This window comes from Euphorbia lathyris, chromosome 9, assembly GCF_963576675.1.
Source record: "Euphorbia lathyris chromosome 9, ddEupLath1.1, whole genome shotgun sequence".
In the NCBI taxonomy this organism is placed as follows: Eukaryota; Viridiplantae; Streptophyta; class Magnoliopsida; order Malpighiales; family Euphorbiaceae; genus Euphorbia; species Euphorbia lathyris.
The window spans coordinates 38,505,115-38,572,120 of NC_088918.1; the positions used below are offsets into that span (position 1 = coordinate 38,505,115).

Consider the following 67,006-nt stretch of genomic DNA (forward strand, 5'->3'; position numbering starts at 1 on the left):
ATCCAATTTAGAACAACAAAGGAGAAGATACCAAAAGCCACATCTGAGAAGCTAAAGGGGTTCTGTAAACCCAAAGATCATAAAGGGGAAATACCCAGTACCTGTATGGGTAAAGAACAAAAGATGGTCCACTTCATGCTGACTAACTTCATCTTTCCCAAACTCAGCTCTGCCTCCTCCGCATCAAACTTCGAACAGTGCTTTATCTGGCACATGTTGACCTCCACTCCATTCAATCTTCCCGTGTTTCTTATTGGAGCATTTCAACGAAGCGGTAAGAAACTACGTTTGGGTTCACTTATTACTAAAATTATACAGGACAAGCAAATAGAGATCGTGGATGAGACGAGTTCGTTGGGAAGTGAAATCACTGCTGTCCTACTAAATGGACTATTGTATAATCAACCCTTGAAGGGGTATGAAGGAGCTGGAGATGCTGAGGAAGATGAGGAAGCTGAGCAACCAGAAATGGAACCTGAAGCTGAGCCTGCACAAGAAGTTGAGGCTCATACTGAGTCACCTGAGACAGTTCAGCCTGAAAAAGGGAAGAAGAGGAAGGTTGTAGAAGCTTGCTCCAAGGACATTCATTCTGTTCCAAAGAAAATAAGGCTTTCATCAAGACAGAAAGCTAAAGCTGACAAGCATGTTGAGAAAAGAAAGAGGCCATAAGAGCCTGAGGATGAGAACGAAGAAACTCCTGAAACCCCGTTAAAGAAAAAGAAAAGAGGTAACTCTTTGAAGATAGTGGAAGCTGTCCCACTAGTCTCTACTCAACCTGAAGGTCATGGGATTGACCAAGAAAAGGAAGATGAGGAACATGTTGAGCACCAACAAGTTAATACTGAAGAAGAAGAACACCCCAATGATGATGCTGAGCAGAAAAGGAAAGAAGGTAATGTTGAGCAACCTGTAGAAGAGGGGACAGTTGCTACTAAGTCCAGTGAAGGTCTTCGAACTGACCATTCACCGCCAAAAACTGAGACCCGGCGAAGATTAAAGAAGAAAGCGCAGAAGCAACTTGATCTCATGAACGACTTTCCCATTGACGAGCCTGAAACTGACCTCTCTACAATTCAGTTCCAGTATTTTTCAAATGCAACTGAATCTCCACCAGAAGATCTAGCGGAAAAGCAAGCCTCTGTTACTCAGGATGAGGAACATGCCAAAAACCCTGTAGATCCAAGTCAAACTGCTCAAATTAAGCCAACTCATACCTCAATTCCATCTCCAACACAAAATGTTGATAACTCAGCTCAACAAATCCATCAAAGTCCAGGTACTCAATCTGGCAAGGAACCACCACCTCCATCAGAAAATCCTACACCAGCCTCCGAGTCCAATGCTGCTAAGTTTGCATACTTGAATGCAACTGAGTCTGGCCGTCGGGTCATTGCTTCTGCTCAGTTCTTGCTTCAAGATTTTCATCCTCCTCAAGCTGAAGGTTTCCAATCCACTCAAGCTGAGTCCTCTCACCTGACAGGTATCACTCAGCTTCTGCATGAACTACGTAGCCTAAAAGATCTGGTCAGTATTATCACTGCAGTCCAAACTAAGCAACCAACCCAAGAGCAAATGGCCAAACTGACTGAATTAGTGCTTACAATGGCCACTCATATGAACTCTCTTGAAGGGAAAATTCAACAACTATCTGAAGCAAATCAAGGGTACGTCACTTCCACTGAGCTTCAAAACTATTTTGTTAAGCTAGCAGCGGAACTGACCCCCTCTAGAGCAACTGCCCATACTGAGTCTACAACATTTGCTGAGTTGCAAGATTGCTTCACCAAGCTATATGCTGAGCTAACTAAATCCAATCCACCAAGCAATACTGAATTTGTCACCTCCACCGAACTCCAACAATGCTTCACTAAGCTTCAAGCTGAGCTGACAAGTACACGTGACCTAGTATCCTCTTCCTCTCAGTGTACTATTGATCAATTGAGTGAGGCAGTGAGACTCCTGAACATTGATCGAGCCCAGATGGATGTTGATCCAGTATCCAACACAGAACTCATGAGCTTCTCACAAGCCATTATGAAGGCAATGAGGATCAACAATGCACAGCGCATGTTCTATGACTCTGCTCTGCTAAAACTATTCCATCAATCCTATAGTCAGGTCACCAGCTCAATTTCCTGCCTGAGCAAAGCCCATGAATGTCTCATTAGTATGATCAGCAGTTCTCTTCGGGTCCCCAGGCACGTCCAGGACGATAGCATTCCTGTCATTGACTATTTGGGTGAAAGCACAAAAAGGCTTCAGCGCTACTCTAACTACCTCTCCTTTGCTGCCAGGAATAAGACCTTCCTTTATCAACCCGATGATGGCAAAACGGGGGAGACAAGTAAAAGAGGAACTCAGAGAGGAACTCAGCCTCTGCCTTTAGGAACTGCGTCTGCGTCTGGAAGCAAAGGAAAAGGCATTGCTTTTGTTGATCCCTCAGCTCAAAGCAAGAAGAAGTAAATCTAGCCAGTTTGTGTCTAGAGATTTGTCACCATATCCTGTTAACTGTTTTTTTGTGGTCTCTATGTTTAAGTTAATATGCTTTGTTTTGTTTAAATCTAACATCACAATATCAGTTTCTTTTCCTGATCTGACTAATCAAGTTTGAACAAACAAATCAAAAAGGTTAACCACATGAACACTAAAACTAAACTAAGAGACAACATCCTTCCAAAACTAAGTCAGTATACACAAATGTAACAAGTCTAATGAAATTAGATCTTGGAAGGCTTAGAATAAAATGTATGCAACCCTTACGGGGGAGTCATATCAAAAATATCAATCATGGGGCAACTTAAAACTGAGTTCCGTAATTATGTATTTTGCCAACATCAAAATGGGGGAGTTTGTTGAAACACCTTTCCACAAGATTTTGATTTGACAAAATCATCCATGATTAAGAGGCAATTAAATTTAGATGCTTTGATTTAATTGTACTAATATGTTTGTTAAATCTTGAGTGCAAAAATATATAAAGTAAAGACAGGATAAAAGTAAGCACAAACGAAGCTGAGTAGAGAGGAACTCAGCATGAGAGAATAGAAGCCGAGTGGAGTTAAAATTCAGAAACAAAACGAAGCTGACTAAAACTGAAGACTTCTTCAGGAGCGGTTAAACAAAACGAAGCTGGCCTTGTAGGAACTCAGCATGAGCCGTGAAACATTCGAAAAGAACAAACGAAGTTGAGTAACAGTCAGGACAGCATGTATGTTCCGTTCACTAAAGGACAAAGGCTGCAAATCTTCTGCACCAATAATTGGAACCTCGAAGACACCTAAAAGACTAATTCCAAGAGTCATTGGACGTTGGATTATTAGTAAAAGACAACCGACACAAACAAACAAAAGAGACGCTAGAAGACAAACCTGATGCCTGCAGAAAACAGAGAAAGGGAATGGAGGTGCAGTCTGAAGCTTTCCAGAAATTGTTCCCCAAAAGAGCCTTTTTGGTGGCAACGGTCAAGACATTTCAAAACGATCAAATCCATAGGTTTTCGTCTATAAAAGGACAATCGAAGAACCAAAACAATTAGAGACAGCCGAAGCATCAAAAGAAAAATACAAGAGAGAAAGTTTCAAAAGCACTCAAATACAAAAAGGAATCTTACACCGACGTTTCTATTCTATGTGTTAAAGCTAGATTGAGTTGTAATCATCTAAAGTGTTCTTTAGTTCAAAAAGGAACAAGTATGTGATCAATAGGAATATTGAGAGTGTAAAGCTGAGTGCTTGGTTGTAAGCATTTCAGTAGTAGAGAAATCTAGGTGCTGGGTTGTAGCACTTAGTAGGAGTTGAGTAGACGAATAGAGGAAGGTACTCTTGCATATTCAACTACCTTGTAATTGGTTTCTGCTCTACCATTAAAGAGCTCAGTATTGGATTCAAAAAGCCCGGAGGACTCTGGGGACTGGACGTAGGCAGAGAGGCCGAACCAGGATAAGTGATACTGAGTAATCTCTAAACTCTCTCTTATAACTGCATTTGTTGTTTGCTTTATTTACTCAGCATATAAATTGTCTAAGCTGATCCTGAGTAAGTAAGTGGTGCTGAGTTAGAAGCTGACCTCCAAGAGTGTCAATTCCTAACTCTCAAGGAAACAACTTTGGTCAACATCTGACTAAAGCTGTCCTGTGATATATCTCACCAAGCTGACCAAAGGCTGAGTTAATAAACTCTCAAAATAACTTCTGTTCAGGTCAATTAAAACATGAAAAATTTATATTAGTTCCTAACCCCCCCTTGGAACTAATTACCAGGGACCAACACAAATACCATAGGAAAAATGGCCATGAAACAGACGCATGCTGGGAGTTAGCCAGAGAGATAGAAAGGTTTGTCGAGAGAGGAAAGTTGGACCAGTTCGTCCAAAATGATGGCAAGAAGGGAGATGGTGATAGATCCAGAGATGATCAGAAGAAGAAGGCAAAAGGGACCATCAATGTCATAGCAGGCGGGCCTGGATACCAACCTGTGTTGAAAAAGGCAAAAACCACTACTTTAGATAGGGCATCACTTAATCGCCCTTTTGCAGATGCCGGTCCGGAGATCTCTCCTCATGTGTGACCCATTAGGTTCTTATTGCTTCTAGCCGTATGCAACGTTATTAAATTAATTTTCAAAGAAATATATTTAATCTTTGCATAACGGAATGATGTACAGAGTATGTGATTAGCAAGTCCGTAATCATTCCCCCAGAGCTATAAGAAGACAGGTTGATTCTGTCATTAACCTTTCCGTATTAGTTACAGTATAATGCGATCCTTTATCAACTACATCCTTGAACTGAATCTTATGACTATGGGTGATGTCAAGTCACATATAGCGAGACGTTCGTTTTACTTGTACAGGCCGAGTCAACTCAAAAAGATAGGTTAAGTGAAATCTGTATTTCTTACTCTTAAGCTATCACCTTGCAAGGATTTAGAGTCGAGTCTTCCACAAGCGATCCATGGATGTATCTCCCATTTATCGGGAGTGATAAATGCTCAATCCAATATATAACGACTCCGCAATTACTTCCTGTGATACCCAACGTCTACTGTTCACACCCCAGAGTCATCTCTGTTAAGGATCGTGTTACACCAGAGTCAAAGCATCACATTCCGTAATCCATAATACCAATTAATATTCCTTTGAGTTTGAGGATTAGTTATACCTATTAATACCAATGAGATGAACAGGTGACAAGGATGAATCTACCCATCCTGTTATCTCAAATCGGATCCCCAATCCTAATGAACAATGTTTCATCGGATCTATGTAACTGTCCAGATATCTGTATATATGAAGCTTGTGAGATCAGCTTTCTGTCGGACAGAAGACATTGTTACATACAAGTCTCAACAGTGATATGTCAATCCCAAACATATCACTTGACTTGGGGTGGTTTTAAGTTTATCAGTTTACTATAAAGTTTTGTCTCACTTCATGCTTGTATGAACACTCTATAATCACTTTAAATAAACTTATGGATTTCCTTTTATTAGACTTTATTTAGTGCTTAAAAGGGATTGCCTTTATATAGTTATAAAACATATATCTCATTAAACAAATGATATAAAGAACAATTCATTTACATTAAGTTTGTATCCTAGAACAATTGTCTGTAGGACACTAAACCCCAACATACTCCCACTTGGACTAAAGCCAATTGTTTCTAAAACTTATCCCAGTAGAAGTTAAATGACGATCATGTATTCTCTAGGTTAAAGGCTTTGTCAACGGATCTGCAACGTTGTCCTCTGTAGGTACTCTTTTTATTCTCACATCTCCTCTAGCCACAATCTCGCTAATGATGTGGTATCGCTTAAGGTAATGCTTGGATGCATTATGAGACCGTGGTTCCTTTGCTTGCGCAATGGCTCCATTGTTATCACAGTACAGTGTAATGGGATTGACAATGTCAGGCACCACACCTAGTTCTGTAATGAACTTTCTAATCCAAACCGCTTCCTTTGCTGCTTCTGCAGCTGCGATATACTCTGACTCGGTCGTAGAGAAAGCTACGCTTCCCTGCTTAGAACTCTTCCAACTGACCGTGCCCCCATTCAAGATAAACAGGTATCCTGATTGGGATTTATAATCATTCTCATCTGTGAGATGACTTGCGTCTGAAAATCCTTCTATTTTCAGATCACCTTCTCCGTACACTAGGAACATATCTTTAGTTCTTCTCAAGTACTTAAGAATGTTCTTGACGACAATCCAATGCTCGTCTCCCGGATTCCCTTGGTAACGACTTGTTACAGATAACGCGAACGCTACGTCAGGTCTAGTGCATAGCATAGCATACATAATCGAACCGATTGCGCTGGCGTACGGGACTACAGCCATGCGTCGTTTATCATCATCGGTTTTAGGACATTGATGATTGTTTAACTTTACTCCATGTAACATGGGTAAGTTACCTCGTTTTGATTCAAACATGCTAAACCGATTTAGCACATTTTCAATGTATGTAGCCTGTGAAAGACCAAGCAGTCTTCTCGATCTATCTCTATAGATCTTTATACCAAGTATATAAGCTGCTTCACCAAGGTCTTTCATTGAGAAGTTACCAGATAACCATACTTTCACTGACTGTAAGAGAGCAACGTCATTTCCCATTAATAATATATCATCCACATATAGTATGAGAAATGCTATAGAGCTCCCACTTGCTTTCTTGTAAATGCAAGCTTCTTCGCAATTTTGTTCAAAACCAAATTGTTTTATGGTTTCGTCAAAACGCTTATTCCAGCTTCTAGATTCTTGCTTGAGTCCATAAATGGATCTCTGAAGTTTGCAAACTTTATTTTCATCCTTCGATATGAAACCTTCAGGCTGCATCATATATACATCCTCAAGCAGGTTTCCGTTTAGGAAAGCTGTTTTCACATCCATTTGCCAAATCTCATAATCATAGTGAGCGGCAATTGCAAGCATGATTCTGATTGATTTGGACATAGCCACAGGAGATAAAGTTTCGTCATAATCAATTCCTTGCTTCTGACGATATCCTTTCGTTACTAACCTAGCTTTGTAGGTGCTAACCTTTCCATCCATGTCTGTCTTCTTTTTGAAGATCCACCTGCACCCAATGGGTATTATCCCTTCGGGTGGATCAACCAAAGTCCACACTTGGTTAGTATACATGGAATCCATTTCAGAATCCATGGCCTCAAGCCATGCTTTAGAATCTGGACTAGTAAGAGCCTCTTCGTAGTTTTCGGGTTCGTCGTCTAACACGAGAACCTCATTATCATCTCCCACTAGAAAACCATATCTAACTGGGAGTTCACGAACTCTTTGTGATCTACGAATAGGTGGCACTGGAGTCTCATCTAATAGGACTCCTTCGGGTACCTCAACCGCCTCTGTTGTTTCAGTCGGTGTTTCTTCTTCTTGAACTTCGTCAAGTTCAATCATGCTTCCCTTTTGTGTTTCTTCGAGAAACTCTTTCTCTAAGAAGGTTGCGTGCTTGGATACGATTACTTTCTGATCATCTGGATGATAGAAGTAATATCCCATAGTTTCCTTAGGGTATCCAATGAAGAAATATTTATCAGATTTCAAATCTAGTTTGTCGGACGCAATGCGTTTGACAAAGGCTGAACAACCCCATACTCTTATAAATGAAAACACGGGTTTCCTACCAACGAACAATTCATATGGTGTGGAACTAGCGGATTTAGTTGGTACTCGATTTAGGGTGAAGAGGGCAGTTTCTAAGGCATAGCCCCAGAACGTCTTTAGAAGTAAGGCCATGCTCATCATGGATCGTACCATATCTAATAGGGTACGGTTTCTCCTCTCGGACACACCATTGTGTTGTGGTGTATGTTGAAACACCTTTCCACATAATTTTGATTTGACAAAATTGTTTAAGTATAATTAAAATACATATTCTAAACACACTAAGTTTAAATGTTTTGATTTATTTCTACTAATGTGTTTGTTCAATGTTGAGTTAAAATGTTATAAGACATAAGAATCAAAAGGCCCAGGCCCAATATGGAATCCAAGGCCCATGTCAAACAACTCAGTACACTCGGCCCGCGTATGTCAAGACGTTGCCGTTTTGAATGAAATCGCAACTCAGCAAACGGAAGGATCTAGAAGACCTTCGGGAACAACTTCAAGATGAAGCTGCTGAGTAGTCTCGACAAAGCGTACAAAACAGCATCTGGCAAAGGAAAACTTCCAGACAAAGTGTTTCCTCTTTTGGCAAAGTTCAGACGACACAGTATGCTATCCAGTTGACCTTACCATAAAAGGAGAGACCATCTGCTGAGCTGACCAAGGACAGAAGATACATGATTGTGATTGGCCGAGAGCTCTGTGCAAGTCAGGATGACAACGACACATAGCCGTTTCCCTCCAACGGTTATTTCGAAATTCGAAATGACCGACGACCCAGACATCTCTATAAATAGTGCCATCACAAACTTCACAACATACAGAACTTGATCAAGCCATTACGCTGACCAAATCTCTACAAGTTCTGCAAGCAAGAAGCAAAGCAAAATTCGTACACTACATTTCTCATATCTGTGTAAAAGTCTAGAGTGATTGTAAATCATCTAAAGTGTCTTAGCACATCTTTGTATTATGACAAAACACTTATCATTTCTAGAGATAGAAAGGAGAGGCTGAGTACTCGGTTTTAAGTACTCAGCGAGAGATTAGGATTGAGTAGAAGTATAGAGGAAGGTACTCTTGTCATACTCAATTGCTGATACTGTAAAAGGTTTGAGGCTCTACCTTTAAAGAGCTCAGTAGAGGATTTGAAATCTCGAAACGTGTTCCGGGGATAGGACGTAGGCTTAGAAGAAGCCGACCCTGGATAAATCTGCTGAGTGAAGTATTTCTAAACCTTTAACTCCTTATTTATATTGCTTGCTTAAATAATCAAAAACTGACCAAGTAAAGAGGTCAAGTTGAGTTGTGCGCATTAAACGTAAGAGCTCAGGAATAGACTCTAAGTGCTATTTCCTTACTCAAGCTGAGAAACTGACCTAGTCACCAGTTGACTAAGCCAGTATCTTACTGTTTACTCAGCGCTGCTGTTCAAACCTTTTTCCTTAGAAAAAGAAGTCTGCCCTAATTGCCAAAAAAGTTTAAATAGTTCCTAACCCCCCCCCCTTGGAACTATACTTGCAACTAAACAAGGGACCAATAAGTGGTCTCAGAGCTTAAAAGCTCACTCTAAAAGGTCTAACAACCTTGAGCTGATCCCTACTATGGGCGAAAACAGCACTCGGTTTCTCCCTGGAAACCAAACAACTCAAATACTACCTGAGGGGCTGTCCATTACTAGGCCTCCCCTATTCTTCGGGTCAAATTATACCTTCTGGAAGAATAGGATGAAGAACTTCATTCAGGCTACAAACATGAGTGCCTGGCTATCTATAGTCCAAGGCCAATTTGTACCTGTCGAGGTTGTGGCTGGCCAAACAGTTGTAAAAGCTGAGGCCAAATGGACAGAGGATGATCTTAAGAAGCTCCAAAACCATGCTTCAGCTATCAATATGCTTCACTGTGCACTCGATGCTGCAGAATATAATAAAATCTCAAGTTGTGAGTCGGCACAAGAGATCTGGAGAAAGCTGGAAGTCACCTACGAGGGAACAAATAAAGTAAAAGAATCCAAGGTGAATCAGCAGATGAGACTGTACGAGCTGTTCGAGATGAACAATGATGAGGGCATTTCAAACATGAATGCAAGGTTTACCAACATCATTAATGAGCTCAAGAGACTTGGGAAAATCTTCACTGAGGAAGAACAAGTCAAAAAGATTCTCAGGAGTCTTCCTAAAGACTGGCAAGCAAAGAAGACAGCAGTTAAGGAAGCTCAGGATTTAACCACCTACAAATATGATGAACTCATCGGTTCATTGCTGACCCATGAGATATCCATGAAAAACTTTGAGGTGAAGGAAAAATCTGAAGACAAGAAGCAGAAGTCACTTGTCATGAAAGCTGACTCCACTGACGGGAGTTCAACGGATGATGAGGAGATGGCTATGTTCACAAGGAAGATGAAAAGGCTATTCAAGAAGAGTGACAAATACTCTAAAAAGCCTTATAGAAAGTTTGATAAGTATAAGGCTGACTCAAGTGACAGCAAATACAGAAAGGACAGCTCAAAGCCCATTACATGCTTTGAGTGCCATCAAACTGGCCATATTAAGTCAAACTGCCCCACGCTGAGGAAAGACAAGAAAAGTGGGAAGAAAGCAATGGTGGCTACTTAGAGCGACATCGATGAGTCTTCATCCACAAAAACTGAGGCCACCGAGTCAGTGAAGATATGCTTCATGGCTGACGAACTTGCTGAGCCATGCGTCTCTGAGCATGCTGACCCATCTATCGCATCAGATGATGAGGAACAATCAAATGAGGTAATTTCTCTTCCCCAGCTCAGAAATGATATGGTCAATGCCCTGAGTGATCTCTATACACTTGTCAAGAAGTGTAATAAGAAAATTAGAGCACTCAGCAGGCGCTGTGATGAAGTGGAAGAGGTCAAACTGAGTGACCTCAGATACCTTCTTTAGGACAATTCGACTCTGCATGATAACATGAAGATCATGCATGAGTATGTCTCTGAAGTCCAGACAGTTTCAAAGAAACTGAGGAAGGATGTCACAACCATCCAGAACCAACTAAAGGTTCCAAATAAAAATAACATTCCTCTGAGAACTCAGTACCAAGGTACTCGGCAGAGATGGAATCCCCAGCGAAAAGTCCAGTGTGACTTTTGTGGGAAGTTAGGACACACCACTAAGGTGTGCTGGCACGCTCAGCACTGGGGTGCTGACAAGTCAGTAAAAAATCCTAAACAGAAGGTCAGTTGTGACTTCTGTGGAAAGAATGGCCATAATGTCCATGTATGCCGCCATAAAATAAAATATGATGCTATACCTGTTGCACCTAACAAGTCAGGACCCAAAAAGAATTGGGTACCTAAAAGTAACTAGTTACAATGCAGGTAAGCCTGAGATGTGCCGAGAAGTCAAAGATGTGGTATATTGACAGCGCATGCTCAAGGCATATGACGGGTGATGAAACTCAGTTCATCACGTTTGAGCGTAAACGAGGAGGGAGCGTAAGTTTTGGAGACAACAAGAAGGGTAAGATAGTAGGGTCAGGAACCATCGGAGGTAATCCTACTATTGAATCTGTCTCCCTAGTCAGCGGACTCAAATATAACTTACTTAGCGTAGCTCAGCTATGTGACAATGGGAGAAAAGTTATATTTGATGCTACTGGATGTAAAATATACGAGGGTAAAACAAATGAGTTAATTTTAACTGCCCCTCAGATAGATAATGTCTTTATGCTAGACTTGGAGAAAAAGTTTTTAAAAACTGTGTGCTTAGTAACAAAGGAAGAAAATTCCTGGCTATGGCACAGGAGACTTGGTCATGTAAGCATGGACCTCCTAGCCAAACTAGCAAGAAAGCAATTGGTTGAGGGACTGCCCGAACTTAAATTTCAAAAAGATCAATTATGCCACGCTTGCCAAGCTGGAAAACAAACCAAGCAATCTTTTCATAGCAAAAATATTGTCTCAACTAAACGTCCGTTAGAGTTGCTACACTTGGATCTCTTTGGTCCAGTCCAGCCGCTGAGTCTAGGTGGAAGAAGATTTTCCTTGGTCATTGTAGATGACTTCTCTCGGTATACGTGGGTTATCTTGCTGACCAGCAAGGATGAGACCTTTGAGACATTTTCAAATTTAGTTAGAAAAATTGAAAATGAAAAAGACCTAAAATTAGCTCATATCCGTAGTGATAATGGTGGAGAATTCAAAAACCAAAAGTTTGTTGAATTCTGTGAAGCCAGCGGCATTGACCACAATTTTTCTGCTCCTAGAACACCTCAGCAAAATGGGGTTGTGGAAAGGAAGAACAGAACTCTGGTTGAAATAGCCAGGACAATGCTGGATGAGCATATGCTTCCAAAGTATTTTTGGGGAGAGGCTGTTAATACAGCATGCTATATTCTTAATAGGGCTCTAGTTAGACCTATATTAAAGAAAACCCCTTATGAACTTTGGAAAGGACGAAAGCCCAATATTGGATACTTTCGTGCCTTTGGCTGTAGATGTTTTATTTTAAATACCAAAGATAGCTTAGCAAAGTTTGATTCAAAAGCTGACGAGGCTATCTTTTTGGGCTACTCAACAAACAGCAAAGCATACAGAGTTTTTAATAAGCGAACTCAAGTTTTAGAAGAGTCAATACATGTAGAGTTCGATGAAACTGACCCTGCAGGTAGATACCAGCCGCTGACCGAAGATGATCCAAACTCAGTAACCATCGCTGACCCAGAACCTGCTACTGAGTCATTCACGAAAAGGCTGACCAAGAGTAAGAGTGAACCTAAGATTACTTTTACTGACCCATGTACTTCTGCAGAGATTGTTGAAACAAGAACAGCACAAGAGGGCACTCCGAAAGTGCAATCCTTGATTCTGCTGGGAATACCCTGATGACGAGGAATCAACTCAAGAAGTACCTCAGCAATGTTGCTTTCGTCTCAGTACAAGAACCGAAGAATTTCGCTGAAGCTGAGTACGATGAATTCTGGATGAACGCAATGCAAGAGGAGCTCTATCAATTTCGAAGAAATGATGTATGGGAGTTAGTGCCTCATCCAAAGAGTCAAAAGACCATCGGAACAAGATGGGTCTTCAGGAACAAGATGGACGAACAAGGAAACGTAGTCAGGAACAAAGCAAGGCTTGTAGCTCAGGGCTATAGTCAGCAAGAAGGTATTGACTACGGTGAGACCTTTGCCCCTGTGGCAAGGCTAGAGGCAATTAGAATACTATGTGCATATGCATCTTACATGAATTTTAAATTATTCCAAATGGATGTCAAAAGTGCATTTCTTAATGGAGTTATAAACGAGGAGGTTTATGTAAATCAACCTCCAGGTTTTGAGGACCCTAAGTTCCCAAACCATGTTTACAAACTCAAAAAGGCTCTGTACGGTCTCAAGCAAGCACCACGTGCTTGGTATGAGAGGCTGACCAGTTTCCTGCTGACTAGAAATTACGTCAGGGGCAAAGCTGATACAACCTTATTCATTAAGAAAAAGGGTAAAGATACCCTGCTGGCCCAAATTTATGTTGATGATATAATATTAGGTGCAACTAACGAATCAATGTGCAAGGAGTTTAGCAAACAAATGCAGACTGAGTTTGAAATGTCCATGATGGGAGAACTCAACTTCTTCCTCGGTCTTAAAATTAAACAAGGAAAGAATGGCATCTTCATCAGTCAAGCCAAATATGCCAAGGAGATCTTAAAGAAATATGACTTGGAAAATTGCAAGCCAATATCCACTCCTATGGGCACTGACACTGTCCTCTGCGCTGATGAGAATGGTAAGTCAGTAGACAGCAAGTTATATCGAGGTATGATAGGCTCTCTACTTTACTTAACAGCCAGTAGGCCGGGCATTCAGTTTTCAGTATGCTACTGTGCTAGATATCAATCTAACCCTAAGGAATCTCATTACATTGCTGTAAAAAGAATCCTTAGATATTTGCAAAGCTCAGTGAACGCAGGTTTGTGGTATCCAAATACTCATGATTTTACACTCATCGGATACACTGACGCTGACTATGGACGAGATAAGCTGGAACGAAAAAGCACCTCTGGAGGATGCCACTTCTTAGGAAGCTGTCTTGTATCCTGGTTCAGCAAAAAGCAGGCATCAGTAGCCTTGTCCACCACTGAAGCTGAGTACATTGCTGCTGGTCATTGTGTTGCTCAAGTCCTATGGATCAAGCAACAACTTGAAGATTATGGTGTTCAAACGAAGACAATTGAAGTCAAATGTGACAACAAAAGTGCAATTGATCTTTCCAAGAACCCAATTCAACACAGCAGAATGAAGCATGTCAACATCAGACATCACTTCATTAGAGACCATGTACTCAAGGGTGAGATCAAACTGACTTTTGTCCCAATGGATGAACAGCTTGCGGATATCTTCACGAAGCCACTGGCCCGTGAGCAGTTCAGCATACTGAGAGAAGCAATTGGTATGTTTAATCCTCTTCAGTAAACTCCTGTGCTAAATGAATATGAATGCTGAGTGAATTACATGCTGAATGATTTATTGTTTACTGAGTAACTCATCGAAACTGACTGAATATACAATACTGAGTAAACTTGCACACTGAGTAAATTAGTTTAGAACTTGAACTTAAAATCATCCTTAAATACTACACTGACCACTCAGAATATCAAACGCTTGATATTCTAAATACTGAGTGATTAATCCGTTAGCATAAATGCAAAGCACGCGTATAGCCTAGAATGACGCATTCGTCGTAATGTGTCATAAATGCCAGGATCGTTGTCGGTACATGATCCCAAGGCAAAACTGACACATGGATTCGATTAAGATCCACACCGTTCATTTCGTCTATAAATTATGGGTATTTCCCCATCTTTTATTCTTTACGCTTAATCAATTCTAGAGGCAAAGAAATCACTTAGAACTTCTCCTCTCTCAAATTTCTCTAAGTTTCCCAACTTCTAAAAATGACTAAATTATCTTTCAACGTCTCCGGTGCCGGCCACCAAAAGTCCAGCTCCGATGAACCTTCACAAAACCCTTCTACACCGAGCAAGGGAATAACTGGCCAAACTTCTGGCAAAGGGAAAGCTGTTAAGATCAGGACCTACTCCAAGGTCTTCAAAAATGTCCGCGAATGGAAGGTTGAGCCCTCCAGATGGTTCTCTGAGCATTTCGTGCAATATGAATAGCCATTTGCCGAATGGATTTCTAAGAACGAATGGACTGGGCTGTTCTCGGTCAGAGATGAGACATATCCTGACCTGGTAAGGGAGTTTTACCACAACCTCAAGGTTGCCAGTGACTCCGTCGACTACCTAAGCACTGAAGTAAGAGGGAAAACCATCTTCATCAACCCTCTGTACATAGGAAATCTCCTCCAGCTCAAAACTGAGGGAGTAAGGCTGAGGAAGTCTGGCGATCAGGACAAAACCGACTACGTCCATACCTTCTGCAAACCTGAGGGTCACTCAGGAGAGATCTCAGCATCTTCAATGGGACAGCACCAGAAGATGGCCCACTACCTACTGAGCTATTTCATTTACCCCAAGATAAACTGCACTACATCAGCAACCAACTTTGAATAGTGCTTCATCTGGCACATGCTGACGTACACCCCCATCAACCTACCAGTTTTTCTCGTTGCTGGGTTTCTACGCAGCACTGGTACACTGAGGTTAGGGTCAATCATCACTAGGATCCTCATCGACCACAAAATTAACCTCGAAGGTGAGGAATCTTTCAAAGGAACCGAGATCACAGCTGCCTCGCTGAGGGCACTGAAATTTGGGCAGCCCTTGAAGAAAGGAAAAGCTGCTGCTGCTGGCCAAGCTGGCCAAACTGAGGAAACTGTTACTGAGCCTAAGAAAGGGCGAAGAACTAAGGCCCCAGCTTCTCGCAAGAGAAAATCTACTGAGTCACCGAATGTTGAGTCTCCTGCAAAGAGGCAGAGGTCAGCTGGAAAGTCAGCTGAGAAGAGAAGCAGGCAAGATGAGCCTGGCACTGAGGAAGCTGTTGAGCTACCTCAGAAGAAGCCAAAGACTTCAACACTGGCACCTCTGGACGTCATGCCGACCGACTTTATTGTACCAAGTGATTCTCATTTCACTCAATGCCAAGGTACTGATGCTGAGGAAACTGAGGTCCAGTTAGATGACCACTTCATCTCCCAAGTTGAGGAAGAACTTGACGGAGATAGTACTGAGGAGGAAGAGGAAGAAGAAGAAACCAGCGGTCAGGATGACGCTGAGGATTCAGAAGAAACTGCCAGCGAAATTGAAGCTGAGGATGCTAACACTTGGTTAGCTGGTGGAAATGTGCAAACTGACACTGAGTTAGCTGTTGGAGTTGAGCAAGTTGAGCAAGTTGATCAAGCTGACCAGACCCATACTGAGGAAAAGGAACCTACTCCTACTCACTCAAAAGAAGCTGCTCCTACTTTCACTCCACCACGAAGAAGGCGAAAGTTGGTTAAGGCCAGTGAGAAGATGGTCAGTGAACCTCCTGTGCAATCACCATCTATTCCTGAACTTGTCCTCTCCAAGACAACAAAGGACCCTTCTACTGTCAAACTGACATTCTTCAAGCGGCAATCCACTTCAACTTCCTCCACGCTGTTAGAAAAACAAGCCTCTGTTTCTTCTCAATAGGAACATGTCGATCATCATACTTCAACCACTTCAACTAGTCAGGTTGAACCGACCACTGCTCATGCTGTCTCCTCAAGCATGGTGCTGACTCCCCATCCTCCCGCCGTCAGCACAGATAGTGTTCGGGTTATTACTTCCACAACAAGCCTCTCTGCTGATCAATCAACCTTACCTCTAACTCAAGTGCAGATTGAGCCAAGTCATCCAGTCACTGACCAGGGCACTCCCTTCACTCCACCTTCTTCTGGTCATACTAATGTACATCGGGATGCCACTGAGTCCGGCAAAAAGCTCATTGACTCAGTGCAAGCACTTATCCACGATCTTCAACATTCCGCTTCGCCTGCTGCTGGATCTTCAATTCCTGAGACAACTCAGCTCTCCCAGGTCACTCAGCTTCTCAACGAAGTTAAGGGACTCAAGGATCTGCTGAATGTAGTCTTGTCCTTCCAAGCTCAGCAAGCTAAGCAGGATTCACTTGCCAAGTTAGCAGAGATACAGCTGTCAACAATTCAACATCTGAACTCTCTCCATCAGCAAGTTCAGAAGTTGTCTGCTGTGAACACTGACTACGCCACTTCCTCAGAACTCAAAATGCTTTTTGCTCAGCTTCATACTGAGCAACTTAAGACAAATGAGCAAATGGTGTCCTATAGTCAGTGCTCAGTCGAGCAAATCGGTGAGGCCATCAGGCTACTTAACCTCAACAAGCAAGAGATGGATACTGACGCGTTGAAGCAGAATGAGTTGCTATCTCTCGCACATCAATCTTTCAACCACATCCGTCATAATAATATCCAGCGTCATCATTATGACTCAGCTCTCTTGAAGACTTTCCACCAAGTCTTTGCTGGCCTCTCTGAAGCTCTCATCTGGCAAGCCAAAGCTCAAGCGTTCAGCATCAATATGCTCAGTGCTGCTGATCTTCGAGTACCAGTCGAAGTATCAGCTGATGTAGTTGCCATTTTTGATGGCGTCAACGATAGTGCTGACAAGCTAAAAGAGCTTTCACAAGAACTGACTCGCGCTGTCTTAACCGATGCGTTCAAGCTCCCTGAAGTTGACAAAACGGGGGAGAAAGCGCAAACTGCTAGGGCTCAGCATGAGCGACGTTAGTACGAGCGAAGTCAGTCACAGGGCAAGAAAAAGAAATAGATAGGCTAGCATAACTTAGGCCATACCAGTGTAATCTATTTGTCTAGTTTATTTCTTTTACTATGTACTTGCTGACTTCTTTCAATATATATCATACTTACTTTTCTTATTCAAATACCGAGTTATGATATATGCTATTAAGTACTGAGTTGTTATGTATCTTCATCTATATCAGCTATGTTTAATATGTATAATATTTATTGACTAAATGATATGCTGATAACATGTTTGACATTAACCTATGTACTTATGAAACATTCTGATAAGAACTCATTGAACAACAAATTACTCAGCGCGCTCTATATGTCTAAAACTTCCGCTTAACATTGAGTAAATAGAATATGTGATATAGCTGACCTATATCTGAAAACTGACCTTAGACTTACTCATTTAAACCCTTAAATGTTTTAAGTAAAACTAAGTCAGTAGCTCAACCCTTACGGGGGAGTCTGCTAAATTATACTAGGTCAACTATCATGGGGGAGCTCATACTGAGTTCCTTGCTGAATAGTTTTGCCAACATCAAAATGGGGGAGTTTGTTGAAACACCTTTCCACATAATTTTGATTTGACAAAATTGTTTAAGTATAATTAAAATACATATTCTAAACACACTAAGTTTAAATGCTTTGATTTATTTCTACTAATGTGTTTGTTCAATGTTGAGTTAAAATGTTATAAGGCATAAGAATCAAAAGGCCTAGGCCCAATACGGAATCCAAGGCCCATGTCAAACAACTCAGTACACTCGGCCCGCGTATGTCAAGACGTTGCCGTTTTGAATGAAATCGCAACTCAGCAAACGGAAGGATCTAGAAGACCTTCGGGAACAACTTCAAGATGAAGCTGCTGAGTAGTCTCGACAAAGCGTACAAAACAGCAGCTGGCAAAGGAAAACTTCCGGACAAAGTGTTTCCTCTTTTGGAGAGACCATCTGCTGAGCTGACCAAGGACAGAAGATAAATGATTGTGATTGGCCGAGAGCTCTGTGCAGTCAGGATGACAATGACACATAGCCGTTTCCCTCCAACGGTTATTTCGAAATTCGAAATGACCGACGACCCAAACATCTCTATAAATAGTGCCATCACAAGCTTCACAACATACAGAACTTGATCAAGCCATTACGCTGACCAAATCTCTACAAGTTCTGCAAGCAAGAAGCAAAGCAAAATTCTTACACTACATTTCTCATATCTGTGTAAAAGTCTAGAGTGATTGTAAATCATCTAAAGTGTCTTAGCACATCTTTGTATTAGGACAAAACACTTATTGTCACACCCGACCCTAAATGACCTCAATCGGCATCGGGCGTGAATAGAAAGATCATAATCAATACTTAGGAGTCTCCAATTTATCCAAATATCATTATATTACAATTGCAATACCAAAGTTCTAACCATAATTCTAACAATAAGCAGCCAACTTCCAAACCTCATCTAATCGGTCGGTAACCTTCTCTATATCCTGTACTTTATCACCTAAAAACATTAAAACATTTAAAAACGTGAGACAAAAATCTCAGTAAGAAGCTATTAGCTATAAAAACCAAGTTTACTTAACATAGCTACATATATACATTTAGAAAGTGATTTAAACAAAACCTTATCAAACATACTCAAAACCAAAGTTCATATAATTTTATTAAACCAATTCATAATCAAATAAATGTTTTATCAAACCAACTTGTAATCAAATAAGTGTTTTATCAAACCAAATCGTATTCAAGCAAACGTAAAACCTTATATCAAAATCAATCATAACCGAAAACATAATCAAAATGAACTTAAAACATTGTATCCATCCTCGAGTTTCTCCCCTTAAGTATCAATTCATAACCACATATATAGTCGAGACGTCTCTTAACATTGCCTATCCCATATGGTCTTACCCAACACTTCGCTGCCATACCCAATAGGTCTTCAGACTGTGTACACAGGCCATGTCCCTCACTGAACATGGTCTTCAAATATAAAACCACCGATCCGGATAACTCTCGATGGATATAAAATCATAAAATCATAACGTGCTCAAATATCATTTCACAATCAAAGTCCAAACTATTTCATAATCATAAATCATTTGGCTTCAATTAGCCCTTTTGTATCATAAAAATCATATTTGGACTTCAATCCAAAATAATAACAATAATAACCGCAACCGATTTCTCAATCCAAAAACAATTCGTAGTAAATCATCAAATTCATTTTGTTCAATATAGATATATATTGAAACCAAAAACATATATGTATATATGTAAATCAACCAAATTAAGCCTTAAATCAACATAATCAAGTAAAGTCTGAAATTCACATAGAAGCATAATCAATAGCTTCATTTGAACCATAATTTCACAATAAAAAGCAAAATCGTGAAAAATCCCAATTTTATAAAATTCCTGCATAACCTTAAAATATCAATTTCTGGAAATTCTTTGATTATATATATATCTATATACATAAAACTCAAAATATAGTTGATAGTTACTTACCTTGGCTACTAATTAAAGACCACAAACCCGTTCAATTCGCCTCTAAACTCTGTCTAAGACATTTCCCTCCAAACATTGCCGAAACTCAAAAACTCTTTGGTTAGGACTTAGATCTATACATAAGGATGCTATAATTCCAATTTCGAGTGATTCGGACGGTCGAATCTCCGTAAATCAAAGAAACGGTGGAGAAACGGTTCAGAGAAAATTGACGAATTTAAAAAGAAATAGAAAAGAAAAAGGAAAGAAAAAGGGAGATGGCGATGACGATTCGTCTAGAACAATTTGGAATATATATCCAAATTTGGTGAATATCACGTTTGATCCTCCATCTTTTTATAATCTTTTAAAAATTATCCTGAACTTTGAATTTACACCTAAAACCATCGAATTAGCTCCAAACTTTTCCCATAGCTCCAAATTCACTTCACACACCCAATAATTATAATATATATTAATATCAAAATATAAATTTTAGAAATTTAGACACGGACGTGACACTTATCATTTCTAGAGATAGAAAGGAGAGGCTGAGTACTCGGTTTTAAGTACTCAGCGAGAGATTAGGATTGAGTAGAAGTATAGAGGAAGGTACTCTTGTCATACTCAATTGCTGATACTGTAAAAGGTTTGAGGCTCTACCTTTAAAGAGCTCAGTAGAGGATTTGAAATCTCGGAACGTGTTCCGGGGACAAGACGTAGGCTTAGAAGAAGCCGAACCTGGATAAATCTGCTGAGTGAAGTATTTCTAAACCTTTAACTCCTTATTTATATTGCTTGCTTAAATAATCAAAAACTGACCAAGTAAAGAGGTCAAGTTGAGTTGTGCGCATTAAACGTAAGAGCTCAGGAATAGACTCTAAGTGCTATTTCCTGACTCAAGCTGAGAAACTAACCTAGTCACCAGTTGACTAAGCCAGTATCTTGCTGTTTACTCAGCGCTGCTGTTCAAACCTTTTTCCTTAGAAAAAGAAGTCCGCCCTAATTGCCAAAAAAGTTTAAATAGTTCCTAACCCCCCCCCCTTGGAACTATACTTGCAACTAAACAAGGGACCAACAGTGTATAGGGAGGTGTCCATTGTGAGCATATCCCACATTCAGTTAGATAATTCAGAAAATCATCTGAAAGATATTCGCCACCTCGATCAGATCGAAGCGTCTTTATTTTCTTTCCTAATTGATTTTCTACTTCATTCTTGAAGCATTTGAATTTCTCAAAAGCTTCTGACTTGTGCTTCATCAAGTAGATGTTACCATATCGGGTATGGTCATCTATGAAGCTTATGAAGAATCTGAATCCTCCTCTTGCTTGGACTGACATAGGACCGCATACATCTGAATGAATGAGTCCTAGAGTGTCTGATACACGCTCACCTTTATTGCTAAAGGGTGTCTTTGTCATTTTACCTTTTAAACATGATTCGCATGTTTCCAATGATTCGGGATCGATTGGATCTATAAGCCCATCTGAATGTAGCTTTAGCATGCGTCTCTTGTTTATATGGCCTAAACGACAATGCCACAAGTAAGTTGAATTATCTAGCTTATATCTTTTGGTATCAATTGCGAAAACAGAAATTTTGTCACATAAATCCCATTTTGTGATATTCCTGTAAAATAGAAGATCGAATCTCTATAAAAATCGCAACGTTTGTCTTTTATTGAAATATGAAAAGCCATTGTCAACAAGGCGGCTAATAGAAATAATATTTCTAGATATTCCTGGAATATCCTCAGGCTGCATCCGGTATCAAGTACCAAAAGATTCAGACTGTGAAATTTCAATATAAAACATACCAGATGTTGAAGTCCCAGCTTCTTCCCCTTTTGAGGAAGGCTAGGTACACCAACAGTTTCTTTTCCAATGCCAGTCTTTACCACAGAAGTGGCACTCTCCTTTGGGATTCTTCACTTCCTTTCCCTTAGTTTTGTTGGGCACGGATTTCTTACCTTTCTTGGGATATTTAGGATTGGGAGAATTCCCTTTCCTCTTCTTTGATCCCTCTATGACAAGAGCCGGTATGGCTTTGTCTTTCTTCATATTGGGCTCAACTGACTTGAGCATATTTGCAAGCTCTTCAAAAGAGGTTTGCAAGTCATTCATCTGATAGTTCATGATGAACTGTGAATAACTCTCTGGGAGGGATTGAAGAATTAAGTCTACGCTTAATTCGTTATCCATCACAAATCCAATACTAGAAAGTTTGGTAATGTAGCCAATCATCTTGACACAATGTGTCATGACAGATGTGCCCTCTTGCATCCTGCAACGATATAGCAACTTGGATATCTCGTAGCGTTCGCACCTGGTCTGTTTCCCAAACAATTCCTTTAGGTGCATGATGATGGAATAGACATCCATTTCCTCATGTTGCCTTTGTAATTCCGGTGTCATCGATGCAAGTATGATGCATTCGGCATGATCATCATCAGCCTTGTGCTTCTGGTAAGCATCAATTTCCTCAATGGGAGCATCATCAGCAGGGATAAGGGGTATCGATGTATCAAGTACATACCCTATTTTATCGAACTTCAAAACGATTTTGAGGTTACGAAACCAGTCGGTGAAGTTTGAACCATTCAATTTGTTATCGGTAAGAATGTTTTGCAGATTGGTGTTAGTCATGATTTTAAGAGTGTTTTACTTTAAAACTTGAGATGTGAGAAAGAGTAAACGTATGTTATTCATTTGCTTAAAGTATATCAATCTAAAATTATAGGCCTTTTAGTTTATTTTAGATTGCTCCCACTATTTTGCCAAATTAATAGCCCTCCATATTAATTCGAAGAATTTCACAAATCCTTTAGTGAGCTAGGATCCTAACTCCTGAGATTTCGCCTTGAGTTTACTCAACAAGCTAGTCTCATTCATTAGGTAGATTCATGTAATCAATCACATCTTTAATGTGATTCCTAGGTTATTGGGTTACTAACCACATTAGTAACTAATATGCTATTCATATTAATCCCAACCGTCTTGCCCATTAGTTTATGACAACATGAGTTTACTCATCCAATTATCATAATCTAATTAAAGTATTACCCCATATTCATGAAAAATGATTTTCAATAATTCAGGTGTTACCGAAAGGACCCCGAGCTTGAGTTTACTCAACAACCCAAAAGCCCTCAGCACTGCCGGCTGAATTATAATATTAGGGAGGGGCAACCGATTTTAATAACTTGTTTATTTACTTAACCTTTTAACGAGGGATTTTATTTTAGGTCTCATAATCTAACTTAGTCTTGATTTGCTTTAGCATACATCAGACACATACATTCACATACATTGGCGTTATGGACATATCATCTAAATTATTCCGTCGAGCCAGAGATGGAATAAAAGGGCAAAACCTAAGGAAATACTAACTATTACATATTTCTCTTTAGGTCCTCCGTCTTCTCCATGGCGCCTTGAAATTACATATTAATTTCTATACTATTAAAGAAAACTTCAATTGAATTGAAGAGAATTAGATGAGAGGAGAAATTACAATAGATAGTAGAAAGGCAGGACTCGCAGACCCTATTTCAAAAATACCAAAAGACTAAAAGAGGGTCCAAATATGTCCATAACTCCAAACATACATAGACTCAATTAAATAAATTTAATTGGTTGATTACATAACTATCTTATGTAATATTTATGTTAATCACATTAACTTATCAATTAACTTTCATCCAATTTTACTTCTAATAGTTTTCGTATCTTTTATATTAATTTTTAGATTAATATAACTATACAAAACTTTAATTATGCACGTCCCAATTATTTTGATTTTAATTCATTTAACATTTTGATTTACAAATTGGTAAAACAAACTTTTAAACAAATTTTTCATTCGATAATCAAAACAGAAAACTATCAATTTCTGAAACATATATATTTAAATATAAAAACGATTATATATATATATATATATATATATATATATATATATATATATATATATATATATATATCAGTTCTAAAACGGTTTTAAAACGATTTTCAGAAAATAGGAAAAACTACTATAGATTTCCGTTTTATCTTTAGAATTAATAAAACTGATTTTATCAATCTAACTATAAAACTAATAGATTTCATTATAATGATTATCAACCAAAATAATTAGGAATATACGCATAATCTATTTTAATTAACAATTAATTAAAACTTATTTGTCTTTAGAATTAATTAATCAAAACAATTTGTTAATTAATCCTAACTATAAATATTTATTCAATCCTATTGAAAACTTCTAATTTTCATATATGAAATAACGGATTTAACGATGGCTCTGATACCAATGTTGGAAATTAGGCTAAGGTATAGCAGCGGAAATATAATTTTTTTAACCTATTTCCATTTAACCACAAGATCCGTTAACCGTTATTTCATATAAAGAAGGATAAGAAGAAATACCTTTTAGAAGTTCCATCTACCGTTGCAAACGAAGTGCTCACAACTTCAAAAGAGATAGAAACTGTCTACCAATCTGCCCCTATCCGAAACAGAACTTCTAGACCTCCGAACGATAATCCATTCGGTGGAAACGTGGAAGAATATGTCTAGAAGCTCCTGTCCAAAAATCGCGACGATCCGACGGTTCAATCTCCGGGAATCTGCGAAATCGTGAACTGACCTGATGTAGGAGTAGTAAAACGAATTTCTCCCTTTTGTTTGTTTTTCTTCTTCGAGTTCCCAAACACGAAATAAAACACGGGAAGATTAATTTAGAATCAACCGTTGAATAGAAACCAAAGTAGATTGCCTCTAATTAATCAACACAAGATCAAGGATAAAAGAAATAGATGAAATCAATTGATCAAAGGAAGCCGTAGAGAAATCTCGTCCTTGAACTAGGGGTGTCGAATTTTCTCTCTCTTACACTAGGTGGGATTTCGAAAATCTTAGTAGGGAATGGCTTGTGTAGATTTCGAAAATCTCATAGGGTGGGGTATTTATAATCTCTTGTATCTAATCCCTAGTTAGATAGAATTAGGTTACTGAATAGGAATTCAATTCGGAATAGAATTCCTAATTATTATCTCACTATATATCTAATATATTAAGGATAATAATAATAACCTTATTGGATAATAATAGGAGTATAATAATCTAATTAAAACTCCTAACTTATTTATCTCTTAATTAATTTAATTCATAATCCTAATCTAATTAGGATTAACAAAATCAAATTAATTATTCATGTAATTAATCACATGAATTTCGACCCCCCTTATGTCCATGGGCTCAATTGGGCTTCCATCAATTAATTAACATCTATCTCTCTTTTAGGTTCCAAGTCTTATGTGTGACCCATTAGGTTCTTATTGCTTCTAGCCGTATGCAACGTTATTAAATTAATTTTCAAAGAAATATATTTAATCTTTGCATAACGGAATGATGTACAGAGTATGTGATTAGCAAGTCCGTAATCATTCCCCCAGAGCTATAAGAAGACAGGTTGATTCTGTCGTTAACCTTTCCGTATTAGTTACAGTATAATGCGATCCTTTATCAACTACATCCTTGAACTGAATCTTATGACTATGGGTGATGTCAAGTCACATATAGCGAGACGTTCGTTTTACTTGTACAGGCCGAGTCAACTCAAAAAGATAGGTTAAGTGAAATCTGTATTTCTTACTCTTAAGCTATCACATTGCAAGGATTTAGAGTCGAGTCTTCCACAAGCGATCCATGGATGTATCTCCCATTTATCGGGAGTGATAAATGCTCAATCCAATATATAACGACTCCGCAATTACTTCATGTGATACCCAACGTCTACTGTTCACACCCCAGAGTCATCTCTGTTAAGGATCGTGTTACACCAGAGTCAAAGCATCACATTTCGTAATCTAGAATACCAATTAATATTCCTTTGAGTCTGAGGATTAGTTATACCTATTAATACCAATGAGATGAACAGGTGACAATGATGAATCTACCCATCCTGTTATCTCAAATCGGATCCCCAATCCTAATGAACAATGTTTCATCGGATCTATGTAACTGTCCAGATATCTGTATATATGAAGCTTGTGAGATCAGCTTTCTGTCGGACAGAAGACATTGTTACATACAAGTCTCAACAGTGATATGTCAATCCCAAACATATCACTTGACTTGGGGTGGTTTTAAGTTTATCAGTTTACTATAAAGTTTTGTCTCACTTCATGCTTGTATGAACACTCTATAATCACTTTAAATAAACTTATAGATTTCCTTTTATTAGACTTTATTTAGTGCTTAAAAGGGATTGCCTTTATATAGTTATAAAACATATATCTCATTAAACAAATGATATAAAGAACAATTCATTTACATTAAGTTTGTATCCTAGAACAATTGTCTGTAGGACACTAAACCCCAACAAGAGCTTGTCACAATGGCCATGGGTGAAACAGAGATGTACCTCATGGCGGGTGAAAAGCAGGTACGGATGGCTAAAGGGCTAAAGGGAGAAATCAAGGAAGCTATCACTAAGGTTCTCCATGAGTCAGAAGATGTCTTTGCATGGAAAGATGAGATTCTCCCCGGGATTAGTCCAGATGTGATCACTCACAAACTCAACATCAACAAAGACGCGGTACCGGTGGCCCAAAAACGAAGAAACCATGGCCTTGAGAGGCAGAAGGTGATAGAAGAAGAGATCACCAAGCTCAAACGGGCAGATGCCATCGAAGAGGTACTTTACACACAATGGCTGGCGAATATGGTTCTAGTCAAGAAAGCGGGCGGATCATACCGCATGTGTATTGACTTTACAGATCTCAACAAAGCTTTTCCCAAAGACAACTACCCCTTGCCATGTATTGATATCCTAGTAGATGGAACCGCGGGACACGCCATGTATTCCTTCACCGACGTGAAGTCGAGTTATCACCAGATCCCAATGGAGCATTTGGATAAGATCAAAACTTCATTCGTGACTCACCAAGCCACCTATTGCTTCAAAGTCATGCCCTTTGGGCTTAAGAACGCGGGTGCAACCTATCAACAAATGATGAACAAAATATTCGCAGAAAGCAAAGGTGAAAACTTTTCTGTCTATGTGGACGATATATTTATCAAAAGTACCACTGTAGAGAAGCATGCGGATGACATAAAGGAGGTACTGGGCGTACTCCGACATCATAACATTAAGTTGAACCCGGAGAAATGTACCTTTGGAGCGACATATGGAAAGTTCTTGGGATTCATGATTAGCCAGAAGGGAGAGTGAGCCCAAACCCTGATAAAATCAAAGCAGTTTTGGAGATGAAAGCGCCGCAGAATATTAGGGAAGTGCAACGTCTTAATGGGCGTATCGTGGCCTTGGGCAGGTTCATCTCATGTTCAGCCTAACGATGCCAACCTTTTTATGAAGTAATCAAGAAGCAAAAGACGTTTGAATGGAGCGAGGACTGCGAGAAAGCTTTTCAAGGGATCAAACGGTTTCTCACGGAACCACCCCTTATGAGTCGTCCCTTGAAAGGTGAGAATCTCTACATGTATGTTTCAGTTACAGATAAAGTTGTTTGCACGGTCATGATAAGGGAAGAAGAGGGCCAGCAATATCCTATCTATTACGTGAGCAAAGTATTAAAAGATGCTGAAACCCGATATTCCAAGCTGGATAAGATGGCACTGGCCGTCGTCACCACCTCCATACGCCTCAGGCCTTACTTTCAAGCACATACTGTCATAGTTCGTACAAGTATACCAATGAGGAAAGTGTTGCAAAAGCCAGAAACTTCAGGAAGGTTGATGGAATGGGCCATCCGCCTAGGCGAATTCGATGTTCGTTATGAAAGTCGATCAGCCCTGAAAAGCCAAGTATTGGCAGACTTTGTGAATGAATTCACCGAAGAGGGAGTGAATCTTCCCAAGGCTAAAGTCGAGGAATGGACAATGTACACCGATGGGGCTTCTTCGACAGAAGGCGCAGGTATAGGAATCGTGATCAAGGGTCCCCAATATATAAAGCTACACTATGCCGCAAAATTAGATTTCCTCGCAACCAACAACGCAGCTGAATATGAGGCCTTGATATTGGGACCACGCCTGCTAAAGGAGATCACTCCCGAGCGGATCGTGATCTACAGCGACTCCAAACTGATGGTCAACCAGGTGATCAAAAATTTCGAGGTCAAAGATGACATTCTTGCCAAATATGTTGAAGAAGTTAAGAAACTGCTAAATCACCTCGAAGCTAAAGACACCAAATGGGAATTAATCCATGTGCCCCGAGGATCCAACACAGAGGCTGATCACCTAGCCAAAATGGCTTCAAGCAAAGAACATTGGGCGGATCTGCAATGCCCGTTTGAGGTTAAAACAGCCCCGGCATTCGCCTCGGAGATGGTATCCTTACTCATGCCTGTGGAGAACGATTGGCGATCGCCAATCCGCCAGTATCTAACAGATGAAACATTGCCTTTGGACAAGGAAGAAGCTCGGTGGATTGTGAGAAAGGCGGCCTATTTCTCCGTGATAAACGATTGCCTATACAGGAAGTCTATTAGCCACGTCTGGCTGAAGTGCATCGTGCCGGAAGAAGGACAACAGATCCTCAAAGAGTTTCATGAAGGCGCGTGTGGGGCTCATGAGGCATCTGCCTCCATTGTAAAGAAATCCAGGTTAGCAGGATTTTATTGTCCTACAGCAGAACTTGATGCTCAAAAATTTGTGGAGTCATGCCATAATTGTCAGATTCATGCAAATGAATCACACACCGCTAAACACCTTCAAAGGCCCATCATCGAAGGTCAACTCTTTGCTGTCTGGGGTATTGACATAGTTGGACCATTTCCTCCCACCAGAAGACAGAGGAAGTATGTTGTCGTGGCTGTGGATCATTTCACCAAATGGGTAGAGGTTGAGGCTGTCTCCTCTATCAATGCTGAACGAATGGTGGAGTTCGTCAAAGATAACATCGTAGGAAGGTATGGAGTTCCTCATACGATTATCACTGACAATGGAACGCAATTCAACTGTGCAGAGTTCAAAACTTTCTGTGAAGAATTGGGCATTCTGAACAGATTCGCCTCAGTTTATTATCCTCAGTCAAATGGTATGACCGAAGTTACAAACCAGATGATCGTTAAAGGAATAAAGAAAAGATTGGGAGAACATGACAAGAAATGGGCGGATCAGTTAACAAGCGTCCTGTGGGCGTATCGCACTACTCCCAGAACAGCCACGGGCGAGACGCCATTCGCCCTTTGTCACGGTGTCGAAGCTGTAATTCCAGTTGAAATACAAGTCCCAAGTGACAGAGTTGCATTCTATTGCGAGGATGAAAATAGCCAAAGGTTGAAAGAAAGTTTTGATCAAGTGGAGGAAAGGCGAGAAAAGGCATACGTGCGTATGGCAGCTTACAAGCAGCGGATTGCAGCTTATCATGACAAAAATGCCAAACTTGTAAACTTGAATGTGGGAGACCTCGTACTCCGTAAAGCAGACAAAATCCAATCCAAGGAAGGAAAAGGAAAGCTGAGACTCACCTGGATAGGCCCATACAGAATAGTCGACAAGATTGGGTTCGCCACGTTTAAGATTCAAGACATGGAGGGAAACACGCTGCTGCGTACATGGAATCTCCAAAATCTCCGCAAATATTTCGCCAGAAAATAGAATGTAAACAAGGTCTTGAGTACTCTTTTTCCTTTAGTAAGCTTTTTTCCCATGAGGTTTTTCTTATTAAAGGTTTTAATGAGGCTCACATATAAGACCCGCTTGCTGTAATAAAGCGTATCTCCAATCAATAAAAAGCAATTGTTCAATTGTCAATATTCTTTTTAAGTATTTTCTTGCAGCAATATAAATATTCCAGTCTAAAAAAGAAGGGGGGCACCCAATGCTTCCCGCACCAAAAAAGTACTGCTATCACATAGCTACTTTTTCTCCTCAAAGATAGGAGATCAATCTCATGGGCGGATCAATCCTTAATTGACCACCATTAGAGATAGAGTTAAAACATTTCTCGGACGCGAGATCTTTACACTCTCTTAAATCCTTCCTAAAGAAGGGTTCACAAAGTCCTAAAGGCGGATCGATTCACCTCAAAGATAGGTAGCAAGACGATCCCTAAGGCAGCTTAACTTCCTCTAAAGGAATAAAACAGCTTCAAACCTTCACAAAGGTTCGCACAATGGAGTATGGCTGGCCACCTACTTCAAAACAAATCCTGAAAGCCTATAAATTTACTTACGCAAACGTAAAAGTAAAATAAATACTAGCAAAGGATTAAACAAACTGTACTTAAGTTTTACAAACAAAGCTACACATTAATAGGAGCATCCTCCTTAACATTTGTTGCGCCCGCCAAAGGGGCTTCCTTCTCTACAGCACCAGATACGCCCACTAGTGGGGCTTCCTGCTCAACAGAGATAATTCCCACAAGAGGAAGGGTGCCATCGGTTATCAGCTCCTCACTTGCCTTTGGAGGTACTTCTTCAAGGTCCACCAGCTTGATGCTGGCATGAGGCTTACTTTCTTCGGCGGATCCCTTCATCCATTTCCGAACGTGATCGCGGATGTAATCCTTAACGTCCGGGATTTTGCGATATTTGAGGACAACATCTGGGTCGGGAACGATGAACTCCAGATCTGTAAAATCAATCTCGGGATACGCCAGTTGGACATACGCCATAATCCATTCACCGTAAAAGAAATCCTGCTCCCCTGCCCTGAATTCAGCGTCTGTTAAGGCATCCTCATGCTCCTTAGCATCTGCTTCGATCTTTTCCTTCAGCTTCTGGATCTCAGCATCCTTGAGGGCAATGGCGGACGCGGCATTCGTGTTAGCATCAGTAACTTCTTTCTCCAACTTTTCTATAGTGGCCTTATCCGCCACACCTTGAAGGAGCTCATCTTCCATGGCGCGCAAACGAGTATACATCTATCAATGCAAACAGTCCATTCAAACGAAAAAACAATAGTAAAACTCTCCTCAAAGGAGATCATTCATTCATCCAAAAAATAACAGAAGGACAGAGGGAACTTACCGTTAGAAGCTCCGTTTTTCCCATTTGGACATGGGCTGATCCTGGGATCTGGTTCTGGTTCTTTTGCACCTCGCCCAAATGACCAAGAGCCTCGTCCAGGTCATTGATGACAGACTCATTCTCCAAAGATCCCTTGATACTATGTTTGGCGGACCAGTAACCGCCCAGGTCAGGCTTCGCCATCTGCACAAAGATGGGAAGGTAAGAACTTAGATTCAAAATATGGCAAAAGGAAAAGGTAAAAACAGCTTACTTGTTCCTCCTCCACCATGGGCATTGCGGATTTCATGGCATCCGCCATAAACTTTTGTCCGCCGGAAGCTGTAGGCTTCCTCTTCTTCAGAGGCGGGTCAACCACTGTATCAACAGGACGTTTTCCTACACTCTTTTGGGAATCTGCTGCTTGCCCTTTCTTTCGAGCCTCATCCTCCTTCATTTTCTTGCGCATCTCTACAAGAGCGTGATTGGCCTTAGATAAACCCCTGACAAAGAGAACAATCAAGTAATCAAGGTTCAAAGAAAAAACAAAGTTACCTTGATCAAATTGTGCAAACTTTGAGTAAATGAACTTGTCCCCTTCTTGGCGAATCAAAGGAATGTCATTCATCATGAAGTCCAAGGCGTCAGCGTATGTCTAAGCATCTGCCTTGACATTCTTCATGAGTTCCGCCACTACCTCATCACTATCTGTCAATATGCGCATATCTCCCGCCATATGCAGAGGTTTGGCATTCCAGAGCGATGGAAATCCTAAAGACTCGCCCTCTTTTATCTTTACATAGAAGAATTTCTCGTCCCAAAGATGGACGTTGGACATCTTGCCGCTAAACGGCGAATATACTCCAAACTTTGCAAAAGTGAGGAAAGACTCAGACTTTCGCTGTGACGGTTTATGAAATGATCGAAAGACACGAGGGGTGCACACTACCCCTAAGTTTGAAGCTAAGTAGCAATCTAGAGCCAGATCTAACCAGCCATTTGGATGTAACTGGCTAGCAGTGATATCAAAGTAGGCTAGAATGTCCGCCATCATCTTAGGGAGAGGAAGTCGGAATCCTCTTTCTACATGACTACAATATACGGGAAGATATCCGCTTGGCGGACAGGCGGGTCGTTGATGAGGAGCCGCCAACTAAGTCTCATAGTCCTTTATCCACGGAAAGCGATTCGCCAGATCCGCTAGATCCGCGGCGCTCATGCGAGATGGAGTAGACTCCACACGAGGTGCCTTTTTCCTAGACGGGGCAGAAGAAGAAGCCACCATCCCGGAAAATCGCCTAAAATCTATTGCCGGAGCAGTACCAGTACCAGTAACGGGAATGGAAAGGTTTTGAATTCTACTTGAATGAGTTCGACCACTATTTCGCGCCGAGATATGCAACTCAGCTAAATTAGAGCTAACTGTATCTTCGGAGGAATAAGAACTTTCCGATGAAGAAGTAGTCCAGCTAACTACGATTTCAGAGGAAGAGGTCAAATTAAAAAGTTCAAAGGTCGATTCAGAGGATGAAGAAGAGCTCCTAAACATTCAGAAAAAATAGAATGAAAAAGATGAACTTACATGAAAGTAAAAGCTTGGAGGACTCTGAAACTCCGGGAAAAACTCTAGGCAAAGAAAGCACAATGAAAAATGGAGAAGAAGAAATGAGGAAGAAAGAGAAAGAGAGGAAGGAAGAAGGAGTTTTCTCTTTTCTCGAGCGGCGCGCCCACAACACGTGTCACCCATTGATTGGCATCGAACAGAGTGACCATTAATGCAGGTAATCATGATGGCGCGCGAAGAAGCTCAAAAGCCCTAAAGGACTTTAAAGGAACTTTAGGGGGGCTTCTGATAACATTGTGATATTATCCCAAGGATCAAAAGGGATATTCGCCTAAAATACCACGCGTTGATCACCTGATACCGGAGTATCACGGTGTATTGAGCAAAGGGATCCGACAGGCGGATCCCCAACACCTCACCACAAGAGACCCGCGGGCGAACCTATAAGGTGAATCGCCATTACCGCCCAATCCGCTATTGAACAGCTGAGCCGATCCCGCAATAAAGACCATTAATAAGCAATCAATTTCCTAACGGACATGCTTAAAAGAAACCAGTAACCGCCATTAATGGAGCATTAATGGAGACTTTCTAGTTACTAAAGGTTACAACTTCATGACTATATATAGCTAGTATCTCGAGCTATCAAGGTACACATTCACTTACCCTTTGTCAATTCAGTTTGCTCTCTTGTTCTTCTATACTGACTTTGGCATCGGAGCTTCCCCCCGTCGAACCCAACGACGCCCCCACAGAGACGGAAACCTATCGGAAATTCTCCACCAGTCATCAGGTGTACAACTTTCATTTTATCTCGCTAATATTTACGACCTTATAGGTGACCTCCCAATATGGTGTAGAGCAGGTAAAAATGACTGGTCAACATGTCATGTCAATAGTTTGACCGGTCAAAAAGTCAAAAATTGACCCACCACATACGTAATCACTAAAATACCCCCATTTAGGTTTTCTTCCTAAAATTATCTTTCTCTCTTAAACCCTTTTCATAAATAAACCATTTCTCTCTCTAAAACCGTATCTAACTTCTCTCTAACTCTCCCTTTCTCTCTAGAAACAGTTGCAAGTAAGAGTAGGAAAAATAACAAAAATATAATCATTTCAATTTTGACAGTTATAATGGAGTCTCAGACGAATAAACAAAGAATAACATAGATCAACTTCTAATCCCCTCGCAAAAAACCACCGCCAAGAATCCTTTTAAAACACACCACAGCAAGGCAGACATCTCCCTTTGTTATTTATAAATTGAATTTCATTGGAAGCATTGTTTCAGTTTCTTGTCGTTTTAGCTTCCTTTTTTATGTTCTATTGTTTAGGTAAGTGGATTAATCAAAATTAGATGAGAAAAAGAAATAAAACAAAAGTCTTTCTCCACTTACAGGTTATATAAAAAGTGTGTTATATCATATGCACAAGCAGCAAGTTTTATTTTCAGTGGCTAATACCACGTAGATTGCGAGTCATGCTAGTATTCAGAGGTTCCATTCGCACTTAGTTTCTTAAATTTGTTCAGCTTCCAGATTCATCATATATATGCCTTTATATCTTATATTTTTCTTGCTTGCAAGAATTAGAGGAGTCAGAGAGAGAAAGTATTTGCAGAAAATCCATGAAGGAGAGAATATTTTTTTATTTAGAAAGGAAACTCATAAAGGGATATTTTAGTAATTGTACATGTGGTGGGTCCATCTTTATTAATCAGTGGAATGAAAACTGGTGAGGTGGCGCATTGACCAGACGTTGACCAGTCATTTTTACCTGCTGTACACCATATTGGGAGGTTACTTATAAGGTCGTATATATTAGTGAGACAAAATGAAGGTTGTATACCAAAGTGTGAAATGAGACAAAAGTTGTACACCATTGATAAAATTTATCCATAACTCTTATTGTCTATCAAATAAACTTATTGCAGCTCTATTGAAACATATTTTGAACCTAAAATTAGATTTCAATTACTATATTTAGTTAAAGAAGGGGTTACCACCAAACAAGACCTCGGGTAAGAGGATTGATCACCAATTACTCTATTGATTAGAGAGGCGTTGTTTGATTCAAACACAATAAGGGCTTCTTTTGTGTGGTTGTGCATTTAAAAAAATCAGCTATTATTATTAGTCCTTTAAAAGAGATAAACATTAACATGCATAATAAAAATATTTTAAGTTAAACTTGTAAAATTCACCTGGAAACAACGCTTTCAATTATGTAGTAGCCAATAAAAATATTACAAGTGAAGCATTATAGCATATTCATCCAAAGTATTATATAAGCCTTTCTTCGCAAAAAGTTACCTTCAAGCTTCAAAACATATATTACATACAAAAAGATAACCTTTCAATGTCAGTGACAATGATATTATATTAGTTACAGTCATAACTCAATGTAAGATTAAAAAAAATAAACTAATTTGTTTACTTACTTGATTAGCAATCTATAGCAGCCCTAGTGAAAATATTTGCTGTCATCTCAGGATCTTTTCTAATGTCTACAAAACAAATAAAAATTAATATTGTTAGCAAGCAGTAATAATAACAGTTAATTACTGAACTCTTTTATGTAAACATTACTCGATTCAAAAGTTTATTGTTCTTCAAGTTCTTATTCAAGTTGGATAGGATCACTAGAATTCATTAACCAATCTTGGCAGCAAATGAGTACTTCAGCTGTTGCAGAAGTTAAAGAGCTGCAAAATTTGTCAAGTGTCCTTCCACTAGTACTGAAAGCTGATTCAAATGCGACGATAGAACATTGGATTGCTAAAATATCTTTGACAACTTTAGACAAAAGAGGATACCTTACATAATTAATCTTCCACCACCCCGAAAGATCAAAATTAGTTGTATATTTCTCAGCTAACTCCTCTAAGTACCTATCTAGTTCTCCTTGTGTAGTGAAATTCTCATTATTTGTCGTTCGAAGAAAATATTCATTAATTTCATCGGTGTTCAATGATTCATCATCTTCTTCACTAACTTTTGGGGATTCCTTGTCAAGGTTAACATTTCCTGCTTCATTCAACAATATATATCCATCTATCAAGTCATTCATTGCCTTTTTTACTTTCGCTACCAACTCATTTGCATCACTTTCACTGTAAAAGTCTGTGTATTTAACTAAAAGATAATCCATTTTGTATCTTGGATCAAGAACCACAGCTATGAACATACAAAAATTTATCTTCTGAAATGAACCCCAATATTGATCAAATTTGACTCTTATTTTATCATCCATCATTTTCAAGGAGGAATCTCTACTACTTTGGCATACTTGCACATCTTTCAAAATTCTCATTATCTCTGGAAAGTACATAGTAGTAGTTGAGTAGCATGAGTCAGACAATCTATAAGTAGCATCTTAGAATTTTTTAAGAAACTTACGAAAATTCTTAGCATTTATCCAATCATGCTCAAGTGGCATTCTATCCATGACATCAGATATATGTACGTTCCTCTCATACTTTAACTTTTGAAAACCTTTTTGGTATCCCAAAGCAACTGCCGACATTAAATAGGTAGTGTTCCATCTAGTAGGGCAATCTAACAACAATGTTTTTTTTATATTTTATGTGCACAGATTCACAATATGTCTTAGACAAATCTAACCTTTGGGGACTGCTTCTAATATGCTTAACAACATCCCTTAAACTTCCTATAGATTCATCAACCATTTTGATACCATCACTAACAATTAGTGGAAGGATATGAACACAACATCTCATATGAAATCCATCACCACCCAAAACAAAAGCATTTTTCATTGTCAATCTTTTCTTTAATTGTTGAATGGCAGTATCATTAGATGAAGCATTATCAACAGTGATACACATAACCCCTTTAAACTCCCACTATTACATGCAAGAATCACTGACATTTCCAATATTCACTCCTTTATGACTCCTAATAGTACAAAAATTCAAGATTCTTTTTGCATACACCATTCATTATCAATAAAATGACCAGTCAAACATATGTAAGACATATTCTGAATACTTGTCCAAGTATCAGTAATTAATGACACCCTTTGACATTGAGAAGCAAGCAATGCTTTTAGTTTTTTTTCTCTGGTAGATATAAAGCATAACAATCCCCTCTAATAGTAAACCTAGACGGAACTTGAAACTCATGAATGTTTCTACTACAAAATCTTTTAAACCCTTTCCTTTCAACATACCTAAAGGGTAACTCATCCATTACTATCATTTTAACCACCGATTCCCTACAAACTTTTTTTTTATCAAACTTGAAAAATGATAAGTTAACTTTCTCACCATCAGGTGGAGTTTGAAAATGCAAAGTTGCTTGGTTTTTATTCATTTTCTTATGTGCTTCAAGGAATTGCTTTTGATATGGATTTTTTTTACAGTTTTCCCTTAAATGCTTCCATAAACCTAAAGTGCCAGATCAGACCTGCCTTGGTAATTCTTACGACACCGTATGCACAAAACCCTCCCAGCATCTTTCCCACTAGGATCAAATTTTCTCAAAATGGACCCAAATATCAGATATTGTCTTCTTTTCAGTAACTGGTGGCGTTATAGTAGTAGTAGTAATTGCATTACCTTCTATATTTGGAGCTAAAGAACCGATCTCTTGTCTGAGAGTAGAAGTATTGGCTGTAGTTTTATCATTCGGTGGTGGCATTTGAGTTAGGACGACACTTGAAGGTTCTTTTCTTTTCCTACCAATACCAGCAACAAAGTGTTCTAATGGGAAAAACCTACAATTAATGAAAAAGATAAAATAAAACTAATCCTAAAAGACCAGAACCATATGAGATATGGAAATGCAAAAAGAGAAGCCATAAGAACTCACCTCCACTATGAAACTTGAATTGGACAACCTGGTTGTAGTTTATGATCTATGATTGTTTAGCCCTAACTTTGATATTTTATGTTTTGGGTTAGATTAGAAGAGAAAATTAAATCACAGGGATGTGGAAATGATTCAATTTAAGGTATCGAATCAAAGAAGGCAGAAAAAAATGGTGAACATCTTGGTAATGAGAAAAGGAAAATGGATTCAATAAAGGCAACATGAGAAAGAAAAATTATCTAGTTTTGAAGTTGATTAGTTTTGTGATGGATGGAATGGTGGAAATGCGATACACCTAAGAAAAGAAGGTTCTAGTTTCCTTTTTAATTTATTAAAATATGAAATATTATTATTATTATTATAATTTAAAATAAATGAAAGCCACATTTAACAAAGAAGTTGAGTGATTAGTGTTGTTTGAAATTCAAATGCCAAAATTGAAGTGCTGTTTAAAAATCAATGTTTAAAAATCAAGGTTTAGTGGACCAAACCAAATAACAAATTATATATATATTTCTTTATCATGTATATAGTTTACATATGAAATTAAATAATAAATACATATTATTCACCCTTTATAATATTTATTCATATACCATCTTAAATAAATTCGGTTCTTTCAATGCAATACAATTTGGTACAATTCAGTTTGGTTCTATTCTGGTTCCCGTAAGGATATATGTAAATCTCCGGAATTGTACCAAATGAAAGTCAACGGTACAGTTCAATGCGGTTCTATTGAAAATTCAACGGTTCAATCCAATTCTAGATCTTTTTTTTTTCGGGTTTTCAGTTCGGTTTAAGAATCTCGGGGATCCACGCTCAACCCTAGTTGCACCTATGCATGCCAATGTTGGCCATCAACAAATCTTGAAGCTCTTGAGGAATGAGAGGGGATTGAGGACAGGTTTTTATTCCATTTTATTTCTGCAAATACAATACTTCAAGTTGAGCAACGACGGTCTTATTAGCAATATGGTAGAGCCGAAATGACAAGCTCTAGAATAGAGCAAGCAGACCAGATTCGACAACTACTATTGAGGCACTGCAGTTTGTATCAGAGTGGAAAAAACAACAAGTATGTAGCAGGAGAAGTTGAGACCAATATTGGAAACCATAAAATGTAATGTCGATGCGACAATTTTTCTAGCAATTGTTAAGTTCGATATTGGAGTTGTTGTTCGAGATGGGGGGCGATTTCTTGCTGGCTACAATTCAGTTGCGAATGGCACGATAATGACAAAAATGGTCGGCACCATTTCTTTGCGTACAAGTATGCAGTGGGTGCTATCTTTGGGCTATAAATGTATTGTTTTTTGAAGCTTATGCTAAAGGTGTAGTTGACGGTTTAATATCTAAAAATCGAGACCTTTCAGTTAATGGAGGTGTTATTAAAGATATGTGGGTCTTTTTTCAAAATCGCCAAGATTGTTCGGTGGCTTTTATTTCTAGATTAGCAAATGATGCGACTCATATAAAGTTGCAAATTTTATCTCCACCCTAAAAAGTACCACATGAGTGTAAGCATTTCTTTGCAATTATACTCTTATTTTATTTTAAAAAATAAAAAATAAAAAATAAAAAACAAAGCGGAAAATGTATATTTGACCTTTTTAATAAGGGAAAATTATAAAAATGGGTCAAATGGGAGATCCATTTATATATTTAACCCATTTACTCAACTTACTACATATCTATGATTTTGTGTGACTTTCCCATAATACCCCTAACCTTCCCACTTCCCCTTACGCGAACGTTCTCTCCCCTCTTCTTCTTGGGTGCGCGAATAGCGGTTGGCTCCTCCATTAATGATTCGAAGACTTTTGATCTTCCTATCTTCCTTTAAATTGCACGAAATCTGCACCTTTTCGCCAAATCACAATGAATTTCTCTTTTTCCTCTCTTCATCTCTTGATTTTGCAACTTCCTAATCCTAGAAAATGAAGTCATGGTTCTTCATCTTCATATTCATAGTCGTTACTTGGTTTCTTTCTTCTTGTTACCATCAAAGAAATGGTTATTCTACGTTATTTCCATCGTTTTTCTCAGTTTATCATATTGTTATTGTCGCTTTTAAGGGTGAAAGGTGCGAAAAATGTAAGTATCTACTGTTTTTTTTTTGCATTTTTTCATGAATACATTTCGCGTAGTCGATGATTTCGCGAAGATCTGCGAAGAGAAAGATCCTGAAACGTGACGATCTACTTCGTGAATCGATTAGTTCGCGAAGTCTACGAGTAGAAAAGTTCATGATTTCTCTTGCAGACTTCGCGAAAGCATCGATATGCGACGTAGATCGTCATGTTTCAAACCTCGCATACCTCGCGAAAACATCGATTAGCGAAGTAAAATCACCTATTTCCTTACACATTTACATTCGCATGCTTTGCTAATCCTCATTTCGCGATTTTTCCCTGTCTAACACGATTAATTTTTCCTGAAGGTGGTTGATTACATAAAATCCGTTTCTAGAAGGCGGCGTCCTCGGATGCAGGGGAGATGACTTTCCTTCCTGTATAGGGAGAAATTTCCCTCAAGATTGGCACATTCACTTTAAAATGATTGGTTAGGAGAGATTGTGCCAATCTTGGTGTGCACCATGGGACACGTCCATCCCAAAAGGTATAGACTTCCATTTCTCATCCCAAAAGGTCTGGACTTCCTGTAGAGAGAGAAATTTCCATCCAGATTAGTCAGGTTCACTTTAAAGTGATTTGTTAGAAGTTTATTATGGAAATCTTGTTGTAAATTTTGATAATGTTATGATTTTAATGTTAGAATCCATTGTTGTTTGATATTTTTTTTTGTTATATACCACTTCGCGAATTAGCTTTTAAACTCATCCAGGCTTCGCATATGCTAATTAAATTCATCAAGTAAACCAAACTTTAGTTTCGCAGGCTTCGCATATGCTAATTAAATTCATCAAGTAAACCCAAACATTAGCTTCGTAGGCTTCACATAATATCGAATCTGCGAAGTCAGACGGGAGGAAGGAAGACGCGCGTAAATATTGAGGGTAATATGAGAAAGTCACACAAAATCAGTCTAGATATGTAGTAGGTTGAGTAAATGAGTTAAATATGTAAATAAGCCTCACATTTGACCTAGTTTTGTAACTTTCCCTTTTAATAATAGTAAAAAAAAAAATGTTGAAAACGACGCCGTTAGAGTTTGACAGACGATGCTCCATGGCCTCCCTTTGAATCCCTCCGTCCATCTGACTCTTCTTTTCTCTTGGCCGAGGAGAGGACAGAAACCATGAAAGCCTCTCCATCCCTGCAGACCTAGTCCTATACCATCAACATTAAATTATGATCAAGCATTTCAAGAATCTCTCTTTGTCTAAATTTCTCCCCAAATCTATCCCTTTCTCATCAACTAACCATCATTCTCCTTCCCTCCTTAAACCCTACCAAAACCCTCTCCTCCTCCTCCATTCATCACATACTTCTTATTTTCTTCACACAAAATCCATCCCACCCGAAAAATCCTATCTCTATGCCTCTTTTTTCTGCACTCTTATACACCTCTATTTGACCTGCGGTAGACTCTCCAAAGCTACACAGACATTCTACGATATGAGAAATCACTCTGTTATTCCCACCTTACCCCTCTGGAATCAGCTTATGTACCATTTCAATGCCTTTGGCTTGGTGTCTCAGGTATGGGATTTTTATACTGATATGCTTTCTTGTGGCGTTTTGCCTAACGTTTTCACTCACAATGTATTGGTGCATGCTTGGTGCAAAATGGGGAATCTCATTTTAGCTTTGGATGTGCTCAGAAATGTTGATATTGAGGTTGATACAGTTACTTATAATACAGTTATTTGGGGGTTTTGCCAGCAAGGTTTAGTCGATCAGGGCTTTGGGTTTTTGTCAATTATGGTAAAGAAAGATACATTCTTTGATTCTGTAACGTGTAATATATTGGTTAAAGGCTTTTGCAGGATTGGTTTGGTTAAGTATGGAGAATTGGTTATGGATAATTTGATTAGTGGAGGGATTTGTAAAGATGTTATTGGCTTTAATACATTGATAGATGGATACTGTAATGCTGGAGAGATGAGTCTTGCGATCAACTTGCTTGAAAGAATGAGGGAAGAGGGCTTATTGCCTGATATTGTTACCTATAATACTTTAATTAATGGATTTTGCAGAACTGGTGATTTTGACAAAGCAAAGGGTCTACTTGACGAGATTTTGGAGTCTAGGAGGGAAAAACATTACAATATTTCAGACATTAATGACGAACACAACAAAGACAGCAATGTGAGTTTGGAACCAAATCTTATCACATATACCACCCTTATAAGCACATGTTTTAAACAGCATGGGCTTGAAGAAGCACGTGATTTGTATGAGGGAATGATCATTAATGGGTTCTTGCCTGATGTAGTTACTTATAGTTCTATAATAAATGGTCTTTGCAAGCATGGGAAGCTATCTGAAGCAAAAGATCTTATGACGGAGATGCAGAAGATGGGTGTTGATCCCAATCATGTCGTTTATTCTACTCTTCTTGATTCGTTGTTTAAAGCAGGCAGTGCTTGGGAAGCTTTTGTTTATCAAACTCAAATGGTAGTTCGTGGTATGGCCTTTGATTTGGTTTTGTGCACTACATTAATTGATGGACTTTTTAAGTCTAGGAGGCCCAAGGAGGCAGAGGATATGTTCAAGGTACTTTCAAAACTTAATTTGACTCCAAATAGTATTACTTATACAGTTTTGATTGATGGACATTGCAAGTTAGGGAACATGGTAAAAGCGGAGTGTCTTTTGCAAGAAATGGAGGAGAAACTTGTTACTCCAAACGTCATTACTTTTTCTTCTATTATAAATGGCTACACAAAGAGAGGATTGCTCGATAAAGCTATGAATACTATGAAGAAGATGTTGGATCAAAGTATCATGCCAAATGCATATATTTATGCTACACTAATGGATGGCTATTGCAAGGCAGGTAGACAAGATATTGCTCTTGATCTCTATAATGAAATGAAATTGAGCGGAATAGAGGACAATGTTGTTGCTGTTGATATCTTGGTGAACAACCTAAAAAGAGGTGGAGAAATGGATGAAGCTGAGAGACTGCATAAAGATGTAACGTCTAAGGGCTTGTTACTTGATCGAGTTAACTACACATCTCTAATGGATGGCTTCTTCAAAGTAGGAAAGGGGTCAGCAGCTCTAAATATGGTTGAAGAAATGACAGAGAAAAACATACAGTTTGATGTTGTTGTGTATAATGTATTAATAAATGGTCTTTCACAACTTGGCAAATATGGAGTCAAATCTGTTTATTCTGGAATGAGAGAATTGGGTTTGACTCCAGATCAGTTGACATATAATACCATGCTTAGTGCATACTGCAAGCGGGGAGAATTGGAAGATGCCTTGGAACTGTGGAATGAGATGAAGAGCCATCAGATAATTCCAAGTTCAGTAACTTGCAACACCCTGGTAAGAGGTCTTGCTCAAGCTGATGAAATAGAAAAGGCAATGAATGTTTTGAATGAAATGTCAGCTATGGGAGTCCACCCTAACTTGGCAATTCATAGGTTTCTGCTTAATGTGTCTTCAAAAACTCGAAAGGCGGATGCAGTATTTCAGATGCATGAGCAACTTGTCAATATGGGACTCCAAGTCGACCAAGAAGTTTATAACAATCTGATTGTGGCCTTGTGCAGGCTTCGTATGACTAGAAAAGCCACTTGGGTATTAAATGGTATGATTCAGGATGGCTTTTTAGCAAATACTATAACTTACAATGCATTTATCAGTGGATATTCTGAAAATGGTCATGTCGAAAGAGCTTTGTCCACTTATACTCGGATGTTAAATGAACAAGTTCCACCAAATATTACTACTTACAATCTCCTTCTAGGCAGTCTCTTAAGAGCTAGGTTGATGACAGAGACAGAGGAATTATTTGATAAAATGAAGAAAAATGGTTTGAATCCAGATGCTTCTACTTATGATACTTTGATCTCTGGCCATGCTAAAATTGGAAATAAGAAGGCATCCATAAAACTGTACTGTCAAATGATTGCCCAAGGCTTCATTCCTAAAACAAGCACCTATAATGTTCTTATCAGTGATTTTGCCAAGGTGGGAAAGATGGAGCAGGCTAGAGAGCTTCTGAATGAGATGCGAGTCAGAGGTGTATCACCAAACTCTTTCACTTACGACATACTAATTTGTGGATGGTGCAATTTATCAAAACAGCCAGATCTTGACAGTAGATTGAAGAAGTCATGCCAAACTGAGGCAAAGAGATCAATCACAGAGATGAATGACAAAGGGTTTTTGCCACGTGAAAGTACTATTGAATGTATCAGCTCTACGTTTGCTAGATTTGAAAATACGATTGATGCCAAGAAGCTGCTGAAGTAAATGTATCAAAGAAAGAGTATTTAGTGGAGTGTTGAAAATTGATGAGCATAGCTGGTTGACTGTAAGCAGCATATTGCTGCTCTCACGTGCACTGCTTCTTGTCTCTCTTGCTTGTCTCAAGTGCTTCAGATAGCGTGCACTGGTATTGCTTCTCCTCTTTTTCTGCATTAAGTTTCTCTATGTCTTGTCACAAGCAAGCCCTTTTTCCATCTGAAGTAGCCGCATTAGCCACCAGCACAATCTAATCGGATTGTCTTTTCTATAGATATATATCTTCTGGCCAGAGGAAAAGAACTAGGTAGTGAATGCTATACATGCTATGCTTCTGCTTCTTTCTTCATTTAGTATAGTTTGACCTGTTTTATTAATAGCCAGATTGTAAATCATGATTAAAGCAACCAATTTTAAATCCCTTTGTTACGTACAGCGCAGTCGTGCGTGAACTTATTTTCATGCAGTCCCCCGCTCTCCACCCACTTTTTCTCCTTATCTGCTCAGTGTGGCTTTTTTGCTTAACAAAGACGTTTACTTTAGTGTCCAACAAAATTAGTTTTGTTTAGCGTTGTTATTTCTTCACTTTATATTTTGCGCTAACGCTGTACTGCGGTGGAAAGAGCAAAAGATCTTTCAGTTTAATTTTTACAGGCATGCTTTTCATGATTGAAATGCAATCTATTGTATTCAAATACCATTCTGAAATTAAATCCTCCAGAACCGATTCAAACTTCCACTCTCCTCTCAATTCAAGCTGGTAGTGACATTAATTCCTTAGCTTCCTTCAAGCTGGTTAGTGGACTTCAGGATACCTGTAATCATCCTACTAAAACTGGACAAGAATATCTTCATATGTGAAATGGGAAAAGAAAGCCTTAATTTTTGTGGTGCTACTAGGGTGCACCATATGTGTGTTGGTTTGAATATATCTCAGGACTCATTGCCTGTTATGTTTTAAAGTTTTATGTTGATTTTTGGCTGTAGGTCCAAGCTGACAACTGACAATTATACTCCATCATTCAGAAACTACACCCTTCATTCTGATGATGCTGATCCATGGACTCTTTGTAGCTGCTAGGACAATTGCTGATGCAAAGGTATGATTCAAGGTTCAGAAAAGCCCAACACTTTCTTTCTATAGATCTCAAATCTTGCAGATGAATGTTACTTGTGTGGAATTTTGATTTTCCAACTTTTTTCAGCTAATGCATGCAAGTTCAGAAAAGGAGTGGCTTTTGTAGAATTTTCTTCCCTCCCATCTCTTAGGACATCTTTTGAGCTATGCTCTCGATCGTATGCATTGGGAGAACTGGTGTTTTAATATTTTCTTTCAGTAAATGACTGGTAAGAAATGACAAGATTATTGTTATTTAAATGTGTTTCTTTCTTGCTGATTAATTATAGTCTTTATTGCGTCGAAAGTGCTCCTAGAGAAGCTGCACACCTAGCATTGAGGAGGGAACTGGCAGTACTATTAGGCAACCCTGTGAGGGTTCGCAAAATATCCATCAAATTATGTTAAAAGTAAGAGGATTTGCCAAGCATTCAGAAAGCTTTATTTGGAGAATAGAATAGTTGTGGATTTTGAAAAGTTGGAGGCTAGATTAAAGCTCTAAATGTTGTCAGTGAAGTCAGTATTTACCAGTGTTCTGTTCCTCCCCAACTTTGGGAGGGAAAGTATGAGAAGATAATTTCTACATCAGCAGAAGTGGAGATGCTTTACACCAAGATTGAGGAGAACACAGAGTTGGTACAGATGATAGTGCTATTTTGATAGGTCTGTAGTGTACAGGATGCAAGAGAAGCTTTGGCAAAGATGACAACAAGTGTAACATTTCATGTGATTTTTTAAACCTATTTGGAAGATGACAACAAGAGGAACATTTCACGTGATATAAAAGTAAAACTTCCTGTCTTTTTATTTTTTTTCTTTCATAAATTGGCAATTCTGTAGCTTTGAATCTTCATTTCCAGAATAGTTTTTCATAAAAAATGAGTTGAATTAGAATTTTATTATGATTTACTCCATCAGTTTCACAATACATGTCTTTTTAAAGAATATTTTTTTTGTTCCATAATGCATGTCATTTTGATTCAATCCATGCATATTAATTGATTTTTACCAAATATACTCTCATTTAAGTCGTTTTTTTACTTTGGGAATTGATAAAAAATAATTAGTGGGGGTAATTAATACAAGAGTAACAAAGTCTTTTAGTTAAAATTAATTACTTAATTCTTGTACTTTAACCTTAAAAAAACAAAAAAACATGTATTATGGATTTTTCAACAGAAAATCAATTACTTCCTTATTTATTTCTATCCAAATAAATGATTTTATAAGGGATTTTTTTTTGAATAATTGCAAAATCTGTCAAAATAAATATTTTCAAACAATGGGCAACTTTAACATGATTTTTTAGGAATATATATTTTTTAATGAACAAGTTTGAGGAATTTTAACACAAAAATCCGTATTTCATTTATATATTCTAAATTATAAGTTACTTTTCTTAAAACATCTTCAACCTATTTTCTCAATTTTGTTACCTTAAATCATAAACCATATTTTTCTTATTTCTTATTTTCTCTGTTTTTGCGTTACTGCTCCAACTCATTTCCTTTTTCCCGACAAAAGATTCTTTTCCAATAATAATCACAATACCATAATGCCGTAGGCCGCAGTCTGTAGCGGGGCTTGTGCCCATAGATCGAATTTTAATTTGCCTATCGGAACTTGTCTAGACTTGCACGGATTTCGTGGAGTTATCCGAGTATTTCTGTGTGCGGCTTGACTCGAGTTAGACCCATCACCTGGTGAGTATTTTTATTGTATAACCTCGTGTAGTGATATGTATGCACATGATTATGAATGAATGTATATATATATATATATATATATATATATATATATATATATATATATATTACATTGCTACCCTCTTATTTTTCTTTACAGGGAGACCTCCATTCTATTGACCGAAGAGTACAGGAGAGCGTGGCGGTCGGGCGGGAGGATTCACTGCGGGATGATGATGTTCAGATCAGACGTCGTTATCGGGATATGGGGGATGAGCGCTCCAGCTGGGAGGAGCGAGGCCGAACAGTCGACGAGAGGAGCCGTGTGGATATAAAGGCTCGGCGGGCTGCTGAGAAGAGTTTGCGGATTGCGGTGGAAAGCCACCGAGTTTCGGATGAGGGTTGGCGGGCTACTTACTTCAAAGATTTTGATCCGCTAGGACACTTTTGGGATCTCGGATTTCCTTCGCATTGATATGACTGTCATTGTTTTGCCTTGTATCATCCCGATGTATAAACATATATCGTTGTCAACAATATATGAAAGAAACTTGTCAAATTCTAAATAACTTATATTCTAGTTTATTCAAGAGCAAAATTGTATTTTTAAAATTATAGTCATTAGATTTTCTTAAGGAAGTATCTTTTACGAGATTGAAGTACATTGTTTAAAAGTACACAACGAAGGAAATAAAGGAAAGGAAATTTCAAGATAATTCGTCATCAAGCATAACTTAAACGAATTGGACATTTTATTAAAAGAATAATCATTAACTTACAGGCATTATTACTTTGCTAAACTTGAATTAATTATTGCAGAATGAGAATGAATCAGGAAGAGGAACCCTAAATACATACAAGTACAACTAGTAGTAGTAACCAAACCTCAAACTTCCATTTTCAAGGTTAGGATATTATGACTGCAATCTCACTCATCCCATGAAACCAATCCAGTATTATTGTGTCATCTAAGTTTGTTCCTTCAAGTTGATCCAAACACCATTTCGTTTAATGATTTAAGAGGTGAACTGTATCCATATGCTACACTGTCTCCCCACAATGTCATTCCTGCTTTACATCAACAAAGAACCATGTAAGAGGCAGCAATGTAATCCAGACGCAACCCGAAACTGAAATGAAACTGAAAGGTAAGAGAGCCAAACCTATCCATGATATCAAACCGATTGTAGCTAAGATAAATAATTCCTTGCTGATACAGTTGAAACTGAAAGTATTGTAGCAAAGTCTTAGTTTACATTCTACTCTTTGCATTAAGAATAATAGACAGTAATATTTGTAAGATAGCTTACCAGTACAAACATAAAATATTTCCATATCCATAAAAGATTGAAGCCCAGCATGAACCAGTGAACCTACAATCATAGTTGAACCAACATCTGTGTCAAATACCATGGTATTCAGATGCATCAATTAGTAACTCTAATTACCAAACAGGCAAATATTATCTATCATTATGATACACAAATGCATGCCAAACTGATATTATTCAGGTGCATTTATAAACTTGGTTCCCAAGAGCCAATTGTCAGCAGTCATTTTCTGTATTAACTTAAATTATGTAAAACCAACAATGCAATTATACAAAATTCATTTACACCCCTGACTCCTGCACAGCCAGAAACGAGAGGTCACTACTAGCAGTATCGTTTAAGGCATTCTGCGTAGAATAGGACATATAATGTAGACTACTTGTCAAGAAAATATTACCTGAATGTATTTGTGCTCTTTACTCCAAAGTTCTATAGTCTGAAGAATTTCTAATACCTACTACTAAAACACCCGAGATTGATTCAACTAAATTTAAGGAAGAGTTTACCGTTGCTCCTTATATTACAATGCAAAAACAGCTCCTAAATTTCACATCCCACAAGGAAAGCTGGAGTTGTGGAAGGTGTAACAGTTTTCCAATTTCAAGAGTAAAAGAACAAAAGTATTAAGAATTATCAACATTAACACAAAACGGATCAGTTCTTTATATGAACGAAGAAGAAGAAGAAGAACACGTTTTTGGTAGATTAGACCACTATCAATAGCTATTCTAGGATTGAGGTGATAAAATGTAAGCTAATAGAGTTGAAATAATATGAAATTAACATAAATTTTCAGAATTATACAACTTAGCACAGAATAGGTTCTAAAAGGTTAAATTAGGAACATTACCACATTAAATCTCGAATAAAGAGTGCACGTGGGAGCATAAGTCCATTTCCAATCATAGCAAGCAACATTGAGATAGCTGATAAACCTTTTATGTTATCAGGATTTAGAAAATTTGTCCACTGAAAAGAAAGCAATATTTTTAGTCAGAGAGACACTTAAGTCTAGCATGAATAAGTCAACAATTGAAACAGATAGATTGCAAGGATTACCATTTGCGAAACTGGCATCCACATGAAAAGAAGAGTTGCTGTCCATCCCGATATTCCTCCAACAAATTTAACACCTTTCTCCGGAAGCTTGCCAGTTCGTGCCTGCAAATCTCAACAAATGTAAGTCTAAAAGGGTACTGGATCCATGCTTTAACATACTATTCACTGTTGTGTAGTTAAATCAGATTACATCCTACAGTATGTACAATAATACCTTAGAAACTCACCATTATAACAGCAGTAAGAGCTACCACAAATGATACTACCCCGGGCATGATAGTATTTGGTACAAATGGGACAAATGTAGACCACATGACCTGTAATACTTCAGAAGCTGTTAACGAAACTATTGAAATGATAATTTTGATTCCCTACATTGCCAGGATAAACATATAAAAAAACTGATACATAAACAAGAAAACGTAAAGGAGCATATTGTCCAGAACAGGGCTAATGGTAAAAATTAGCCCCAAGACATTTGGGCAGGCTCAGGCTCTCAGTTATATCCTTAACATTTTTGAGGGTGAATTCACCTTTATTGTTTTACCATTGCTCAATTTTGCCTTTATTTCAAGTGAATACCGACAAAAATTATCAGATGTAATAGGAGTATTTTCAAGTGAATCGTCCAAAATACATTAGGAGTAATTTGACCGTTAATCCTCCTGAATAAGGCAGAGAAAACAAAGCACCTGAGGAAGAACGGAGAGGCCACCAACAGTTGTAAAATCTTCCCAAAAGCGCCAGATTCCATCACTGAGCTTTTCAAGGAATTTGAATAAATTCACCACCAGACCTGATGCCACAACCACAGAAGTGACCGCAAAGTGAGGAAGAGGCATAGATTCTGCCAATGCAAGCTGAGTTATTACAATGTACATAGTAATCACTCCCAATGTTTGCACCAAAATCGCCTCTTTTTCCTTCTTTTTCACAAAGTAGGAAAGTAATGAAAGATTTCCAAGCAGCCCAGTTAACATTCCCTGCATTTGCAACATTTCCTGATCAAAAAATGAAAAAAAAGCAGCAAAATGAAGAGAGATGACTCTAATTACGGCTTACCAACCATGGCACTGCCAAAAGGGCAGCTTTATTTCCAGCCATGAGATTTTGCGCGTTGAGAATAATCTGAGGGAGTTGTAGCAGCAAAAATGGCAGATTCGCAGCAGCAGAAAAATTGGCTGTCCATGAATCCCATTGATCAAAACTCTTACTGTTCTTCAAGTGCACTGATCCCTTATGAAATTTCCAAAAATGCCAATAAAATAACAAGTCATCACCTCTAATCGAACAACAAGAAATAAAAAAAAAAAAATATGAAGAAGTATGAAGAAACAAGGAAAAATCATCAAAAATTGACATTTTCCTCAAAATTACCTGGTGAAGAGGATGAGGAACATCAGAATCAAGAGCAGAAACGGGGGAAATGCGGCGATTAAGGGAAGCTAAAGAATAGTGGGCATAATGAGAAGGGTTATGGAGTGAAAAAGAAAGGGATTTGGAATGGGAATGGGAATGGGAAGGGAAAGGATAATTAGGGAATAAAGAAGAATGCGGAGATGGTGCTGTGGCAGCTAAAGGCGCGAAGAGAGAGTTGGCCATTTCAATTTGAGAGAAGAGGAGAGGAGAGGAAGAGAAGAGGAGGAAGGAGAGTGACAGTCTGTGAAGTAGTAGGGAGGGAGGGAGGAAGAGACAGAAAAGAGTGGGCGGTGAAATGGGCATATGCGTATCTCTATGAGACACGTGGCGAATGGAAAAGGATATCTGGGAAAGGGAGTGAAGTAAAGGAGCAGCTTTCGTTCTATTTTAATGAGATCCGCCTGATCGGATCTTGTTCTTTTTGAGTTATTGACCCATCCGCTTATTTAGATTTCAAATCTATTTATTTCTTTTAAGGAATTTTAATGTGTATAATGTATAGTTGCTTCTTTTTACAAAAGATGTTTTTAATATGAGAAAATTATAAAATTGGATCGAAAGATTTATTTACATATTTAGACTAATTATTTAATTTTTTTTTCTTTTGATTAGAACATACAATATTACAACAAAGAAAAATAAAGGAAAGCAAAAATAAAACAGTACAACGGAGAAGCATACAATTATCCAGGAATCAATCTGAGTACAGTAACACCTAAATTATCATCTAGAATCAGTTGGGAAATTTGGGTAGGGGGCGTAACAAATGTGGTTACCCCTAATGGAAAATTATGAGCCAGATTTACGAGTCCATCCGCGACCCTATTCTGTTCCTGATATATGTGGTTGAATTTAATCTGCTGAAACACATTCATGCAGCCTTTAATCCTTTTAAGCAGCATGTTATGGCCCAGATTATTATCATCAGCACGTCTAAGAGCTTCTATGGCTTCATTGTTATCCGACTCCACTTCGAGGAGGGGAATTATCAGAGCATTAGCTTGTCGAATCCCCGTAAAAATTTCCCACAATTCCGCATCTAAGGAGGATCCTATCGCTATATTCTGCATGAACCCAGCAGTCCATTGTCCATTGGCATCCCGGAAGATTCCTCCCGCTGTAATCATACCACCTTGGTACATAGAGCCATCCACATTCAGTTTGACCCATCCCACATCCGGTTTAGTCCAGCCAAGTAGTTTCTCATATTTTGGAGCACCACCACGTGTCTCATTCTAATTCAAAAATGAGTTTAGAATAGTACCAGCAGCATCAACTAGAATTTTATCCTTAGTTTTGAAGACAATCCAATTCCTCCATCTCCATAAGTACCAACATGTTGTTAGGAAGATGACCATCCAATTGTCTATCCTTTTCATATGCTCATTGCTTAAGCACCATGTAAACCATTCCTCTCTACCCGTATTAAAGAACAATTGTTGAAGGTTCAGCGGAACGAGTCGTTTCCAGACCATCTCGCTAAATTTACAATCTCTTAGGACATGGGTTAAAGTTTCGGCACCTCTATTACATCTAATGCACACTTCAGATTGGGACAAGTGCCTTCTCAATCTTTCCACGTTGGCCAATAGACGGTCATACGAGCATAGCCACCCAAAAGCTGTGGATCCTTTGAGGAACTCTAATGGACCAAAAAGGCTTCCATATACTATTAGTATGGTGAATCTTAGTAGCTGTTAGCATTTGGAAGGCGGATTTGCACGTGAACTGGCCATTACTTGTTAAACCCTAGTATTGAGTATCCTTGTCTGCCACCTCATTACTTACCATTACATTTCCTTAAGCGAAGGAGCCATGGCGTATCAATAAATTGATCGAAGGCTCCCCACAACCAATCGCCGGATTCATCTACGTCGGTAATTTTCCAGGCTGATACTGGTCAGGTAGTTGTTTAGAGAAAACATCAACTAATCAAATCCCATCCAGCCATTTATCAGTACAAAAATGGATACTCCTCCTGTTACCAACTACCCAAGAGACTCCCCCGTAAAATTCCTTGAAGACAGAATGTATACTTTTCCAAAGGAATGAGCATTGTTTTATCCTACCATTAGCACCACCAAAGACCTCATCCCTGAAGTATTTACCATGGATTAACCAAGCCTAGAGAGTGGTCGGCTCTTGCCACAACCGCCAGATAATCTTCATGAGGAGAGCTTTGTTATTATCCTCCGACTTCCTCAAACCCGCACCACCACTAGCTTTAGGTTGGCATACTATTTCCCATGGTGGGAGGTGGATTTTGCGAGTAGACGCAGAGCTCCCCCACAAAAAGTGACGATTCATTTTGTCCAGTTTTGCATTAACCAAGGAAGGCAGCCTATTAGTTTGCATAAAATGGTTAAGCAAGGTACCTATAACTGACTGGATTAATGTCATCCTACCTGCTAGAGAGAGAGAGAACTAGCCTTCCACGTAGCAAGCCTCGATTGTACTGAATCAGTGAGGTTTTTGAAGGAGAGTTTTGTAACCCGACCACTGAGCAATAGTACTCCTATATAGTTCCCTAAAGATGATGTTAGAGGGATCCCACATGATGAACTGAGGCGATTGCAGAGGCTTCGCGACATGTTCTTGGAATAGTATATCCGAGACTTCTGGATATTCAATTTTTGTCCTGACGATGAGCAGAATCTGTCTATTATGTCCATAAGCACTTGCAATTGTTCCTCATCCCCTTCTAAGAAAAGAAGAACGTCATCTGCAAAGAATAAATGAGATATATATGGGCAGAACTTGCCAATCCGAATTGGGCGGAGCTTCTTTTCCATGATTGCATCTTGGATAAGATGGGCTAGTCACTCCATATCTATCACAAAAAGGTACGGAGACATGGGGTCGCCTTGTCAGATCCCTCTCGAGGGGCTAAAAGTCTCTGACATAGTGCCGTTCAACATAACTCGTGTTGAAACTGTAGAGATACAAGTTTGGATTATATCGCACTAGCGACTCGGAATTCCAGTCAGCGTGAGAGTCTCATGCAGGAACACCCAATCTAGTCTGTCGTAAGCTTTTTCCAGGTCTAATTTCAGTGCTATGAACCCTTTTTTTCCTTTTTTTACGTGAATAGAGTGGACCATTTCTTGTGCAATCACGATATTATCATTCATTTGTCTACCTGGGACAAAGCTTGCTTGGTTTGGCCCAATGATGGTGGGGAGCAACGGACGTAGTCGGTTTGATATGATTTTCATGACCACCTTGTAAACAACATTGCATAGGCTTATTGGTCTCATCTGGCGGAAGGAGACATGATTTTTTACCTTGGGGATTAGAACCGGCAAAGTTTCATTTACCGCATCTATATCAATGGTACCCAGGAACACACCTTTCACGAAATTGCAGACTCCCTCTTTCATGGTAGCCCAATGCTTTTGGAAGAAGATAGCTGGGAGGCCATCTGCTCCTGGGGCTTTCATGCCACCCATCTCGAACACTGCATCTCTGATATCTTTATCAGTTACAATAGCAAATGATGCACTTAAGTTGGAACTTTGGATGGGTGGGAATATGTTGACATAGACTAGGGCCTCGCGGACTGTCGATTCTGAAGTGAATAAGGACTTATAGAACTCTAGTGCCAAGGATTTTATCTGGTCTTCCTCATGATGCCAGTTCCTATGGTCATCTTTGATTGCCTCAATTTTATTATGTTGTCTCCTGATGATGGTAGAAAGATGGAAATACCTAGAATTCCTGTCCCATTGGGTAATCCAGTTCTTCCTTGATTTTTGGAACCAAAGGAGCTCCTCCTGGCGCAACACATTTTGGAGTTCATTTTGAAGAACGTTGAAAGTTCTTTGTAGATACCCATTAGATTGCATATCTAATATCTTCTGCATCCATTCAATTTGATTTAACAACGAGTTTTTCTTGGTGAGGATATGGCCAAACACCTTCCTATTCCACATATTGACTTCTTTGTTGAAGTTTTCTGCAGCTGCTACAGTGTTTGAGGCTGGTTTCCAATAGGAGGAGACGAAGCTAGCAAACATCGGATGCGTTTCCCATGCTACCATATAATGAAAAGGTTTGATTCCCAAGCACTTATTTTCACTAGATAGGCGAAGGAGAAGCGGGTTGTGGCTAGAGTGTCTGAACGGGAGGGTGATTATGGAAGCGTTTGGATATGAGAGCCTAGCTTGCTCATTTCCATAATCCTTGTCTAACCGAACGAAAGTGTGGTCCCTTTTCTAGGTGAATTTGTGACCAGAAGATCCCAAGTCAAAAATTCTGCAAGCATTCATTTCTTTTTTATGGTTCAGGCATCACTAGAAGTAGTGTCTCCCCCTCTTTTTTGGTCTGTAATTGAGGCAATGTCATTGAAGTCTCCCATTAGGAACCAGGGCATTGTCATGGCCTCGCCAATAGAAGACAATTCCTCCCATAGTGTCTTCCTGAGTGACGCAATGGGTGAGCCGTAAACAATTATGATTTGAAATTGTTCAATTCCCTCTTTCTTAATTGAGCAATGAATAAACTATGGATGGGTGATCAAAGCCTCTAACTCAATCTCCATCGGATTCCAGAAGACCCAAATCCCACCAGAACGACCTTAAGCAACTGTTCTGGTACAATTCCACTTGTGAAATCTAATGATTCTATCAGCTGTAGCATCACTGAATTTTGTTTCTAACATAGCAAAGCAGGCAGGTTTGAACTGCCTCAATAAATCAGATATATAGAGGCGGGTCGACTTATTCCTCGCTCCGCAGACGTTCGAGGTTAAAAAATCATAAAAGTATTACAGACAAGAGACTGCTTACCTATGTTGAGGCCTTGTTACCTCCTCCTTCCAGGCGGGATATACTCCCCCCTGAAGCTCGTCTTGACATTTTATCATCCAACTTCTTAATCGACTTTTGAGACAGGAAATTGGTCCTTGAGTTATTCCTGTTTTGCCATTAGCTGACTTTGCTGCATCAGAGATCGTTTGGTTGAGTGGGGGGTCTCCTAGAAAATCTTCATTCCCAGCCTCTCCTATGGGAATTCTTGTAGATGAGCCAGTCTTGAGAGCATCAAGAGGGGGGATCGAATTCCCTTTCAAAGCCATTGATTTTGGAGAATCCGGAATCTTTATATCTTCTGCCACTTGAATCAATTTCGAAGGATCTACCACTTGAATTGTTTGGAGATTAACTCCCTCTTGGATTCGAGCTAACAACTCAAAACGAGAGCCTTTGCCATGATTTCCCATCGGTGAATTGAAATTCTGTGTCTTTGGGGGGGGGGGGGGGGCGTGATTGGTGCAATTTCCTGTTTCATGCATCATATTGGTATGGGACTGTTTTACATTTGGGTCCTGAGTTGTTATGGGTAATTTTTGGGCTTGGGTTATGGAATGGTTTGTTTGGGTGTCAATGGGTAAAGGTTTAACTAAGTGAGGTGGCACTTGGGTTTTACTAGCATGGACCAGCCCTTTGTTTGTGTCTCCTGTCAAATTGAATAAAACCATGGCCCTCTCATTTAATGTTTTGTCCCTATTCATATCTTTTGGCATACCAATATGTGTAGCTGATGACTGCGTAGGGGAGGCAATTGCATGTCTTATTGGGACAAGGTCTGAAACATCATTAATATTATTTGTTTTTTTTTCTGACCTTCATTCTCCTCCTTGCACTTATTTCCTATTCTACCGTTTCTCTAACCTCTCTGCCGGTGAACGACCATCCAGGGACCGTAGTCTTCCAACACTTCTTCACGTGCTTCAGAACTTTGGTTCATTCTCGTGCTATTAACCGACTTAGCCTCCTTTGATTCTCCTGCTTCATGACTTGGACGATATTGCTCCATATTATGCCCATAGAGACCGCATGAGAAACAGATGTTGTGGAGTCCTTCGTATTCCACATGGTATACTCACCTTCTCATTTTATATTTAGAAACGAGTGGCTTAGTTAGATCAAGTTCTATGCAAACCCGAGCGTATTTGCCTCGGAGTCCGGCTGAGGAGTTTTTGTTAACATGTTTAGCAGTGCCAACCAAGTTCCTATATTTCAAAAGGGATGCAGTGCTGTAGTATTCAATGGGCAATCCTGGGAATCTGACCCAAGCTAGAATCCTTGCAATATGGTTATCTGTAGGATCAAAATTTGGTTCCTAAGGCCTTATTGTGATCACGTGGTCAGCCACTATCCATAGACCTCCAGAGAAAGCTAAGTCGTAGTCTTCGTCCGTGGTAAGGTTGGCTAGATAAAAATCATGACTCAGGTCTACCAAGGTGAGTACTCCACTTTTCTGCCAAAAGGATTACAGCCTGTTGAACATATAATTATAGCTGACTGTCCACCCTAATACTTTTATAATTAGAGTTCTCTTCCAAGGTTGCCAAAGTAGGCATTTTTCTCTTGCTGAGAACCTGATCAGTGGGCATTTCTCATCTTCATCATCATCATCTTCTTCTTCTTCACTGTTAGAGCATGGTTCATGCCTAAATTGTGAGCTGTTGTTGTTTTCCTTAGCTGTGTATTCTCCTTCTTCCATTGTCGTATCTTCCGTATCAAATCGCCCAAAAGAGTGTTTGTTTCCATGAGGCTACTTTTTTCCTAAAGGGAGATCCCTTTGGTTCAGCTTCTATGATAGATCTTGATTCCGGTTTCCCTTCCGAGCCTTTAAACTTCTTGTTGCTTCTCTCTTGTTTGTCTTTTTCTTTTGTTGTTAGCTCATGCAGCTTCTCCGGTGGACTTCCTATGTTGCTGCTATATCCAGCTATTACGGAAATCATTATCTATCTAGACTATATATTTGTGACTTTTCTAAAATACCTCAAATCTTTCATCTCCCCCTTCATGTCTATCGTTTTATCTTCCCTTCTTGTCTATTGTTTCATCTTCCCCTTCTTTTATATTGTGCAAATCACCAAGAAATTCTTCATCATCTTGTCTCTTCTTGTTCTCGTTATCTCCCTGTTTTTGTGAAGACATGGTTTCGTCTCTTGGTTTCTTTCTTCTTATGCAAATCGAAAGCACCGTTATTCGATGTTCTTTGGCGTTTATCATATGTTTATTATCGATTTCAATGGCAAAAGCCGAAAATAAGCTAAGTATCTGTTGTTTCATCTTCTTCTCTTTTTTTTTCATAAAATAGCTTCACAAAATGAGTTTGCGTCACATTTTGCGATATCTGTGAAGAGAAATTCACCTGGAAAATGATGATTTTGCTTCGCAAAAAGCGAATCTGTGAAGCCTACGAAGCAAAATCATAATTTTTTAACTTGTTTTTTCTCTTCACAGGCTTCGCAGATTCGTTTTCTGCGAAGCAAAATCATCATTTTTCAGGTGAATTTCTCCTTGCTGATTCGCTTTCTGCGAAGTAAAAATCATCCTTTTTTACGTGTCTTTTTCTTCGCAGACTTTGCAGATGGTGAAGACCAAGACATCAATCACAGTGACGATGAGTGGGATGTGCTAGTTTATTTTGCTTCTGAACTTCCCCCCAAAGGCTATTAATTTTGTATGATGCTGCCGATTTTTCTTGCTTCTGTAAAACTTGGAAGCACTCCAATGTTATTATTATTGTTTAGGGTTTATGGTTTAGGTTATTGTTGCAATCTTGTTGTAGATTTTGATAATGTTATGATTTTAATATTATAATTATTGTTGCAATCTTTTATTGTTATGATTTTAATGGTATATACCACTTCGCATTTTTCGCAAACTGCGAAGCTTGTGAAGGCAAATGCTACTTCAGTACATGATTTTGCTTCGCAGTTTGTGAAAATTGTGAAGTAAAAGTCATTATGCGAAGTAGTATTTACCTTCGCAGGCTTCATAGTTTGCGAAAAATTCAAAGTAAAATCATGTACTCAAGAAGGATTATCCTGGGAAAAACGTATAAAATAATAAAAAATGGAGTGTCAAGTTAACAAGAAGAAAGATTTTATGTATATATGAGTCGATAATGAAAAATAGAGTACCAAGTTCGCAAACTAAGAAAGAATCAAAGAGAGAAAGAAGAAAGAGTAAGAAATTTCTAAGTGGTTATATATATATATATATATATATATATATATATATATATATGAAGGACATTTTGGAAAAGTCATAAATATATAGTCTAGATAGGTAATGGCTTGGGTAATTAGTCTAAATATGTAAATAGTATTTTATTTGATCCAATTTTGTAATTTTCCCTTTTAAGAATAATGTATTCCTTTTATATAACTCATTCTAGGGTACACATAAATTACAATTAATATAGAGTCAAATTAATAAATTTACATTGTTTAACTAAAAAAAAATTCTCTCTCATATCATGATTGAGGCATAAGCTTTGAAATTTTCAAAAACACATAGACCAAAGACAAAAAAAAATTAATGTTTGGACCAAATACCTAAACTAAAAGTTCTTGAAAAGCTTAGAATGACTTATATTTGAGGAAAAAAAACTAATTTACTATAATGACTTATACAATGGAATGAAGGGAGTATAAGAATTACTCTTTCCATTCAATTATATTATAAGTTATTCACACAAATTAAAAAATACAATTAATATAGTCAAATTAATAAATTTATATTAGTTAATTAAAAAAATTCTCTTTCATGTAATAGTTGGGTAACAAGTCTTGGAATATTAAAAAAACACAAGAATCAAGATAAAAATTTAATGTTTGGACAAAAAAACTAAATTAAAAAATTCTTGGAAAACTAGAATGACTTATATTTAGGAAAAAAACTAACTTGCTAAAATGACTTATAAAAAAGGAATGGAAGGAGTAAAAATATAATTAATTTTACTAATAGTAATAAATTTATATCTATTCTTAAAATAAAAAGTGAATTTGTAAGTATATATATATTTATAAAAATATGTTAATGAGTATGGATTTGATCAAAATATTATGCGTAGTGCGTGTTTAATATCATGTAAGAAGGAGAGGGACGGGTACGGGAACATAATTACGGATAGGAGATTATGAAACAAAATATTTTCTCTAAAAAATATTAGTTGTAAAACAGAGGAAGTTGTTAAGCCCAAAATATACCTAAAATATCATTAATATTTACATCGGTTTTGCTACGAATTTGTGCTGTTTATATCTATTTAGAGTACTTTTACGTCCGAATATGTTTCCTTCATGCAAGATACCTAAATATTTGGTAAAATCCAAATAGGAAGGAAAACAGGTAAAAAACGAAGGAAAAACCCTACGAAAAGAGTCAAAGACGAAGAAAATCAAACACATCGAAACGAAGACGGGAATAATCACCCGTGTCGCGACCGAGATTCCCTAATCTCGATCACGACACGCCTCTTTCCGGTCTTCCTCCCTTTCGTTCCGAAGGATAAAAATTGCTCCCCTAATCTCGGTAAAGATATAATTAATCTCGGTAAGATCAACAGCCTTTGCAGCACTACATTCACATGTTTAAAATCCAAGAAACACGTTCGTTCGGGTGGATAGAAACGTCTCTTCACAGCGGATACGACTCTTCACAACGGACACGGCCTTTCAAACACGACTCTTCAACATCTATAAATAAAGAGTTGATTTCAGAGTTTCAGAGAGAGTTAGATTTTTAAGATTAGTGCAGAAGTTATGCAGAAACTCTGACTCAGAAATGAGTCAGAGATTAGATTTCAATTTTGTAAAAAGCAATCTGATGTACACAAATTGTTCTTAGATTACTTACAAACACAGTAGCATTTAGATTTAGATTAAGATCTGTTCGAAGATTAGATTACATTTTGGTAGTAGAAGAACCATCTCTATTCCGAATATTCAGCGAGAAGATTAAGTAGCGGATTCGACCCCGGAGCCTGACAAACTCTAACGAGGATTGAGGAAAGGATTGACGACCCAGAACTCTCATGTCGTTTGAATACATCCATGCTTTTTATTCTTTGTAAACTTGTATCAAATTCATACTTCATCTAATAAAGTTCATGCAATTCAATAATTTTTTATGTAGCACTTCTGTAAACGATCGGAAATGAGTTCTGATGTTTTCATTAAAACGTAGTTAAATTCAAGATCTTTACAAGGAAACTTTGTTGAATACTTAGGCAAATTCATTCTTCGTGAATTAATTTGGTTATGGTAGCAATCTATCCCGACCGTAGGAAGATTGTTTGCGGTTCAAAGTCTTTTAATTGAAGGAGTTTACGTTATTACACTTTTGTAGTTTATACAAAGTTTAAAGTTTTTTTCTTTGCTTAATGCAAACGAACACAATTATTCTCTTATTTTAAACACTAAACGTTTCTGTTTTGTAATTCCTATTCAAAACAGAATTGATTTCTAACATTCTACATATTCTAGCCTAATTCTTATTCTATCAATCTCAAAACCAATTTCAAATAACGATTATCTATTTCTATAAACCTTAAGTCGTATTTAAATTACACTTAAATAAGTTTTCGTTAAAAACTGTTTCATGTGGGATCGATATCTTTTTATTACTACAAGCAAAACCGTGCACTTGCGGAAATCGCTCAACAGAAGTATACATTATGGTACAAATTTGGGCATGTCAAAGTCTTCGTATGGGACAAAGACTTTCCTAAGTCATCGGTTAATTAATTGCTCAGTATCGAGAGGATTTTTCTCCATATATATTCCACCAACTCTTATTTCTAAGAATAGGTCCAAACATGAGTCATTACTCGTTAACCACTTCCGTGCTTTAAGATTCTATTGTGTATTGATATGGGAAATCTTGAGAAGGATCTCTTGAAGTAGGATTTGTAATCGCAATCTCCTGCAATGAGACATAAATGAGCTAAAGAAGGGGTTGGAAATCGACGATCTCACTTTAATGTCTAAGTTAACAAAGTTTGAGAGAATAAAGATAATGAATAAGAGAATTCTCGAGGGTTTTGTGACCAAATATCTTAGTTGCACATTTATTTTGTTCTACTTATAAGATGTTGAGGGCAATTTGGGAAGATGTTGATTTCTGTGTCGTAGCTAAAGCTACGAAAACGTGTAAGAATGTGAAAGACAGTATATCCTTTGGTGGGACCACTAGGATTTGGCATGTACCAACTGTAAAGTCGTGCATCTCGGGATGACAACTCTTTGGAATTGACATGCTTTTCATATTGTTCTATGTGTTTGAGACAGTTATCTTCTATCATTACATTTGATCTAGACGTATTCATTAGTCCATATGACATGCTATTTTATTCACTTGTTAATAGATTTCCTCTACTCTAGTCGGTCAAAGTTCTTTAAGGCATCAATCCAAATGTGCCAGTATATTGCAAACATCCTTTCCAATAAGTCTATACCACTTATAGGCCATTGTCATGTGTCACCAAGCATGTTGCCATTAGGAGGGAGTAGGAAGTGAAAAGTTTATTTTGCATTAAATAACTTCTTTAATTGAGGTTTTCCGAGCATCATAGATGTGTAATGATGATATTGAAGCCGCCATTTTAATTTACTATGCTTATAAAAAGGAAGGCGTGCAGTTTATCCTTTTCCTCTCCGCTTTCTTATCTTTCTTATTGTCTAGAGTTCACTACTTTCCTTTAAGAGCTCCAGATTTTCCGAGTTTAAGTCTCCATTTTTTTTAATAAGAACCTTTTATAATATGGTTCCGCCTTGTACAGTATTTGGTAAGGTGGCTGCGATTTTAAAATTGTGGATCTATTGTGTTACTTGATCTTTATACAACAACAATAACAACAACAAAGCCTTAGTCCCGAAATGATTCGGGGTCGGCTAACATGAACCATCATATAAAACCGTGAAATCAAGTCGTGTCAGCGACACAAATTCGCTTCCTCCACTCCGTCCTATCCACTACCATATTTTCCTCAATTCCCAGTAAACTCATATCACTCTCGATCACCCTCCTCCAAGTTTGCTTAGGTCTTCCCCTACCCCTCACCACTACATCCCTTTGCCACTCTTCGGTTCTCCTAACCGGCGCATCAAGCGCTCTAGGTCTCACATGGCCAAACCACCTTAGTCGGTTTTCTCTCATTTTATTCTCAATAGATGTGACCCCTACTTTGTCCTAATTATTTCATTACTCACCCGATCCTTTCTCGTATGACCACACATCCATCTCAACATACGCATCTCCGCCACCGACATCTTATGGATGTGGCAGTGTTTCACTGCCCAACACTCCGTACCATATAACAATGCTGGTCTAATTGCCGTCCGGTAGAATTTTCCCTTCAATCTATTAGGCATGTCGGGGTCACAAAGGAAACCCGTAGCACTTTTCCACTTCGACCAACCAGCTTTAATCCTATGAGCAACATCTCCATCTACTTCTCCATCCGTTTGAATAATAGATCCTAAATACCGGAAGCAATCCGAGGCCTGAACAACTCTCCCATCTAGGGTGATTGTCCCTGCCACCCTACTCCTATGGCCGCTAAACTTACACTCCAAATATTTTATCTTACTTCGGCTCAACTTAAAGCCTCTAGATTCTAGAGTTTGTCTCCATAGTTCCAACTTCCTCTCCACTCCTCCTTTCATCTCATCAACCAACACAATATCATCTGCAAACAGCATGCACCATGGTATACCATCTTGGAGTGAACTTGTTAGTTCATCCATAACGATGGCAAAAAGAAATGGGCTTAGTGCGGAACCTTGATGCACTCCAATCGTAATAGGGAACTCTTCAGTCTTCCCAACACTAGTACGTACACTCGTGCATGCTCCCTCATACATGTCCTTTATGATGTCAATATATTTCCGCAAAATGCCTTTCCTTATCAAGGCCCACCAAAGTACTTCCCTTGGTACCTTATCATATGCTTTCTCCAAGTCAATGAAAACCATATGCAAGTCTTTCTTCTTATTTCGATAGTGCTCCGTTAATTGTCTCATTAGATGGATGGCTTCCATAGTTGATCTTCCCGGTATAAAGCCAAACTGGTTTTCCGAGATCTTCACCATCCTCCTTAGCCTTTGTTCGATCACTCGCTCCCAAAGTTTCATAGTGTGACTCATTAATTTGATTCCCCGATAGTTGGCACAATCTTGAACATCGCCTTTGTTCTTGTACAAAGGGATTAAGATACTTTTCCTCCATTCTGATGGCATCTTATTGTTTCTCCAAATTTTGTTGAAGAACGTCGTCAACCATTCGATTCCTCTTTCTCCCAAACATCTCCAAATCTCAATAGGGTGCTTTCTTCAACTTCATCTTACTTAATGTCATTTTGACTTCACCCTTTTGAATTCTCCGTAGGCATTCATGATTTATCATATCGTGATGGATACTTATATCTCCAACATCTTGTCTGCGATCTCTATTAAATAAGTCATCAAAATAGGACCTCCATCGTTCCTTGATATCCTTATCTCCAACTAGGACTTTCTGGTCCACATCCTTCACACATTTAACTTTTCCGAGATCTCGCGTCTTCTTATCTCTCATCCGAGCAATTCTATATATGTCTTTTTCCCATTCTTTCGTATCCAATCTTGTATACAGATCCCGATTCACCTTTGCTCTAGCATCTCGTATGACCTTCTTTACTTCCCTTTTAGCCTCTTTGTATTTTTCATAGTTCTCGTCACTCCTACATTTCCCCAATATTTTATAGGATTCTCGCTTACTCTTTACTGCTTGTCGTACTTCTTCTGTCCACCAAGATGTGTCCTTACCCGGTGGCATGCTACCTTTAGATTCCCCTAGAACTTCCTTCGCTACTTCCCTTATACTATGCTCCATCTTAGTCCATATCGAATCTATATCTAAATCCATATTACAAGTCCAAACATCTTTTTTGGTCATCTCACCCACAATTTTTTGTTGATTCTCCCCTTGCAATTTCCACCACTTAATCTTAGTCTCTACTTGTGGTGTTTGTTTTCTTATACATTTCCTACTTCGAAAATCAAGCACCACTACTCTATGTTGGGTTGTCGTACTCTCACCAGGGATCACCTTACAATCAATATAACTCTTTCTCCAAGCACTCCTTACTAAGAAGAAGTCAATTTGGCTCGCATTACCGCCACTCCGATAAGTCACTAGGTGGGATGTTCTCTTCATAAACCATGTGTTCATGATACTCAAGTCATAGGCTGATGCGAATTCCAAAATATCATTTCCTGCTTCATTCTTATCTCCAAAACCATACCCTCCATGAACACTCTCAAACCCATCTCGCCTAGAACCCACGTGTCCATTGAGATCACCCCAGTACCATTTTTTCATCCCTAGGAACCTGATGCACCACTTCCTCTAGGTCCTCCCAAAAAGCTTGTCTGATAGAGACATCTAATCCTATTTGTGGCGCATATGCACTAATGACATTCACAACCTCATCCCCTATCACTAGCTTAACACTCATAATTCTATCGCTCTTCCTAGACACCGCTACTACATCATCAATATACTCCCTATCAATAAGAATACCTACTCCATTTCTACCCGTATCCTTTCCTGAGTACCAAAGCTTATAACCCCAAGGAGCTATCTCTCTAGCCTTGGCTCCAACCCACTTGGTTTCTTGTAGGCACATTATATTTATTCTCCTCCTCTTCATAACATCTACAATTTCATCTAATCTTCCTGTCAAAGAACATATGTTCCATGTCCCAAAGCGTAACCTACTACCCTTACCCCTACCCTTACCATTATCGTGGACTAGCTTATTTACCTGCAACCCTTGCATATTTGACACCACCCCCGGGTCCTGGGGTGGCGCGCCGCTTCGGGGCGACGACCTAGCAACCCTTTCACATTTATCACTACACCCGGGTCTAGGAAGTGCAGCGCGTCGCTGAGTAGGGAACGCCCCAACGGTATTTATAGTATGGTTCATGTCATAAGATGTGGCTAAGTTTTACGCTGGCCGCCACAAACCTACCGCAACCCTCCTCCTTTGTCCAGGCTTGAGACCGGCTGTAAAGGCCACCAAGTGACCCTCACAGGCGGAGTTGTTACTTGATCTTTATACTTAAACAAAATAGTCCAAAAAATCGTGAGAAATCATCACTATATTTAAAATAAAACTCTCTCTTATTAGTGCCTTTTGTCTTATATGATCCCTAACATTCAACATGAATTAATTCAAAAGGCTTTATTGGTTGTATTGAACTCGTAAAAAATGAATGTCTAACTTGCTTAGACATCAAACATACATTACAATCTAATATTTCATCCATATGACTAAAACAATGAATATGACTCATTTTTTCTCTTGACATGTGTCCAAATCTCCTATGTCATAAGTATACATTATCTTCAAATTTCTCTTGTATATATTAGGACTAAATTGTGGAATTATATGTGAATCAAAAGAAACAATATTTGATCCTGTTGGAAATATGCCATAGTTAATTTATTATGAGATAATGTTTTATTTAATTATTTTGAATTCAGGAGAAGTTATTTAGTTATTGCATAGATTAAGGAGAAGTTATGGAAGTCAGTTGTAACTGATGTCTGTATTTCTGTATAAATTTCCTGAAGTTCAATAGAAATATATATTGGTTCCAAACTCTTAAATATTAAATACTACAAATTGGTATCAGAGCAAATTATCTTGAGGGATCTGTGAGAATGGAAGGAGATGCAGTCTCTTTTAATCATGTTACTGCACCAGTTTTTGATGGCCAGAATTATCAAGCTTGGGCTATTAAAATGAAGGTGTATCTTGATGCATTGGATCTTTGGGAGGCTGTAGAAGAAGATTATGAAGTTGCTCCGCTTCCACAAAATCCAACAATGGCACAGATAAAGAATCATAAGGAGAGAAAGACAAGGAAGTCAAAAGCTAAAGCCTGTCTTTTTTCTTCTGTTTCCAACACCATATTTACGAGAATCATGAGTCTGGAATCAGCAAAAGATATATGGGACTACATCAAGAAGGAGTACCAGGGAAATGAAAGAACCAAGAACATGCAGGTTCTCAATTTGATTAGAGAATTTGAGATGCTGAAGATGAGGGAGTCAGAAACAATTAAAGACTATTCTGACAAGATGCTGGGCATTGTTAACAAAGTCAGGCTACTTGGTAAGGAGTTCTTTGATGAGAGAATTGTCCAAAAAATCCTTGTTACTTTGCCAGAAAAATATGAGTCTAAGATTTCTTCTTTGGAGGAGTCTAAAGATCTGTCAAACATATCTTTGGCAGAATTAGTTAATGCTTTACAGGCTCAAGAGCAAAGGAGAATGATGAGAAAAGAAGAAATGGTAGAGGGTGCTTTCAAGGCCAAAACTGAAAGTTCAGGAGGCAGCACAGACAAAAATTACATGGAGAAGAAGAATAACAAGTTTAGCAGTGATAACAAAAATGATGTGAGCACACCTTGCCCATATTGCAAGAAGATGAATCATATGGCAAAAAGATGCTGGTGACGGCCTGACATCAAGTGCAGGAAATGTGGTAATATGGGCCACATGGAAAAGGTTTGCAGATCACAACAAACTGAAGCCGCAAAAGTTACAGAAGAACAAGATGAAGAGCAACTCTTTGTGGCAACGTGTTTTGCAGTTAACAACACCTCCAGTGACGCATGGTTGATAGATAGTGGTTGCACAAATCACATGACCAACGATCAAACTCTTTTCACAGAAATAGATAAAACTCTCATTTCTAAAGTCAAAATTGGAAATGGTGAGTTTATTTCAGTGAAAGGAAAAGGAACAATGGGCATTGAAAGCTTAGCAGGTGTAAAACATATTACTGATGTTTTATACGTGCCTGACATTGATAAAAACTTGCTTAGTGTTGGACAACTTGTTGAAAAGGGCTTCAAAGTTATTTTTGAAGACAAGTGGTGCTTCATCAAGGATACAAGGGGCAAAGATGTGTTTAA

The 67,006-nt window shown here is 38.6% G+C and overlaps 2 protein-coding genes and 1 long non-coding RNA gene across 7 annotated transcripts; 1 reads left to right on the forward strand and 2 right to left on the reverse strand.

Annotated features, from left to right (window-relative positions):
- Positions 1-34,703: 34,703 nt before the first annotated feature.
- LOC136205829 (uncharacterized) lies at positions 34,704-37,363 on the reverse strand. The gene is made up of 3 exons (XR_010676096.1): positions 37,236-37,363; positions 36,983-37,140; positions 34,704-34,909 (listed from the first exon to the last, which is right to left on the reverse strand). It is a non-coding gene; the product is annotated as an uncharacterized lncRNA (long non-coding RNA).
- Positions 37,364-40,470: 3,107 nt separating this feature from the next.
- LOC136206551 (pentatricopeptide repeat-containing protein At5g14770, mitochondrial) lies at positions 40,471-46,910 on the forward strand. Of its 5 annotated transcripts, XM_065997647.1 has the most exons (6): positions 40,471-43,775; positions 44,612-44,724; positions 44,830-44,971; positions 45,050-45,527; positions 46,373-46,444; positions 46,587-46,910. In XM_065997647.1, the coding sequence occupies exon 1, from the start codon at positions 40,550-40,552 to the stop codon at positions 43,631-43,633; it is 3,084 nt and encodes a 1,027-aa protein (XP_065853719.1). In that variant the 5' UTR covers positions 40,471-40,549; the 3' UTR covers positions 43,634-43,775; positions 44,612-44,724; positions 44,830-44,971; positions 45,050-45,527; positions 46,373-46,444; positions 46,587-46,910. The 5 variants fall into 5 exon arrangements, with proteins under 5 accessions (XP_065853719.1, XP_065853720.1, XP_065853721.1 ...); XM_065997648.1 differs by lacking the exons at positions 46,373-46,444; positions 46,587-46,910 and adding an exon at positions 43,899-43,931 and having other exon boundaries at positions 45,050-45,758; XM_065997649.1 differs by lacking the exons at positions 46,373-46,444; positions 46,587-46,910 and having other exon boundaries at positions 45,032-45,758.
- A 246-nt stretch (positions 46,911-47,156) lies between these two features.
- On the reverse strand, positions 47,157-50,623 carry LOC136205304 (maltose excess protein 1, chloroplastic-like). The gene is made up of 9 exons (XM_065995837.1): positions 50,194-50,623; positions 49,879-50,052; positions 49,509-49,799; positions 49,044-49,133; positions 48,817-48,918; positions 48,608-48,726; positions 47,737-47,799; positions 47,590-47,651; positions 47,157-47,494 (listed from the first exon to the last, which is right to left on the reverse strand). Exons 1-9 carry the CDS (start codon positions 50,536-50,538, stop codon positions 47,409-47,411), a joined length of 1,332 nt encoding a protein of 443 aa, XP_065851909.1. The 5' UTR covers positions 50,539-50,623; the 3' UTR covers positions 47,157-47,408.
- Between the last annotated feature and the right edge of the window lie 16,383 nt (positions 50,624-67,006).

Bases quoted from the DNA above. Each gene is read 5' to 3' on its own strand.
- LOC136206551 (XM_065997647.1), top strand. From the start codon at position 40,550: ATGATCAAGCATTTCAAGAATCTCTCTTTGTCTAAATTTCTCCCCAAA.
- LOC136205304 (XM_065995837.1), bottom strand. From the start codon at position 50,538: ATGCCCATTTCACCGCCCACTCTTTTCTGTCTCTTCCTCCCTCCCTCC. The intron at 50,053-50,193 runs GTAATTTTGAGG...AAATTTCATAAG, and splicing joins TTCCTCATCCTCTTCACCAG to GGATCAGTGCACTTGAAGAA. The intron at 47,800-48,607 runs GTAATGTTCCTA...CTATGATTGTAG, and splicing joins TTTATTCGAGATTTAATGTG to GTTCACTGGTTCATGCTGGG.